The following is a 72,089-nucleotide window of genomic DNA, read 5'->3' on the forward strand; positions in this document are numbered from 1 at the left end:
GAATTTGCTACTAGCATAACTCTCTTTTATAGGATGTGTTGAATAAGTGTTGCGAGATTTTGTTATAACAACCATTTTATGGTGGGACTCTCTCCTTTGCTGACTTGTTCTTTGCTTTACTATCAGTGGCGCAGTAATTAGATGTCTATGGATGCTGATACAGTCACCTACAGGGAAGAAACTTAGTAAATGAGGAGACCCATGTGGAAACAGGGAAACTGCTGTGAACTAGAGAATTTATTTTCTGTCCCCGCAAATGTGGATGCAGTCATATAGATGCTATATTTCTTGAATGGATACATGGGGGATGAGTCCTAGAATGCTGTCAAAGTATTGTCAGTTTTTCGGTTTTCAATAGATGTGTGTTGGATAATTCTTCATGATCTCTCCCTTCATACCTCCTTCTGATGCCACAATTTATTCTCCACCCTTCTCCAGCCATGTTCTTGAAAGCTGTTATATGCAGACTTCAACACTAGAGCTGGAATGGAAGACAGTACAAAGAGAAGGAGGATTCACTGAGAGAGAAACCTAGGTATTAGAGTATTTATTTCCTACATTCATAGTCTTCCTTTCAAGGAAGGAGTTATCTAATCATGATCCCAGAGCTTCTTCCATGACTATAGGCCTTCTTCCACATGACCTGTCTTTTTCTAATTTCAAGCAGAATGACCATTATTTAAAATTTGTCTAGAAAAATCCTGGCTGTGCTCCTAGTAGATCAATTAAGCACTATTAATCATTTTTAGAATCAGCTTTCAATATTAAATGTGCCCCTATTTGATGACAAAATACATGGTCACCTTACTTACTTCTTTATAGTTGGACTTTCTGCATCTTCTGTTTATCTAATCTTTTCTTTTTTGTCAATTTCAAGGCTGGAGACACACTGGTAAATTTTCTTCCTTCTTCAAACAATGAAGATAGTTTTTCCTAGAATTAAGGAAATTCTCTAAAGTCATAGCAGATGTATCTTTGGAATTCTAGCCTTACAGAATTCTAACATTCTTATAAAACAATAACTATGTGGTCTTTTTTTTTAGTTATTTCCATTTCTGAATGGATATTGTATTGCTCCATAACCTGCCTTTATTAGGTGGGCATATATTCATTGGGGGAGGGAAGAATTAGATAACATGGACTTTATTTTGCCAGTCACTAAGGAACTTCATTTGTAACTGATGGAGAATATAGTCCTTTACACCCATAACCCAAATTTAAGTCAGAGGTGGTATCTGTATATATTATTGAGTTGTCTCTCCTGTAGAAGGAGGGTTTGTGTCTATATGTGGAAGGACAATGAACATGGATGCTTAAGTGACCAAAGATGGAAGTCATGCCATACCAGTAGTTGCACATTCCCAACCATTTTCCCTTGTTCCATGGCAATAGAGTATATCTGGCAGCCACAAACCCTCCCTTGCCACTAGGTATAGCCATATGGCTAAGTCTTACCCACAGAATGTGAGCAGATGTATTATCTACTGTTTTCTGGATCTAGGTTTAAACATTAGACACATGCTCAGTCATGTTCTTTTCCTTCCCTGCCCTTTGGAATACAGAACCTGGCAAAGAGTGATATGAATTTGACAATTCAAAAAAATAATGCTAACATATGTTGGAGCAAAACAGAAGGAGCTGATGTCCCTAAATGATCCATTAGAGTAGACTTACTGCACTAATGTATGCTGGAAGGACTAAATATAAAAGATAATCAACTTCTATTTTTCTTTAAATTACTGAATTATGGAGGAGTCTTGCTATATAACAAATAAAAGAGGCAAAAATCAAGATTTTCTACTATGGTCAGTATAAACCATAGGCTAGTGACAAGTGGACTATGCAGTAAGTGGTAGTTTCATTATGGACAGACCTCAGTCTTTGTGGTTATGAGTCATAACAATGTTATCTCAAGTAAAGGTCAATATGAATGTTTTTCGTACATACATACAAATGTTAATGAACGTTTTCCATATAAGCATTGAATTAGTAACATTATCTATAATTGCTACTATAGAAATTTCTTAATATTATTCAGTGTTTACACAAAATTAAATTGAATTACTATTGTATGAAAAATATGTAAGTCAAATATTTGTCTAGATAAAATCATAAAGTTTGATTATTATCTTTATACCTACAGAAATGCTGAAATTTCTTACTAAATTAGGCAATTTGACATTCAGTTATACAAATGTTTTATTCAAAACTGTATTATAATTAAATGTATAATTAATTTTTGTGGGTGAACATATTTTTTAAGTGAAAATAATGTACATCTGAATTTATTTATTAAGACTTTATTTATTTGTCAGAGAGAGAGCAGAAGCACAGAGGGTTGCAGGCAGAACAGGTAGAGCAGGCAGAGGGAGTAGCAGGGTCCCCACTGAGCAAGGATCCTGATGTGGGACTTGATCCCGGAATTTGGGGATCATGACCTGAACTGAAGGCAGACACTTTACCAACTGAGCCACCCAGGCATCCCTGTACATGTGAGTGTATTGTTAAGCTCTGCACATTATATTGGATCTAGAAAAGTACAACAGGAGAGTCAGCTGTGATGAGAGGGTATAGAATTGAAAGGCTGTTTGCTTCTGACTCTACTGTTTGGTCTTTGTGTACTATCGGTCAAATTAATTGACCTTCCCAAAATAGCTTTAAAATGAGAAAAATAACGAGCTATCCATGGAGCTAAAATGAGAATTCAATGATAAATGGGACAGGAAGAAGTATATTCTATGTAACATAGAATAATTATTACACAAATATAAGCTAATCAGATACATACCTACCTATGTACAGGTGACAATCACCATAAATCTAATCAATTCATGAATTTCAAATTGGATTATTGTCTTCCAGTTGTTTCTATGTCATTTCACTTTGTAAATGACTATCTGGAAGAAACATTGTGATTGATGTAAAGAGCTATGACAGTTTTGTTTTTAATCACTTTTAAGGGTCATTCTGTGATTAGCAGATCATAGATGAATTCTATGAATAAGTTATTTATTATTTATTTATTAATTATATTCAGTGGAAATTAGTAGTTTCCAGATGTTTTCTGGATTACTTTTTAAGAGTTCAGAATATAGAATTGTAAATTGTTTAAGAGCACAAGATTTAAAGCCAGAGAGACCCAACTTTATCGTTATTTTTGCCATATTTTGATTTTGAAAATTAGAAAAAGTTTCTTAATATCTTCAGGACTCAGTTTTTCAAAATGTTGATTTATATATTGAATTAAACCAATGAAATCTATGAACCAAGTTTAGCAAAGACTTAACAAGAATGCATGGATCTTTGCAAATTCTCAGTTAATAATAGCTGCTTCTACTTTAAGAAGCATGAGAATGAAAACAAATGTAATCTAAGTTCAGTACATACTAGTTACTATTTTTCCTTTTAAAAATTAAAAATATAACTTTTATAAAGATGTAACTTTTTTTTTTTTAGATTTTATTTATTTATTTGACAGAGAGAGATCACGAGTAGGCAGAGAGGCAGGCAGAGAGAGAGAGAGGAGGAAGCAGGCTCCTGCTGAGCAGACAGCCCAATGCGGGACTCGATCCCAGGACCCCGAGATCATGACCTGAGCCGAAGGCAGCGGCTTAACCCACTGAGCCACCCAGGTGCCCAAAGATGTAACTTTTTTATTTCATTTCTTTATAGCATATTTTCTGATGTAGTTTTTCTAAGATGTACTCTGGAAATAAATGAGTAACATCTTTGTCAAAAACAAAGTCGTTTTATTACTAGATGGAATATGCCAAATTGTAAAGATTAAGTCTTCCCATTCTAATTACATTAACTTTTTTTAGTTCATGATAATAATTTAAATTATTTTCACCAGTTTTCAATTTAAACCATGTCATATTATTAAATATCTGTACGTAGAGTGCTTTTACCTTAAACATGGAAAATATGATTAGAATTTTGCTCCTCATAGTTTTTTTTTGTTTTGTTTTGTTTTTGTTTTTAACTCTTTCCTTATGTGAAACGAACACAATTATTTTTGAGAAAAAAATCAAAACTATTTTTATTTGTTTGGACTGATTATTCCTTAAGTATTTTTACTAAATTGTCTTGAACACAACAGGATGAATAAATTAATAAGATGTTAATTTAAAAAAAAAAAGACAGATTTGACACTTTGGCCTTGGGCTTAAAAACTGTAAAATAATTACCAGATTGAAGACTTGATGTTGAGTATTTTAACCATTTAGTCTGAAGATAAAATATATGAATAACTGAATTAAATTTTACATTTACTTTGTTGTTCTTATTGAAACTCACCACTGTGGAGTTTGCCTGGTGTATCTTATACAATATGATTTTCTGTTACTGAGCTGACTCTCTCTCAGTGGTTTTCATTCTCTACTCCATCTGTAGTCCTGTTAAACTTCTCAGGAACTTTCTGAGGGATGACATTACATGAGAGAACCTTGCCTCTCCACATATGCTTCAACCACAGGAGTTTTTTGTTGTTTTGTTTTGTTTTTTAAGATTTATTTATTTATTTTAGGGCAAGAGTGAGACAGGGAGAGAGAGAGAGAGAACACAGCAGGAGGGGAGGGATAGAGAGAGAATTTCAAGTAGACTAAGCAGGGCTCAATCTCATGACCATGATATCTTAACCTGAACAGAAACCAAGTGTTGCTTGCTTAACCAACTGTACCCCCCAGTAGCCCCGGGAGCTATGTTTTATATGTTTGACAACTTTAGTTTCTACATAAGACTTTACTTGAAGAAAGAGTTGGAGGCAAAAGATAAATAAATACCTTCAAATTTATGGTTATCACAGAATTGACTTTTTTGTGTAATAATTATTCAATAGGTTTATTTTTGGCTTCCAAACAAATTATAAATTCTGTTAATGACAAGGTCCTATTTTCTACTTTTTCACCATATTTGCATGTGTGTATACAAATGTGTACCATATATATGATGTGAGTGTTTGCATGTGAATGTGTGTGTATGTGTGTGTGTTAAGAGGCGGCTATTTCAAACTTAATTTTTACCCAAAGATTCTACTTGCTACAGAGTAGAGTTGTAGAAATCTCCATTGAATTGAATTTTCTAAAGTACTTAGGAGACAGATTAAAAAAAAAAAAAAAATCCAGGGAGGCTGCCTAAGAACCTATTTTAAGAGATTATTATGTTTCCATGGTTGAGAAAACTATAACAAAGTCAGGTATTGAAGAATGTATTTAAGTTATCTTGAGCTCAGAAATATCTTAAAATTTCCATTTTTTAGTTGTGAGTTATTTGAAGTGATTGTGAAGACCGTCCCTCCTTTCTGTACTGTATCTCCCATATTGAGGTGCTACAATAATGCAGAAACCCATTTTTATTTTCTGCTCCTTGCGTAATCACACTTTTCATAAATTTCTAAAATAAACCCTAGAGTTAGTCAGTGCATTGAAGAATTTGGTGGTAACTCATGTCAGAAATTCCCTGGACTTTCTCAGTGTCTCTCTAAAAATAGAATATATTTCAACCTCAGTCTTGAGATTTTAACCTCAGTCTTCAGTCTAACAACGAATAAAGAATAGAGCAGCTTTGCAACTTTTTAGCTCACTAAACTGCGTCAAGTTACCTAACTATTCTTACTTCAGTTTCTTCATTATAAAGTAGAAATAATAGAGATTCCTACCTCAGAATTGTTAAGAAATCCAAGGATGTTAATTTTTTTTAAAGATTTTATTTATCTATTTGACAGACAGAGATCACAAGTAGGCAGAGAGGCAGGCAGAGAGAGAGGAGGAAGCAGGCTCCCTGCAAAAGCAGAACTGGATCCCAGGACCCCAGGATCATGACCTAAGCTGAAAGCAGTTTTTAACCCACTGAGCCACCCAAACACTCCAAGGATGTTAATATTTTCAAAGCAAGGAGAATCGTACTTGACCCATAATAAATGGTATGTATGTGTCAATTCAATAGCTAATCTTTGGGAATTTCCCTCCAAATATTTTTGTTATAATTTTTATTCAATAAAATTCCTTATATAAATCTTAGGCTCCCTCCCTACCAGCTTATCCCGCCACAAATGTAAAACATCAGATTGAAAATACTTTCCCACTCTTTTCCACACTTTGATATATACTATTCCAATATAGGCAGCAGGTGGACATACTTAAATTTAAATCTCCCCACCCAGGAAAGAAGTCTTCAATTTTTGTACATTTACCTCAAATAAATTAGTACTTTATATAAGAGAGAAAAAAAATATTACCCCATAGCAAAGTAACATAATGAAATAACCCTCCATAGGTAAGATTTTGTGGCAGCCCTCAGATAAAAATTTTAAAAAGTGAAGCAACTTTAAGTAGACTGACTTTATCTAATATCCATAAAATCAAACTTTAGATTTCCTTTTCTCTTTTGGAAAGTGAAAAGCTACAATTGGGTTTCATATGCTTTTGGGTAAAATCTTTCCACTATTTCTACATTCTGAAGCAATTTTGTAAAACCTAGTTTACCTACACACATACAAATTCATAACCAAATTTGCATATAATTCCCTATGGTTTATAATCTAGGGTAAAATAATTATAAAATAATTTCACTAATTTTTATATGGCAATTATTATGCTCTTAATTTTATTTTATATAAATTGCTAAGAAGTTGGGATGTTGAGATCACTAAATTAAGACAAGTAAAAATCCTAAGGTCATTAGGGTAAGGCCAAGTTTAATTTTTCTCCCATGCGATACTGTATTAACAGGCTATTACTGTGGATGCTGATTTTTCAATTATTGAATTGGTGTCATTTATTTTTGTCTGTCAAGAATCTTGGATAAAAATCAACTGTGACTTTGATTTCAGATCAACAAATCAAAAAATTGCTCATCAGATAGTATATAATCCAGGTATTCAAATTAATTCTATGATTCTTTTTTCAAAGAACCTCAAAAAATAATGATTCCTGTCTTTCTTTAGCCTGAGCTATCCATTTTATGCATTCCAATTATTAAAATTAATAAGAAGTGCTTTTTACATATCTGCACATCTAGACCCCACCATTCTGGAATGTCCTCTGGACCTCATTAAAACCAGATGTTTCTAAATGTCATCATGCATATACTGAAATGATTATAAAATGAGAATTTTTTTTTTTCCAAGCTGTTTCTGTTCAGACAAGAATGCCAGTTTCCATTGGTTTAGAGGACACATATTTCTAATAACATGAAGTTGGTTCATAATTCAAAATATAGATTTTTTTCATGTCAGGAATAGTACAACATTGTCTTAAAAGATGTATTTTTAATAGCACAGATTTTATTAGAATTCATTTTTGCATATATTTTAGTGTTTGATTTTTATTTATAGAAATTACAATTTTAACTTGATTTCTAAGTTCAAGGATTTAACTAAGAAAAATTGCAAATTGTAACTACTATGACCTGTTCTTTTCCCTGTCTGTTATGTTATGGAGAGTAATATAGCTTGACCATGGCAATATGTCTAAAAGAAATTTGGTGTGATTACTTTCTACTTATGTGATCAATCTTATCATACTCAATGGAATATCCTACTTAGGTGTTTATAAATTCTAACCGTCGGCCAAGCTAAGGAAGTAACCAGTTTGATTTCTTTTCTGTCTGTTATGCAAGTACTGTTGGCTAATGATTGGTTTCCCTACATCCCACATGTAGTTATGGATCATTAAAATATAATTAGGTACAAAATAGAGAAATATAATCTTATAAAATATTTTGAAATGATTAATAGGCATACCTGTGAGTCATCCTTTTTATACCAGATTGAAGGTAAGTTATTCTAAAGATTATCCTTTTTTCCATTTTGGGAAAAATAAAACAGATTTTCCTCCTTGGGAAAGAAAATAAGATCCAAGACTAGACTAGCAATATGAAAAATTAAAGTATAACTTTTGAATAATTGTTCTGAATGTATTATTTTAATGTATTTAATGATCAACATACTAATTATCTAACTTTTCCATTTTATTTTAGTCTATGGGTAAGTCCATTGTGAATAAACTTCTAAGCTACCATTAATGAGTTTCCAAAATTTTTCATCAATGACATCAGTAAAGAGGAAAAATAGGACAACTTGAAAATTTAGATCAAAATTCTTATTTGAGGATGCCTGGGTGGCTCAGTTGGTTAAGTGTCTGCCAATGGCTCAGGTCATGATCACAGGGTCCTGTCATTGATTCCCTGCTCTCTGGAGAGTCTTCTTCTTCTCCTTTTTACTTCTTCTTTTTATTTTTTTAAGATTTTATTTGTTTATTTGACGGACAGAGAGATCACAAGTAGGCAGAGAGGCAGGCAGAGAGAGAGGAGGAGGCAAGGCTCCCTGCTGAGCAGAGAGTCAGACGCGGGGCTCGGTCCCAGGACCCTGAGATTATGACCTGATCTGAAGTCAGAGGCTAAACCCACGGAGCCACGCAGGGACCCCGGTAGTCTGCTTCTTCCTCTGCCTGCCACTCCCCCTGTTTATGCTCTCTCTTTCTGACAAATAAATAAATACAGTCTTTAAAAATTTTTATTTGAAATATTTTGGGAAATAAAGGCATTGTAGAAAAAAATAAAAGTAGGGGCACCTGGGTGGCTCAGTGGGTTAAGCCTCTGCCTTCGGTTCAGGTCATGATCTCAGGGTCGTGGGATCGAGCCCTGCATCAGGCTCTCTGCTCAGCGGGGAGCCTGCTTCCCCCTCTCTCTCTGCCTGCCTCTCTGCCTACTTGTGATCTCTGTCAAATAAATAAATAAAATCTTAAAAAAAAGGAAAAAAAGAAAAGTATATATGTACAAAGGAAATGAAAAACATTACTATTTTACAACATAGAAATTATCATTATTGTCATTTTACAACTGGTTAGTTGTACACATACCTATTATTTGTCTAAGAATGTTTATATAAAAATCCACATAGGGGCACCTGGGTGGCTCAGTGGGTTAAAGCCTCTGCCTTCAGCTCTGGTCATGATCTCAGAGTCCTGGGATGGAGCCCCGCATCAGGCTCTCTGCTCAGCGGGGAGCCTGCTTCCCCCTCTCTCTCTGCCTGCCTTTCTGCCTACTTGTGATCTGTCTGTCAAATAAGTAAATAAAATCTTTAAAAATAAAATCCATATAAAAATATATCTTTAAGTTTATTTAATTCCTTTTTGGTTGCTATATTTTGAAAAGAAATGCAAAAAAAAAAAAAAAAGCCCAATTATTCCTATATTAGATTATGCATATTTCCAGTAAGATTTTGCAATGTTAGACAAAAATGATTTTTTAAAAGATTTATTTATTTATATGAGAGACAGAGATAGTGGGGGGAAGGGTAAAGGGAGGGGAATGAATCTTAAGCAGACTTCCAGCTTGGCACAGTGTCTGATGCAGGGCTCAATCTCACAACCCTAAGATCATAACTAAGCCAAAATCAAAAGTCCAATGCTTTATGCACCTAGTCACCTGAACACCCCTAGACAAAAATGATTCTGAGTACTGCCAACATGATATTTGGGGGAGGGGGCTCTAATACTTTTTATTTTCATTTTTTTAAGTTTTTATTTAAATTCCAGTCATTTAACACACAGTGTAATATTAGTTTCAGGTGATTCAGCACTTCTACACAGTACCCAGTGTTTATCACAACATGTGCCTTTCTTAATCCCATCACCTATTTAATCCATCCCTCCACCTACCTTCCCTCTGGCAACCATCAGTTTTAGAGCCTGTTTCTTGGTTGCCTCTCTCTCTTTCTTTTTTCCCTTTGCTTCCTTGTTTTGTTTCTTATATTCCACATCTCAGTGAAATCATGTTATTTGTCTTTCTCTGGCTGACTTATTGCATCAGTTTGCATTCTCACCAACAATGCAAGAGGGTTCCCCTTTCTCTACATCCTCATCAACTCCTGCTGTTTTTTGTTTTGTTGATTTTAGCTATACTGAGAAGTGTGAGGTGATATCTCATGGTAGTTTTGATTTGTATTTCCTTGGTGATGTGCCATGGTGAGCATCTTTTCTTAACATCTATTGGCCATGTGTATGTCTTCTTTGGAAAAAATGTCTATTATGTCTTCTGCCTATTTTTGTTTATTTATTTTTATTATGTTCAGTCAAGTCAGCCAGCATATAGCACATCATTAGTTTTTGATGTAGGGTTTAACAATTCATTAGTTGCATTTAACACCCAAGGCTCATCACAACACATGTTCTCCGTAATAACCATCACCTGGTTACCCCATCCCCCCACCCACCTCTCTGTAACCCTCTTTTTTTTTTCCCCAGTGTCCAGAGCCTCTCATGATTTGGCTTCCTCTCTGATTTCTTCCCATTCAGTTTTTCCTCCCTTCCCCTGTGGTCCTCCAAGCTATTCCTTATGTTTCTCACATGAGTGATACCATATCATAATTGTCTTCCTCTGTTTGATTTATTTCACTTAAAATAATCCCCTCCAGTTCCATCCAGTCAATACAAATCGTGTGTATTCATCCTTTCTGATGGCTGAGTAATATTCCATTGTATATGTGTACCACCTTTTCTTATCCACTCATCCATTGAAAGGCATCTCTGCTCCTTCTACAGTTTGGATAATTTGGACATTGCTGCTATGAATACCACTTCTATTCTCTACATCTGTATCTTTGGGGTAAATACCTAGTAGTGCATTGCTGATTCATAGGGTAGCTCTATTTTTAACATCTTGAAGAACCGTCATACTGTTTTCTAGAATGGCTGTATTGGAATATTCATTTTCTTAGGTGTTGAGTTTTATAAGTTCTTTATATATTTTGGATACTAACCCTTTACCAGAAATGTCATTTGCAAATATGTTATCCCATTCTGTAACCAACATGATCCTTTTTTATCAAAATTCCCAGATTTTTATTTGGATTTCCTTCTGTAATTATCTTCATATTCTGGGGGGGAAAAGGTCTTCTATAAGTGTTTAGTATGTATTTAAAAAATAGCATGGGTAAAACTATTCTTGCTTAACTTTTATTAAATATTTAATGAATTTTATACACTTCTGCCAAAGTATTTCATAAATTTTATACACAGTATAGATCTCATTTCTTCTTACTACCTTTTCTGCCAGTTTCTGTTTACATGTCTTTCCATGAAAATAGTCAATATGTGGAAATATTATAAACAGCTAATGTTTAGGAAAGCCTACATTTAAGATAATAATTTGTCTATGTTCTTCAACAGCTGGAATATAGACAAAAAATCATACTTATTATATACAGGGTGATAAAAAAAAAGGTGAGATCATCAAAAATAACTACTACTACAAAGTCACATTAAAAAAATTACAAGATATACTGCAAATTCAGAGATATTAATAGGGATATTACACATTTTTATCCTTAAGTTCAAATAGAGTACAATAGAACTAGAGTAATATAAATCTATTTCTAAAAAATACATTTTCATTTGGCTAGATGGCAAGAGAAAAACACCAATAGTATAATGCATTCTCAAGAAAAAAAGTTATTGTCATACTTTAGGGGGTTTCCTAAAGACAGGTTTTTAATATTGTTTTCCCATAAATCCCTTTTTTTTTACACAAGTAGAAATATGAATATACTTCAAACTGTCTCCTGTCAACTCTGCCAATAGAAAATATTTTGATATTTTTTTAATTCTCACACTAACAAAAGAATGATTTTTGACCATCACACTAACAAACTGCAGTAAGTATGAGAGAGTATACAAATTTACAAAGGAGCTGCAAAACTTTACACATGAAAAACAGTGGAAGACAACACTTAAAATCCAACAATAAGAAAACAACTAGGCCTTTTAAAAGTGCCAAAGATCATAAAACCAAAATTAGCATATGAAAAGATGCTTCCCGGTTCTGTCATTAGAGAAATACAAGAAGGAGATATCATTATACATCTATTAGAACAGCCAAAATCGTGGGGGGTGGGAGGTTGGGGGAGCCAGGTGACTGGTATTATGGAGGGCATGCTTTGCATGGAGCACTGGGTATGGTGCAAAAACAATGAATTCTGTTACGCTGAAAAGAAATTAAAAAAAAAAAATGCTGAAACTGAAAAAAAAAAAAAAAAGAATGGCCAACATCAAGAACACTGACAACTCCTGAAAGGATGTGGAGCAGTAAGAACTCTCATCTATTGGTGGTGGGAATGCAAAATGGTATAGTCACTTTGAAAAACAGTTTGACAGTTTCTTACAAAACTGAACATATCCTTCTCATACAATCCGGCAACTCTGCTTTTTGGTATTTACCCAAAAACATTGAAAATATATGTGCATGCAAAACTTTGTACATGGATGTTTGTAGAAGTTTTGTTTATTATGGCCAAAACTGGGAAGCAGCCAGGATGCATTTCAATTAGTGAATGGATATCTAAATGGCAGTACAACCAGGCAATGAAATATTACTCAACACTGAAAGGAAATGAGCTATCAAAGTCATGAAAAGATGAAGGAAACAAATACATATTACTAAGTGAAAGAAGGCAATCTGAAAAGGATACATATGATATGTTTCCAAGTATATGACATTTTAGAAAAAGCAAAACTGTGGAGACAATAGAAAGATCAGTGGTTGGCAGAAATAGGGGGCAGTTAGAGATAAATAGGTGGAGCACAGAAAATTTGGGGAGCAGTGATACCGATCTGCATAATTCTATAATGGTGGATACATGTTATTATAAAATTGTGGTAATGACATTAGCTGAAGGCAGATGCCTAACCACCTGAGTCTCTCAGGTGCCCCTCAGATACTTTTTAAAGACTGTAACATTGGAGATTTCTGATCAGACTTTCCGATGTTCATTAGGTTATGTTAGAACAGAAGGTGGGATATTTCAGAAAAACAAATCTCCTAAGCATAATAATTATTTAAAAATGGAATGAATAACTTTGAAAAAATTGATGAACACCCTTGAAGAATGGAGATGTTTATATTATAGATGATTTAGAGGCATGAGATACTCTATGGCCAATTCTTGGAAATGTTTGAGAGGGGATTACTGATTTATGTAAGAGCAAGGAATAAAAAAAATGTCCCTCTTAATTAACATTTTAGGGCACATCTGTAATTCACAAACTACTTGAGGAGAAGGCACATTATTGTTCTTCATACCATTTCCTCTACTTTCAACAGTTCAATGGAAGGTGGAGAGGAGAAGTGAGTTGGGGGAAACTAGAGGGAGAGACAATCCATGAGAGACTGTGGAGTCTGGGAAACAAACTGAGGGTTTTAGAGGGGTTGGATGAGCCTGGTGGTGGGTATTATGGAGGGCACGTATTGCATGGAGCACTGTGTGGCACATAAACAATGCTTCTGGAACACCGAAAAGAAATAAAATAAAATAAAATAACAAAACAAAACAAAAAAGGTTTAGTATGAAATCACTAGAGTTAATAATGATGTCTGTAATGCCGGCCAAGAGGAAAAATAAAATGCATCTGGAGAAGAAAATTCACACAAAAAGTTGAACAAGCTCTTTATGATGAAGTCAAATATTTCCTCAAGAGGAAAATTACTTGCTTTTTCCTTTCTATTTCCTGGCAGTGCCTGACTGCTTACAGCAGAAGCCTGTATTTGCTTAACAGCATTTTTTTTTTTTCTTTTTGGGGGAGTTTTGAGTGTACTTATTCTGATACTTACTAAAGCATTGATTCATTTTACATGTTTGAATGATATAATTCCTGGTGGTCAACATAGCACATTCGGCTTTCTTGTTCATTTTATTTAAGACATAATATCAGAAGTTGGTTAGTATCTCCTGGATAACTAAAGATAATTTTTTTTAATCCTCTGGGAAAATTTGTCAAACAAATGTTAAACATGTAATTTTCTTTGGGTCTGGCAACATTAATCTACCTGTTTATACTTTAAAATCTAGAGATTGTATTATTTGTAAAGTTTTTTTTTAAATAAATTTTACTTTATTTTATTTTATTTCAGTGTTTCAGAATTCGTTGTTTATGCACCATGTATTGCATGGAGCACTTTTTATGTGTATGCAGGTACCACTCTATAAAGATATATCCAAAATTTTGGAAGAAATAATTTGTTAAATTTTGTTGAAGTGTATTAGAATATCCAAGTTATATACAATGCACTAGATTCAATGCCACCTTTTAATCTTCTTTTTTTGGCTAATGGTTTTGTTTAAACATATAGTATTTCTCATTTGATGTCACTGTGCTTTTTTTTTTTTTTTGGTAGGCTGCATAATATAAAAAGTACAGTTCAGTTTTTTGTTTTCATTATGGTTTGCAAGAACACTTCACACACCAGAGGGTATTTTAGTAGTACATTTAAAGAAAAATGTCTGAATCTTTTCCAAGTACTGCAAACACAAAATGTCTACATTTGGGGTGCTTGGGTGGCTCAGTATGTTAAGCACCTGCCTTTGGCTCAGAGCATGGTCTCAGTGTCCTGGGTTTGAGTCCTGAATAGGGATTCTTGCTCAGCAGACAACCTGCTTCTCCCTCATACACTCCACCTGCTTGTGCACTCTCTCTTTCTCTCTGTGTCTAATAAATAAGTAAAATCCTTTTTTAAAAGTCTACATTTTACAATAAGTTAAAAAAAAGAAAACAGTAATAGATTTTGAGTAAATTACTAAGTAGCAGCTAGTAATAAATGATTAACTCACTGTAGCTTTTAAATGAATTTTAACCAAAATTTTTAAGCAAATTATATATTATAAAACATTTTACTAATACAGAACTGAGGATCTAAACCCACTCCAATGGATATTTTATTTGATATTTATTTTAAGATGTAAGGTTGAATGAAGATATTTCAATAAATCCATTTTGAGTGGTTGGGATTAAACCTGCAGTAGCCTCACTCAAGCAAGCATTGACATTTACGGGATCTTATCTTAAGCATTTTTTGGCATTGTGTAGAGTGAATATGCCACTCATTATAGTGAGTTATGCTACCTTTTGTGGTTACAGAATTCTGAATGGTTCCCATTTTTTGGAATTCTTCATGCCTCCTTTTCAGTGATGCTTGTAAGTTAATTTAGGTGACACATAGTTTTTGTAACTGTGTAGAACATATTTTTATAACTATGTAGAATCATTTGTAGCTCTAGATCTTTATAGATCTTTTCTACTCATCACATGTCTTATTTATCCAATGCATGATGCCAAAGACTGTACTTAATCCAGTGTCTGGAGGCAATTTCTAAACATACAGAAAGAATTCTTCAGTGATCATCTGAATTTATGTTAGATTATTATACATAAATGTGTAGAAGAAAAAACTACCAATACTCCACAGAAGTGAAATGGTTCAAATTCTTTAGGGACACTCTGGTGAGTTAAAAGCATATTAGATGATTAAGTCTTTGATACAATGGTATTTATTCTGGCTGTCACAGCCAATATGGGAATAACTCATCAAATAGATATTTGTATTTTTATTTAATAAATGGAGTTTGAAAGAGGTGTCAAAATGATTTGAAATTTATTTAGTAATTACTATGACCTTAAGGTTAGAAAAGAAATTGAATATAGAAAAATAAACAGGCTTCACCACCCAGGAGTACCAATAAGTTAATTTCCATAGTGTTGTTAAGTTGTATTTTAGCAAACCATCCTATGTACTGCTGAGGCTGAAATGTGGTTTGTCTCTATTCTAACATGTTGGACATGTGGACATGTTTTGTCTACTCAAGAAGTATTAGGGGACAACAGAGATAGTAATTGCAAGTTTTACATTAAAATAATAGATTCAATCTTAGGAATAATTTTGAATCAGGCAAGATTTTCTCTTGTTGGCTTTTCTACCTTCCACATCCCAGCTCATGTATTATACTGGTTTGTATAAAAACCCAAGACATTGAAATTCTTTCCATAAATAAAAGGTTAGGTCTCTGTTTCCAGTTATGTGTTCAAGGGAAGTAAATGGATTACTAGATGAATTAACTTTTCAAACTGTCAGGAAGAAAGAACTTGCTATCCCAGATAAAGCAATATTTATACAACAAGAACACATGAAGCTTTTATTAATGTTTTTGTTCAGTGAGACAATTTGAGAGAGTCTTGATGACGTGCGTGTGAGCAATGGCACAAGGAAGACCATTTTCTCTTCTGACAGTACTCTGACCATATGAACTAACTTTTTATAAATTGATAAATTACATTTTTAACAAGTTATTTAAAAAATGAGTAAATCTGATCTCTATAAATGACTGTCTTAAGAATCACATTAAAATTAACTGCATTCATTGATAATACTGTTCAACATGTCAAAGTCATTTCTCTTGGCAGATTGAACAATAATATATGTTAGATCACATTCTGATCAGTTGATTTTATACATCTGCATTTGAGTTCACAACAACATAGCCTGTAAACAGATGTTGGTTATGATTAATCTGATCCTCTGAGATCTTTTTAACTTCATGAGCTGGAACAAATATGAAGACAGTTATGCAGGTGCTGATTAATTAGTTTTGAAAGCATACAAACAAGAATCCATACAAAGAGACAATAGACTATTTGCACAATTAGCTCAAATGATGACAAATTTGAAAAAAACAAGCACAAACAGTTTCGGAACTTAAAATGATGGAATAATAGGAAACAAATTCATGAATATGCAGCTATGCTTTAGGAAAACTGACAAAAAGAAACATATGGTATCATTCTTTATATCATTCCCTGGGAGTCCAGTGGAATCAAAATCCGCACCCATTTGTTTTTCTTATGACGGTTCAAGTGAACAGCATCCATATCAGCTAACATGTTAGCACCTATTGGTCTTGGTAGCTCTTGCTTCTTGATCTCTCTATCGTTTAACTCTTTTCTCTCTGCCTTCATTAGACTTTTTAATTTTTGAGTCTGGGATAGGATGTAAATATTCCATAGGTGTGCATTAAGTGTTTATTTTTTCCTTTTCATTTAGAGTACTAAATGTAACAATGAATAATCAAATGTTTTCACTGCCAATTTTCAGTTCTTTATGGGCATATTTTTTTCCTAAAAATATGGAAGAATGAGGATTATCAAGAAATGAGTGAAGAAATTTAGTGAGTCCAGATGAAGGAAAAACACAGCAAATGATACTCTAAAGAACAGTACCACAACATACATTAACCATTCTAATAACTGCACCCTCTTGAGAATGCTTCAGAAGATCCCCTTAGGCTTAGATTAAGCCTTACAAAATTCTTGAATTGATTATCTTGATCTCACTGGCATTCAGGCTGGGGACTCTTCATAAATGGAGAGATTAATAACCTCTTTATTCCTCACTTCTAACTAGTGGAGGCTACTGAATGACATTGATTCTTATTCTGACACATATGTATTAAGTACAAATAATGTGCCACACATTAAGTTAGGCACTAGAGTACAATGGTGAATTAAACCAACTTCTTGCTCTCATATGGCTTTCAATCTAGTTGCAGAGACATAAAATAAATGAAAAAAATGTAATACAATGTTCAATATCTTCTACAAATAAGATTTATACAAATAAATCCAAGAAGGTAAAAGATGCATTTTATTTTATATAGAATAATCGAGGAAAACTGAAGAGATTTTTTTTTTTTAAGATTTATTTATTTGAGAGCGAGAATGAGAGGGAGGGAGGGCACAAATGGGGATAGGGCAGAGAGAGAGGGAGAGAGAATCTCAAGCAGACTCCATGCTGAGTGTAGAGTCCAAAGCAGGACTCCATCTATTGAACCTGAGGTCATGACCTGAGCCAAAACCAAGAGTTTGGTGCTTAACCACTGAGCAGTCATGCACCCTTATTTTAACATAGATACTATGAAATAAGATTAATCAAAAAGTTAAAAAATATATGTTGGCAAAAGTTGTAACTAATCCTTAACTATCTAGAAGTCTCAATTCTAGAGTAATTGAAGATTTCTTAAAAAAAAAAAAAAAGATGAAGACTTCTGGAAAAAAAAATTCCCCATTCTTAATGAAACTCAGGGGAGTTCTAAAACCATCAACAGACTCTTGAGACTACCTTTTCATCTGACTCTAGGTTCAGGAAAATAAAACTTTAGAATTAGTCAAAATATAGTTAAATACCATAGGGCATAAATCTTCTTGCATCAATCAAATAGACATATGTTGGACTAGAAATTGGTAAGCATAGGCTCTGTAATAGCATGCTCCAAGTTCACGCACTTAATGAAAGTATTCTTCACTGACTATTGGCATATTGCTCAGTATTCACTTGAAAAACTAGGTCAGTGTTCTCAAACAGTAGTGTACAAACATCAACAGGGATCTCGTTCAAATGTGGATTCTGATTTAGTTGGTCAAGGGTGTAGGTGATGTGGAATAAAGCTGATTCAGAGTCTCAGAAATGTGGAGTGAGAAAGAGGCCATATGGTTCATGGATCAGGCTTGCAGACAGTTTTGGACAGTGACTTCTTGATCATTTAGGACTCCTACAACTAGGTACCTTAGTGCAGATAAGGCAGCTGCTAATTAACAATTTATTTCTCCCACTTTTGGGAGATGGAAGCCTAAGTTATGGTGTCAACATAGTTGGATTCTGATGAGAGTTCTGATTGCAGGCTGTGGACATTTTGTTTTAACTTCTCATGGGTATTATTCATATATCACAGTAAAAAGTTCAAAGTTGTATCTACAACTGAATATGTCCATCTAAATTATCAGCCATGTGCCTTCTTTTATTGAGCTTTGCTTTACAGTACTTTGCAATATTATGTTTTTTTGCAAACCAAAGGCTGTGGCAACACTGTGTCAAGCAAGTTTATGGGTGCCATTTTTTTCAATAACAATTATTTAGCTCAAGTCTCTGTGTCACTTTTGGTACTCATCACCATATTTTAAGTTTTATTATCATTATATTTTTATGGTGATCAGTGGTCTTTGATGTTAGTATTGCAATTATTTGTGGGGTATCATGACCCACACCCATACGCAATAACAAACTTAATGGATAGATATTGTATGTGTTCTCAGTACTCCAACCCAACCAACCCATTATTTGCTCATTTCTCTCTGCTGTGTTAGAGGCACAGCAGTTTTGAAAAATGAAGCCAATTAATAAGCCTATAATGGCATCTGCATTCAAGTAAAAAGAAGAGTCCTATGTATCTTCTAATCAAAAGCTAGAAATGATTATGCTTAGTGAGGAAAGCAAGTCAAAAACTGAGACTGCCCCAAAGCTGCCCTCATGTGTCAAATAGCTGGCCGACACGTGAGTGCAAAGGGAAAGCTCCTGAAGAAAATTTAAAGTGCCATTTAGTGAACATATCAAAGATAAGAAAGCAAACAGCCTTATGATGACATGGAGAGAGTTTCAGTGGTCTGCATGGAAGATCAAACCAGCCACAACATTCCCTTAAACCAAAGCCTAATCCAGAGCAAGGTGGTAACTCTCCTCATTTCTATAAAGGTGAGAAAGTTGAGGAAGCTGCAGAAGAAAAGTATGAAGCTAGCAGAGGTTGGTTTATGAGGCTTAAGGAGAAAAGATGTCTCCATAACACAAGAGTGCATGGTGAAGCAGGCAGGGCTGATGTAGAAGCTGCAGGAAGTTCTCCAGGACATCAAGCTCAGATCATCAAGGTAGGTAGCTATACTCAATCACAGATTTTCAGTGTAGCTGAAATAGGCTTCTGCTAGAAGAGGATGCCATCTAAGACTTTCATAGTCCGAGAGGACAAGCCAATGCCTAGCTTCAAAGCTTCAAAGGGGGGCTGACTCTCTTGTTAGGGATGAATGCAGCTGGAGACAAGAAGTTGAAGCCAAGGCTCATCTACCATGCTGAAAATCCTACAGCCCTTAAGAATTGTGTTAAATTTATTCTGGCTGTGCTCCATAAATGGCACAAAAAGACCAGATGGCAGAACATCTGTTTACAACATGGTTTACAGAATTGGTTAAGCCCATTGTTGAGACCTACTGCTCAGGGGGGGAAAAAAAAATCCTTTCAAAATATGACTGCTCATTGATAATACATCTAGTCACCCAAGAGCTCAGATGGAGATATACCATGGGATCATTGTTGTTTTCATGCCTGCTAACACAACATTCATTGTTTAGCCCATGACCAAAAGGTAATTTAGATTTTCAATCTTAATATTGAAGAAATACATTTTGTAAGTCTATAGCTGCCATAGATGGTGATTCTTCTGATGGATCAGGGAAAGGAAATGGAAAACCTTCTCAAAAGAGTCACCATTCTAGATGCCATTGAGAAGATTTGTGATTCATGGGAAGAGCTCAAAATATCAACATTCACAGGAGTTTGTAAGAAGTTGATCCCACCTTGTGAATGACTTTGAGGGGTTCAAGACATCAGTGGAGGAAGGGATTACAGATGTGGTAGAAATAGCGAGAGAACTACTTATGAAATAGAGCCTAATGATGTGACCAATTTGCTGCTACCTCCTGATAAAAGTTGAAAGGAAAAGCAATTGTTTCTTCGGATAACCAAAGAAAATGGTTTCTTGAGATGCAATTTACTCCTGGTGCAGATGCTGTGAAGATTCTTGAAAGGACAGGAAAGGTTTAGATTATGCAGAAAATTAGTGGTAAAACAGTGGCAGGGTTTCAGAGGACTGACTAAGTTTGAGCAAAGTCCTGTGGGTAAAATGCTATAGAGCAATCATTCACGATAGGAGGGGTTCATCAGTTACTTTGTTGTTCATTGTTACCTTATTTGGGGAAATTGTCACAGCCACCCCACTGTTAGCAACCACCACCCTGATTAGTCAGTAGCCATCAACATCCAGGCAAGACCCTCACCAGAAAAAGATTAGCACTTGCTAAAAGCTCAGATGATGGTCAGCATTTCTGAGCAATAAAGTTTTTTAAATTAAAGTATGTACATTTTTTTAGACATAATGCTATTGCACACTTAATAGGCTATAGTATGCTATAAATAAAACTTTTATAGGCACTGAGAAACTAAAATATTATTTGATTCCATTTATTGAGATATGAACTTTACTGCAGGGGTATTGAACCAAACCTGCAATATCACTAATGTATGCCTATAAATAGTTGATGAAACAAATACAATAAACTAAGAAAGAAATGTAAATTTCCTATAAAGAAATATTGCAAATAAATTTTATAGATAGTACTCCCTAGAATTACTTTGTGTTCTCCAGAGAAACAAAGCCAATACAATGTATTTTATATATCTATCTATATATAAATATCTATATATATATAAATAAGTATATAGATATAGATATAGATATAGATATCTATTTATATATCTATCTATCTCTGGGGAGAAAGATTGATTTTAAGAAAGTGACTCATGATCTCGTGATTGTGGGGATTTGGTAATTACAAAGTTTGCCTCAGAGGCTGGCAGACTGAAGACTCAGAGAAGTTTCTGTTTGAGTCCAAAGATAGTTGGCTTGCAGAATTCCTTTTTGTTTGAGGATGTCAGTCTTTTTCATGAAGGCCTCATCCGATTGGATGAGCCCACCCACAGTATGGGGGGGGTGGTAATCTTCTTTACTCAAAGTCATTCAAAAAAGAGCCTTACAAAAGTATCCAGAATAATATTTGACCAAATATCTGGGCACTGTAGCCTCTCCAACTTACACATAAAATTAACCATCACACTCCTCAGGAGATCAAGGATAACTTCCCAACTTTAAATGTGGGCTAAACATAAGAATTTCCTTCCAATGAGTAGAGTTTGGAAAAGAAGGAAAAGAATAACCTTACAGTGGAAAAACGTGAAAAACACTGTCAGGTTTGCCATTGCTGTTAGCAACATAAATAGTGCTGATGCATGTCCTGTCAACATGACGTGATAATTATGGTACTTTCCTCTGTGGCCTTCCTCTCCAAAACCCAAAACCCAAAGCCGTGGGTTAGTTATGAGAGAAACATCAGACAAACTCTGATTAATGATTATTTTATGAAATATGTGATCAGTACTCTTTAAAACTGCCAAAATCATCAAAAACAAGAAATATCTTAGAAACTGTCACAATCTAGAGTAGGGTAAGAAGATATGGTGACTAAATGTATTGCGGAATTATAGGTGGAATTTGGTTGCGGAAAAGGTACATTAGATAAAAACTAAGAAATCTGAATAAAGTATGAACTTTTAGGAATAATTTAAGAATATTGATACATTTGTTGTGACAAATATACCATACTAATAATTTAATGTATTAATAAAAAAAAATGGGTGTGGATTATAAGGGAATTCTCTCTACTCTCTTTACAAAGTTTCTGTAATTCTTAAAGTCTCTTAAAATAAAATATTTATTATAAAAAAGAACTTAAAAAGTGCATGAATTTTTACAGCAGACAGACCTTTGAACAAGGAAGGTTAAATACTCATAATTTTATTTTTCTCACTTTATAAGATTGTAGAGAAAATAAATTAAAAAATAAATATGTAGAGTCACTAACAAATTGTCTGGCATATATGAGCTCCATAATGTTAATTTCCTCACTCTGCTCAGAACTCTTCAATGAAAGGTGTTAGGCTTATTATTATTGTTTTTTTAAGTCAGAATGCCAACAATTCATTGTAAAACAATAGGTGATTGATTCATTGAGAAAATTAATTTCATTCAATCCTACAACACTACTGTACATACTTCTATAAAGACCTCCATTAAACATATATAATCACGAGTGGGAGGGAAGCAATAAAAATCTCCATGGAGAGTACAATTTTCAATTCAGGTAATCAATATTTTTGGAACATCCTCAAAAGAAAGACTAAAAGGAAAAGAAATCAAATAACCTACTGCTGGCAGCATACGATGCTATACACTTAAACTGATGTATGTTGAATCTGGCAGTCTCTATGGCGTTTAGCAGATAAATCTCTTTACCAGAACTCTCAGGTCAGCTAAAATGTACAGCAGACACATTTAATCCAGACGGCTTCATTGGAGGAAACTTTGTTGGTGGTCACAGACACCAAAGATCCAGGTATAGGAAATTCTGAATTAGGCAGTCTCCAGTTTAAATCCCCTCCTAACACTGCCACCTTGCACCCACACCCGAATACACATGATCACATTTTTCTCTCAACCTCTCTCTCTCAGTGAGTTCATGTCTGACATTTTGGATTTGGGGTTGATTAGACTATACCTATACACTCATAAATTTAAAAACAAATACAGAGTAAGTGTATGCCTAAGCTGGAAGTGGTCTTGTCTTTCAGATCAATGGTCAGGAATTCAAATAATTTACTTTGGGGAAATCTAAACATAGCTTATTTGCTTACATGCTGGGCAACATGAAGTACTATATACAGCTGGAGTCAGTGCCTATGCTTCAAGCCATTAAATACCCCATGGTTTTTGTTAAAGGCAATTATTTTCAACTTTGTGCCATGCGGCTCATTCCCACAGTCCATCTGATGGTTGAAATCACATGTGAATAAAGAGGTTTGTGTATATACAACAATACATACATATAAATAAAATCTTTAAATATGTTTAAATAGTACAAAAATCCTAAAAAAAAAAAAAAACTTTAAGAAGGAATAAGTAAAAGTATTAGGTGAAACATATATGGAAGTCTTTACATTTTAGAATCTTCATTCCTGGTTTTGCATCAGAAAATTTTAATAACATGATTTATTTAAAAAATTTGTTTTCTGAACCCAGAAAAATAATTTTTCTATTCTTAAGAGCCCTAGGATTTTCAGCATGGTAGATGAGCTTTGGCTTCAACTTCTTGTCTCCAGCTGCATTCATCCCTAACAAGACAGTCAGCCCCCCTTTGAAGCTTTGAAGCTAGGCATTGGCTTCTCCTCTCTGACTATGAAAGTATTAGATGGCATCCTCTTCCAGCAGAAGCCTATTTCAGCTACACTGAAAATCTGTGACTGAGTGTAGCTACCTACCTTGATGATCTGAGCTTGATGTCCTAGAGAACTTGCTGCAGCTTTTACATCAGCCCTGCCTGCTTCACCATGCACTCTTGTGTTACGGAGACATCTTTTCTCCTTAAGCCTCATAAACCAACCTCTGCTAGCTTCATACTTTTCTTCTGCAGCTTCCTCACCTTTCTCAGCCTTTATAGAAATGAGGAGAGTTACCACCTTGCTCTGGATTAGGCTTTGGTTTAAGGGAATGTTGTGGCTGGTTTGATCTTCCATGCAGACCACTGAAACTCTCTCCATGTCATCATAAGGCTGTTTGCTTTCTTATCTTTGATATGTTCACTAAATGGCACTTTAAATTTTCTTCAGGAGCTTTCCCTTTGCACTCACGTGTCGGCCAGCTATTTGACACATGAGGGCAGCTTTTGGGCAGTCTCAGTTTTTGACTTGCTTTCCTCACTAAGCATAATCATTTCTAGCTTTTGATTAGAAGAGGCATAGAACTCTTCTTTTCACTTGAATGCAGAGGCCATTGTAGGCTTGTTAACTGACATAATTTCAGTACTCTGTTGAGGACAAATGATGGTTTGGTGGAGCTGTCAGAACACAATCAAAATCACTGTTTACAAATTACTATAAAAGGTATAATAATAATGAAAAGTTTGAAATACTGGGAGAAATAACAAAATGTGACACAGAGATAGGAAGTGAGCAGAAGCTGTTGGAAAATTGATACCAACAGAATTCCCTTGACACAGGGTTGCCATAAGCCTCAACTTGTAAAAATGCAATATCTTGAGGGTGCCTGGGTGGCTCAGTGGGTTAAAGCCTCTGCCTTTGGCTCAGGTCATGATCCCAGGGTCCTGGGATTGAACCCCACATCAGGCTCTCTGTTCAGCAGGGAGACTGCTTTCCCCTCCCCCCTCTGCCTGCCTTTTTGCCTACTTGTGACCTCTTTCTCTGTTAAATAAATTTTTTAAAAATGCAGTATCTTGATGCTCACTAAAGCAAAGCACAAGAAAGTGAGATATATCTGTCTAACAGTTTGGACTCATGCATATTATTCTATACTTTAGCTTATAATCCTATAACACTTAATTTTGTTGCTCAAATTGTTCTTGCTTTGGCCATTGAGAGGTCTTTTATTTGGCTACTGTATCCCTCTATCATTCAGTCATCATGGTGTGTTTGGTGTGTGTATGTGTCTATTTTGCTTGAATATTTCCTTATTTTCTGGCACCATAAGACATTCCAAACTTTTCAGTACTGATGCCCTGCCCCAGCCATAGCACTAACCAGTATTCTCATGCACTTTTTGGTGTAATACATGGACTAAATTAATATGAAAGGAAAGGAGCACATATGTTTATTAGCTTACCTGAAATATATGTAATTTGAAGTATTGTCAATAATGGTTATTAAGTGGATTTGAGATGAAGATGTATTTGGCACTATGAGATAATGTAAGTAAACTGGTATATATTATACTTCTCATTTAACTTATAATCATATCTGAAAATTTGAGAACATTGAAAAAATATTCACTAGTCAATGTTTATGGTAAGTTATGGTATGTGACACATACATAATTTAGGTGAAAGAGCTGGTGCTAGAGTCATTGTCAACTGTAACAGGCCATTAGATGCTCATGTCCTTAAAAACTGGGGTTCAAATGGACATCTAACCCTGTCCCTTTAATATCTTGAACACTCAGTAGACTCCAGTTGAATTAATGGATATGTACTCTGATTGGAAAAAATAAAGACTGTAGAGTAAGCAAATTAATTTGTCTTGGGAAGAGATTACATATGGAAGTTAAAAAGAAAGGAATAGCTAGAATAGTACAGAGGGAGCATGACATGACATGCACGGGCTGGAACACCGGCAAGAGCTGGATTAAGTTTGGATGTATAGAGGAATGGCTGTGTGGTGTTTGGAAGGTGGAGGGAGGGCAAAGTTTCAGCTTAAGTGTAATTTACACATACCTAGGGAATGACTGAGATGATGGACCTGCCAGAAGTCCTTTTCCATTTGACATTGACGGACCTTCTTAGAACAAATTTAAATGAAATAAAGTGTGAAAAACCCAGGAACAAAGGTGTAGTTATGTCCAAAGCGTAAGCTAGTGCTGTGAGTGCTAAAACTGGAATTTGTTTCTAAACCTCTCTCTCTTTGTTCTCAAATATTTGGATTCATGGCTGGGTGATGGACATTGGGGAGGCTATGTGCAATGGTGAGCGGTGTGAATTATGTAAGACTGATGAATCAGAGACCTGTGCCCCTGAAACAAATAATACATTCTATGTTAAAACAAACAAACAAAAAGAAATAAAACAAAAGCAAAACAAAACAAAAAACTACAGAGAGATTTAGCCAAAGGGGAGTGATGGTATGGAGAAGTAGGTAGGTAAGGATTAGTGAGACAGAAAACCCTGATTGACTCAGTGACCAAATAATCTGTATAACTACTTGCCCCAATTATACTATTTTTGAGAGTCAAAGAGATAAATGTTAATAATTATTCAGAGATACAAGGGTAATTGGGATTTATGAGATTTAAGTAATTTGACAACTACCCTCCATTAGGAGGTTGGCAATAACTCTGATATAAGAGGTCATAAGAAGAACAAAGTATTTGCGGAAGATAATTACAGCACCTAGATGATGAAATCTTTGAAACAGAAAACAAGGCTGGAGTTTCAAGACATCATCTATGTGTATCACACTTAACCAGCATTGTAAAGGTAGAAGGTAAAAATGTCATACAACAAAAACTAAAGCAAGAATCTGAGACAAAGGAAATTGGAAGAACTTTACAACAATTGCTTATGTAAGTAGAAATATAATCATTATAATAATAATTAATACTTCATTTTTCAAAACTTTAAAGAATCAAAATTTAGTAAAAACAATGTGGGTATCCAACAAGTGTGACTAATGGTTTTGTGCCTTCTCTGGGCATTTTAGCTTCTCAGACTTCAGAGTGTCATTGTTATTGTTACCAATAGTCTTTTTGAAAATAGTGTGACTGCAAGAGTCTCTTTTCATTTCACCAACCCTTTTTCATGTTCCAAACCTTTCTATATCCAGATGATAAAATGATCTCCCTCAAATACTTCATTTCAACATTCTCCAACTCAAAAGTCAAAACAACCATTCAATGATAACATACATATAGTATATACTGTATATATAATTATGTGTATATATACATGTATAATTATAACTATTATCATGGTTGTGGGTTATTTGAAAGGTATATTGATTTTTTTAAAGAGTAATTTATTTATTTTAGAAAGAGAGAGACAGCATGATCTGGGGAAGGGACAGAGGGAGGGGGAGAGAGAGAATCCTTAAGCAGACTCCCCATTACACGTGGAGCCTAATTCAGAGCTCACCACAGGGCTCCACACGGCTCTTGACCACAGGACCTTGAGATCCTGATCTGAGCCAAAGTTAAGAGTCTGCCACTTAACCGACTGAGCCACCCAGGTGGTCCAGAAGTATACATTAATTTTAAATGTTCTTTCCCACCTTCTTTTACTGAAGGATTTAAGAGTTGATGGTACAAAAATGTCAATCAAAGTCCCCTTTAACTCCTATATTACAGGTGATAGTAAGCTGTCTTTTCCATAAATCATAATATAAATAAGGCTTTGTGAATATTTAAATAAAATCAATACATTTTATATCTAAATTCCCAACAAAATTTTTAAACATATGCTAATTGCCAAAGTTACATTTATGATGCTATTTATTGTATTTGAAATAATTTGAAATCTTTATTATTTGATAGAATATTATGAAGAAGTAAAATGTGAAAGATGGAAAATCACTGGTATAGTTGATATTTATGTTTTTACCCTCTAATCCCAGAAGAACAAAAATACAAGAATGTATTATTTCTAGTAAGCATGTCACTATGTGTATGGTTGTAGAAATTGTATGCGTGTAGCATTCAGTGGATGTTGGCTTAACAAAGGCACTTATTTTCTCCAAACCATTTCAATCTCAAAGCATTTAAAATAAAATTCCATTTTGAGTTAGCTTGAAAAAAAAGTTAAGAAACTTTTGAACAATTCACCATTAAAATTGAAGGAACAAAAACAATTGCACTGGTGCCATTTTCCCAAATAGTAGAATTATCTAACTGGCTCACACCCAAGCATTATTTCCTAAAGGTTGACATAAAATCTAGTTGTAAATCTCTACACAAATCCAGCTTTACAAGAAATTGAAGGAAAAAAAAGAAAAAAAAAACATAGCTATGTAATTTTGTTGACAAATTAATTTCTTACAATCAATATAAATAAGCATTTGAATCTAAAAATATATTACCAATGCGAAAATAAATCAAAAGTGCAAAAATGATAAAAAATTTTCTATTTTTATGTGATAGACAGTGGTTCACAATCCTCAGTGCAAATTATACTCCTCAGGAGACGTTTGAAAGAATTTGCAACACCTGGACCCATCCTAGCCAAAACAACTGGATTCTCTAGGGTTAGGGTTCATGCACAAATTGCTTCTGGTTTTGCTTTTTGTTTTGTTTCGTTTTGCTTTGCTTTATAAGCTCCCCAGGTGATTCTTTAGGCACCTAAGGTTGAGACTACAAAAGCAGTGTCAAAACTTTGACACTAAGGGTCTAATGAAATTCCCTGAGTAACTGCTTCTTTTTAAAACCTCCATGCAGTGGGAACCTCTGGGTGGTTTCCCTAATCCTGCCCTTTGCATCACGGTTCATCTAAATTTATTGAGTTTGATTTTTTTCTTTTTTTTTTTTTAAGAGAGCAAGAGCATGCAAATGTTGTTGGGAAGGGCAGAAGGAAAGGGAGAGAAAGAATCCCAAGCAGGCTCCACCTTCAGCTTGATCAGTGAACTGACCCAAAATCAAGAGCCAGATGTTTAACCGACTGAGCCACCCAGCCACCCCTGAGTTTGATGTTAACATTATGTGTTTAATTGCTCATATCTAATCTAAGTGACAGTGTATTTCTTGAAGGAAAGGGGAATTTTTTTTTCCCTGAATCTACTACCTATGGTACAAACTACAACACAAACAAAAATTCAATTTTGAAGAAATGCATGCATGAGAAAATGGTTTTTCCTTTAACACTGCTGATCATCACTTGCTATAATCAGAGTATTTTCATAATTACTTCCTTGCAAATGTAATACAACTAGAAAACTGAATACAATAGAAATGAATAAAGAATAATAGATATGGGATTTACTTAAGAGGACGCCATTTAGCAAACTAAATGAAAAACAATATTTAGATTACTTGTTCTCAGCAGTTATAAAAACTGCTTTCCTTAGTTTTAACAATTGGATTCCTTTCTCCTTACAAGATTAAACTAAACAGAATAGATCCCATTTGTGCACAAATATAATTTTTATTTGTATATACATAAAAGTAAAGTGGACAAGATACCCTGCCTAAAATATGCAGTATATATAGGTGATCAGAAGTGGACCTAGGGAACATGTTAAGTATTACTATGTTAGGGAAATTATGTATATGCAACTTTTTTCATAACTATAGATTAACAAAATGCTGAATTTAATATCTAAAAACACAGGGGCACCTGGGTGGCTCAGTGGGTTAAGCCTCTGCCCTTCAGCTCAGGTCATGATCTCAGTGTTCTGGGATCGAGCCCCACATCAGGCTCTCTGCTCAGCAGGGAGCCTGCTTTCCCCCTTCTCTCTGACTGCCTCTCTGCCTAGTTGTGATCTCTCTCTCTGTCAAATAAAAAAATAAATAAATAAAAACACGGTAGGAAAATCATTGAAGATAATTTCCATCATGCTTCTCCTGCTTTATTCCGGCTACTTTTCCCAGATGAGGACATGACCACAGGAATACTTGTGAGAACTGGGTCAGAAAAAGAGGTAGTCTGATATTTGTTTAACAAATATCTTGTACTTAAGGCAGCAGAAAAGAGGGATACTATGAATGAATATATGCCATACAAAATTCCATAGGGTTTCTCAATCTAATATTAGCTGAAAATTACAGCTGGAATTAGTTAAAAAAATACATTCCACTAATACTGTGGAACATTTAGAAGGTTCACCTGCTTCTGTCTAGCCTGTTAACAACTGTGAGCTGGACACATTCAAATGTTCTGTTTATTGTTTTCTTTATTGCATCTTTTCTTAGATGAATGTAAAATATAAGTGGGGAAAACTGGCAACATGCATTTTATTTAAGTAAAAGGGATCATTTAGACAAGAAGAAATATAGATTATATTTCATTAAAAATCTATATTATTTACATTGGCTTTGTTAAGATTAACTTGTTATTACTGAACATGTAATATATCTTTAAATTGAAGAAAGAATTTAGTGCTTAATTATCAAATGTATTAGCAAGTGTGGGAATATTATTCAGTAAGCATGTGGAATAGTTATAAAATAAGCATGTCTTATGTTTATAACATAGTTCATTCATTTAAACCAGGGTCACAAGTTCAGATGTTTATCTGCAATCTGAATGGACTTACCTGATTTCCAGATTTGGAATATAAATCAGATAAGATCAGATTTCACCACCTCCCATCCATTCTTCCCTCATTGGCCTTTCTTTGGAACTTGCAAACATAGAATATAGACTAGAATATAGCAACAATAATGAGAATAGAGATAGCATGAAAATAACATAGCATGAATTGTTACAGACAAAACCTAATTCTCTTCTCAATTTGCTCACCCACCTTGAATGAAATTTCCCTTTAAGAGCATCACATTAATATAGAATCATGCATATCCTTCTATTATTAAAGCAAGTCATCATCAAATAACTCCTCTGTATTACACTTTATATTCTGTGGATTCTAATGCACTTGTCCTTTCAGAACAGTATTGTTTAAAGGCATAGCATGGGGTGTTTTTTTATATATTTCATATTTTTATATAGTACATTGAAAAATGAAACTATATTCTCAGGTTCCTAAAGTCATGTTTTTACTAACAGTTTAATGCAAGGACTGAATTGGTATCTATTGGATTGGATATTATTAAAAAACTGTGATCTCAGGAACATTGTTCCTTTAAATGGCCATTTGCCATACCAACAACCTACAAATTCCTTGCATAATGTTCAATTTTGTTTTAAACTAAGTTTCCAGGGGCACCTGGGTGGCTCAGTGGGTTAAAGCCTCTGCCTACTGCTCAGGTCATGATCCCAGAGTCCTGGGATCAAGCCCCACGTCAGGCTCTCTGCTCGGCGGTGAGCCTGCTTCCTTCTCTCTCTGCCTGCCTCTGCCTGCTTGTGATTTCTGTCTGTCAAATAAATAAATAAAGCCTAAAAATAAATAAATAAATAAATAAACAGACAAACTGAGTTTCCAGCCTATTATCTACTTTTGCTCCAGGCACCTGCTACTTCACCCAAATAAATACATTTGCAACTTCTCCACTTCCTCCCTTTTAAGAATTACTCTCTTTTGTCCTGTTTTAAAACGTATGAAAAGGTCTTCTGTACCACATGGCACCCTCCATCTTGCACTAGAAAAATTTTTATGTCGGTCTTACAGGGGGAAGTGAGTTCACAGTGGCAGCGAGTTCATTTTATTTCTCTCTGAATATTTATTAAATGTACTGAGAACGTTTGTGCCAAATGTTGTGATAAGCACCTTATATCATAATAGCTAATCATCACAACATTAGAATTATACTAAGAATTAGCACTTTTTTACTGATGAGGAGGAAATGTGGCTTTTAGAAGTTGAGATCATGACCAGGGTCACATTTCAAATAAATGGGAGCATTAGGATTTGAATTCAGGACTCTCTTAAAGCACATACTGTTAACCACAGAACTTACTGGTTCCCAAATTAAAGGGTGTGAACATGAATAATAGAAACCCATAAAAGAAAATAAAACATACAAATAAATATGTATCTGTTTATGTGGCCCAGATGTCCCCAAGCCTGTTGCTACAAAACAAGGTCACATTTTCATTTTAGAAGGGAGGAGACCGCCACTCCCATCTTATACCACCCGGCTTGCTCTGGTCTAAGAGGAGGGACAGTACATGTATTAGTGGGTGGGATCTCTATGTGGTAAAATGTTCAATGTGGTTCCTGAATTCATAGGCAATGCCAGACATCTGGTCTTCTCTTTGTCTCAACTCACACCCAGCTGCAGCGGGCTCCTTGCTTCTCTATGGAGGGTGACTCATGGTGAGATTTTAATTTGGGCTTATTAAAGGGTGGAAAGTCCCACTAAGACTTTGAGTTTAGGTCACACTCACAAAAGATACTTGGTCATCAGAATCTTGTTTTCCATTGACTATAGCTACCTTAGGAACCACAGAGGAAGTAGTGAGATAGGGCAGATAGGATTTTGGCTTTTTTTTTTTTGTCATATCTTTCTTTATTATTCCATACCACAGACAAACTTCATAGAGTGAGTTTTCCTTGTATACAACAAGGACAACAATGGGGTGCTTGGGTGGCTCAGTTGGTTAAGCGACTACCTTTGGCTCATGTCATGATCCCAGAGTCCTGGGATCAAGTCCCACATCAGGCTCCCCTCTCCATGGGGGTCTGCTTCTCCCTCTGACCTCCGCTCTCATGCTCTCTCACTCTATCTCTCTCTCACTCTCTCTCAAATAAATAAATAAAATCTTTAAAAAAAAACAAACTGGGACAACAATATCCCTCTTACAGATCCCTTACAGCAATCACAAAGCATTATATTCAGTTCTAGCCACTTCATAACAATAGCTAACACAGACAGAGCACTTGCTATGTGCCAGATTTAATTCTGTGTGCTTTAATAAACTAATAAATAAATTTAATAAATTAACACCTTAATCCTCAAAGAAATCCTGAGATATGTGTATTAATTGTCCCACTTTATGAAGGACAAATTTGAGACTTAAAAAGAATAAATAACTGGCATACTGTCAAAGTTTGCCACACACAAAGTCAGATAATCAAGCTTCAGTGTCCACTCTGTTGGCCTCTGGGTAACATTTCCTTTTTTATTTTTTTTAATTTAAATTAAATTAATTAACTTATAATAGGTTATTCATTTCAGGGTTAGAGGTCAGAGATCCACCAGTCTTACACAATACCCAATGCTCATTACATCACATGCCTCCTTAAGGTCCATCACCCATTTATCCCATCCCCCATCCCTCTCCCCTCCAGCCACCCTCAATTTATTTCCTATGATCAAGAGTCTCTTATGGTTGTCTTCCTCTCTGGTTTCATCTTGTTTTATCTTTTTCCTCTCTTCCCCTATGATCCTCTGTTTTGTTTCTTAAATTCCACATGAGTGAGATCCTGTGATAGTCACCTTTCTCTGACTGACTTATTTATTTTGCTTAGCATGATACCCTCTAGTTCATCCATGTTGTTGCAAATGGCAAGATTTCAACTTATTTAAAAAGAATTTCTTTATTTATTTGAGAAAGAGAGCATGAGAGGGGGGAGGGTCAGAGGGAAAAGCAGATTCTCCACTGAGCAGGGAGCCCAATGTGGGACTTGATCCCAAGACCCCAGGATCATGACCTGAGGCAAAGACAGTCACTTAAACAACTGAGCCATTCAGGCACCCAAGATTTCAATTTTTTTTTTTTTTTATTTAATTTGACAGAGAGAAATCACAAGTAGACGGAGAGGCAGCCAGAGAGAGAGAGAGATAGGGAAGCAGGCTCCCCGCTGAGCAGAGAGCCCGATGCGGGACTCAATCCCAGGACCCTGAGATCATGACCTGAGCCGAAGGCAGTGGTTTAACCCACTGAGCCACCCAGGCGCCCCAAGATTTCAATTTTTTAATGGCTGAGTAGTATTCCTCTGTGTGTGTGTGTGTGTGTGTGTGTCTATGTGTGTGTGTATCCATTCAAATTGCCATACATCTTCTTTATCCATTCATCTATGGATGGACATCTGGGCTCTTTATAAGTTTGGCTATTGTGGACATTGTTACTATAAACTTTGATGCCTCTTTGGATCACTACATTTGTATCTTTGGGGTAAATCCCTAGTTGTGCAATTGCTGGTCATAGGGTAGCTCTATTTTCAACTTTTTGAGGGACTTCCATATAGTTTCCCAGAGTGGCTGCACCAGCTTGCATTCCCACATCATTGCTAACATTTGTTGTTTCCTGACGTGTTAATTTTAGTCATTCTGACTGGTGTGAGGTGATCTTCTTGGGGAGGGGTCTGTTGTACTGATTCTCAGGTGTCTTTGCCCTGGGTAGAATTGCACTGCCCTTGTCAGTGGTCAGGCTAAATAAGCACCTCTGGATTGTTCTATGTGGTTTTTGTTCACAGAAAGCTTTCCATGCTGCTTTAAAGGATGAGAATGAAAATGGTGGCCTCCCAGTCTCCAGCTGCAGAGCCAAGAGCTTGGGGCCCACTGCTCAGTGTGCCCTCAGGGAAAAGCAGTCAATCACTCCTATCTCCCTGGTCTCCAACCGCACTCTGTGCTCACCCAGCCTGTGACCAAGCATTTTTACCTCAGTCATGCAACCCTGTTTTGAATCTCCAAACCCTGCAAACTCCTGGTTTGCACCTGATCTGGTCCTCTGGAGGAATGGAGGTATTCTCCTGGCAGTTCTGTCAATTGCTGGGCCCCTGCTTGGATAGCAGTTGCTGGACTGTGCCCTCATTCATGGTTTATGACAACACCTATCAGAGAGCACATTCCTGGGCTTGCTGATTACAGGCCGCTTTCCCACTCAATACCTTGGAGCTCTGCTACACTCAGGCACCTCCAGTCTTCCCAAAACTATGCTGTCCCAGTGAGGGTTCTGCCCTACTTTGCCATCTGAGTGCCTTTTAGACAGAGATATCACTTACCCAAACTGACTTCTAAAAGTTTTAGTTTTGCATTCCAAGGCTATATAATTTTCTCAAGGAGTTACCAATTATGTGTGGTGTTTGTATGTGTGTATGGAGTGAAGACACTTAAGATTTATTCCCTTAGCAAATTTCAAATATATAGTGGAGTATTATTAATATAATTACCATGTTATACATTATATATCTGAATTTTTTTCATCTTATAACTGAAGTTTTTTACCTTTAAACCAACATCCCCCTCCACACCTAGCCCTGTACAACCACCATTCTACTCTGATATTATGAGTTTGACATTTTTAGATTTGACATATGGGTGAAAGCATGAAATATTTGTCTTTTGGTGTCTGGCTTATTTTACTTGCATACTGCCCACCAAGTTCATCCACATTTTCCAAAAGACAGGATTCATTTTTTTTTCCAAAAGGCTGAATAATTTTCCATTATATAAATGTACATATATTTATTATTATATTAACATAATTTTATATATAGGTAATATACATTTATGTGTACCCATATATATATCTATATTGAATCTCTAAATTTCTTTATTCATCCATTTGCTGACATTTTGTTTAGTTCTGTATTTTAGCTGTTGTGAATAATGTTCAATGAACATGGAAGGCGGGCATCTCTTTAAGATAGTACTTTCATATGTACATACATATATATATACACACACATATATACACATATATGAACATATACATATGCATATAAGATTAATTTCATATATATGCATATATATACTTGTTTGTGTATGTTCATACATATGAATATATTTATACATACACACAAGGATACTCAGAAATAGGATTTCTGGATCATACAGCAGTTTTATTTTTATTTTTGTGAGGAACTGCTACACTATTTTCCATAATGGTTGTACTAATTTACATTTCCATCAAAAGTGTACAAAGGTTCCTTTTTCTTTACATACTTGCTAGCACTTGTTATTTCCTATATTTTTTGTACCAGCTATTCTTGCTGAGTGAGGTGATACGTTTCTTTTTGAATTTTTCATTTAAGTATAATTGATGCAGAGTGTTACATTTATTCAAGATGTGTAACAGTAATTCAACTTCTCTGTATATTATGCTGTGCCACCACAAGTGCAGCTACTATCTCTCACCACAATGATATATTACATTACCATTGGCTATATTTCCTATGATGTGCCTTTTATTCCCATGACTTATCTATTCCATAACTGGAATCTTGTATCTTCCACTCTCCTTCACTCATTTTGCCCAGGCCCCCATACCTTTCCCTCTGGCAACTATCAATTTATTCTCTGTATTTATAGATATGGTTCTTCTTTTTGTCTGTTTATTCATTTTGTTTTCTAGACTCTACATATGAGTGAAATCAAATGGTGTTTCTTTTTCTGAGTCTGACTTCTTTCATTTATCACTGTGCCCTCTAGGTCTATCCATGTTTTCACAAATGGCAGGATCTCATCCATTTTTAAGACCACATAATATTCCATTATGTATATATACCACATCTTCCTTATCCATTTGTCTATTGATAGACATTTACTACTCATTGTGGTTTAGATTTGTATTTTCCTGATTATTACTGATGTTGAGCACTTTTTCATGTACGTTTTAACCATATACATGTCTTCTTTGGAAAAAATTGTCAATTCCTTTGCCCATTTTTTAATTGGTTATTTGTGTGTCAGCTATTGAGTTGTATATGTTGGAGATAATAACTCCACCAAGACAGCATGGTACTGGCAAAACAAATAAACAAACAAACAAACAGACACATAGACCAGTGGAACAGAGTAGAGAGCCCAGATATGCACCCTCAATGCTATGGTCAAATAATCAGCAACAAAACAGGAAAAAATATACAGTGGAAAAAAGATAGTCTCTTCAATAAATGTGCTGGGAAAATTGGACAGGTACGTATAGAGGAATGAAACTGGACCATTCTCTTACACCATACACAAAGATAAACTCAAAATGGATAAAAGACCTCTATGTGAGGTGGGAATCTATCAAAATCCTAGAGAACATAGGCAGTAACCTCTTCGAGGTCAGCTGCAGCAACTTCTTTCAAGACATGTCTCCAAAGGCAAAAGAAACAAAAGCAAAGATGAACTTTTGGGACTTCATCAAGATCAAAAGCTTCTGCACAACAAAGGAAACAGTCAACAAAACAAAGAGGTAACACACGGAATGGGAGAAGATATTCACAAATGACAGTACAGTACAGGCTGATATCCAACACCTATAAAGAACTCCTCAAACTCAACAAACACAAAAAAGATAATCATATCAAAAAAGGGGCAGAAGACATGAACAGACACTTCTCTAAAGAAGACATACAAATGGCTAAGAGACACATGAAAAAATGTTCATCGTCATTAGCCATCAGGGAGATTCAAATCAAAACCACATTTGAGATATCACTTTACACCAGTTAGAATGGCCAAAATCACCAAGGCAATAAACAACAAGTGTTGGAAAGGATGTAGAGAAAGGGGAACCCTCTTACACTATTGGTGGGAATGCAAGTTGGTGCAGTCACTTTGGAAAACAGTGTGGAGATTCCTTAAGAAATTAAAAATAGAGCTACCCTATGACCCTGCAATTGCACTACTGGGTATTTACCCCAAAGATACAGATGTAGTGAAAAGAAGGGCCATCTGTACCCCAATGTTCATAGCAACAATAGCTACAGTTGCCAAACTGTGAAAAGAGCCAATATGCCCTTCAATAGACAAATGGATAAAGAAGATGTGGTCCATATATACAATGGAGAAATATGCCTCCATCAGAAAGAATGAACACCAAACATTTATAAGCAGCAGCTTTTTAGATTGATATAGATCCACTTATTTATTTTTGTTTGTGTTACCTATACTTTGGTATCATATCCAAAAAAAGTATTACCAAGACCAGTGCCAAGGAGCTTATTATCTACATTTTTTTTCTAGGAATTTTACAATTTTAGATTTTATGTTTAGGGTTTACTCTATTTTGAGTTGATTTTTATGTGCAATATAAGAAAAGTGCCCAATCTCATTCTTTGTATATGGATAGCCAATTTTCACAACACCATTTACTGAAGAGACTATGCTTTCTCCACCATTAATTCTTGGCACCTTTGTCAAAGATTAGTTGACTCTATTCTACGATCTCTGGTCTATGTTATTGGTTTATGATTCTATTTTTATGCTTGAATTATACTGTTTTGATTACAGTAGCTTTGTAATGTGTTTTGAAATCAGGCATTATGATGCCTCTAGCTTTGTTCTTGCTCAAGATTCTATTGTCCATTTGGAATATTGTGTGGTTCCATATAAAATTTAATTGTATTTTTTTCATTTTTGAAAAATTTGTAGATCTTTAGAAAGTATGGATATTTTAACAATATGGATTATCTAATCCATTAACACAGAATACTTTCCATTTATGAGTGTGTTCTTTAATCTATTTCAACAGTCTTTTTTTTTTTTTAGCATACAGATCCTTTACCTTTTAAGTAATTTATAATTATTATTTTTGGTGCTTACTGTTTTCTTCTTTTTCTAGTTCTTGAGGTGAAAAGTAAGATTGTTTGTGATCTTTCTTTTTTCTTAATGTAAGCATTTATTATTATAAACTTCTCTTTTAGAACCTCTTTTGCTAATCTCATGAGTTTTGGTATGCTGTGTTTGCATATTTATTTGTCTCAAGATTCTTTCTTATTTTTCTTTTGATTTCATCTTTGACTTACATGTTACTCAGGAGTGAGTTATTTTCACATATTTGTGAATTTTTCAATTTCCCTATTGTTATTGATTTCTAGCTTTATACCACTGTGACTAAAAAAAGCACTCGATATGATTTCAACTTGAAATTTGTTAAGACTTGTTTTGTGGTCCAAATTATGATCTATCCTTGTGCACTTGAGAAGAATATGTGTTATGTAACTATGATAGATTATTTTTAGACTCTCAATTATATTTCACTGATTTGTAGGACTTACCTTATGCCAGCACCACACTGTTTTGATTACTGTACCATTGTAGTAAGTTTTGAAATCAGGAAGAATAAGTCTTCAAATTTTGTTTTTCCTTTTCAAGATTATTTTGACTATTCTGGGTCACTTAAATTTCCATAGGAATTTTAGAATCAGGTTGTCAATTTCACAACTAAGTTAGTTGAGTTAATTTATTGGTGTTGGACCTTAAAACGTGAAGCCTTGAGCATATGCACATTTACCTTGGGATGACAGTGATTTTTAGCAGGGTTGTTTCTTGCTGCCTCTTCCTGAGTGTCCCTTGACCAGATATAGGATATTAAAAAACTGCCATTGAATAAGCAATAGATTTGGAGTTGTTCATTACTTGCAGCCAAAGCATTTTGATGAAAGGAGAAGAAAAAAAGTATTTTCAGTTTATTTATGGCTGATGAAAATATCATAACCATGAGGAATGAAATAAGGTCATGAAACAAGAAGAGAAAAGAATTAGAGGAACTGTAGAAGGGGAGAGGACAAAAAGGTAGGTAGGGAAGAACAGGTGAGGCCTTTTAGGACATGTTAAAATTGTTTTTGTTTTGCTTTGTTTTTTAAGATTTTATTTATTTGAGAGAGAGAGAGAGATAGCATGAGCAGGAGGAAGGGGAGAGAGACAAGTAGATTCCCCAGTGGGCATGTAGCCCAATGCAGGGTTTCATCCCAGGACTCCAGAATCATGACCATAGCTGAAGGCAGACACTCAACTGACTGAACCACCGAGGCACCTTAAAGGAGTCTATTCTTATCAAAATGCAGAAAGAAATGATTGGGAGGTTTTAAGTAAAAAAGGAGATTCAAATTTATATTTTGACAATGTTGTTCTGGCAGAAATGCGGAGGATGTATTTGCAATATAGAAACAGAGTACATATGCAGATAGAACAACTGAAGGTTATGGGATGTTAGAGAGAAATTATTATAACTGGGATTTTCAAATATATAGTAGAATAGGGTGAAGATGTCTAAGCAGTAACCACAAAAGGATTTTGATGGATTGGATTAATGGAGTGGACTTTAAATAGTGTCAAGAATGATATCTACATTCTGTTCTTGCAGAAGACTGAATAGCGATACTATTTATTAAGATAGTAAACAGTGGAAGACCTCGCAGCAGTTTAGGGGACAGATTGTGAGTTAAGTGAAGAATTCAATGAAGAGGCACATGAGAAGGTCTTCACAGAGAAAGACCATCTATCTTTAGATGGCAGTTAAAGCTGTGCATGAGAATGAGATGACTCAGGCCAGGGTTGAGTCTTGAAGAATGCCAACATAGAATTCTATAGAAAAAGAAAAGGCGAGAGGAGAAACAGTTAAGAAAGGTAGGAGAAAACCAAAAGATTACTATTAGATAATGAATAATTAATAATAATAATAATAAATACTTTAAAAGAAGGGTAGAGGAAAACTGTGATCACACTGGTTCATGTTATTGAGAGGTTAATTATAAAAATGAGAGTGTACTTGCAGAGTGGATAGAGAATTAAAAAAGAAAAATTAATTGTTTATTCTGGCTGAATTATAGAATTTCTAAATTCCAAATTCATCTTCAGAACAATATATTCTTTTATATTATAGTCAGAAAGAAAGGTAAATGTGGGGCAGAAGCAACTCGTATATATTACATTCATCAAAAATGTGTGTAATATCTAGTTATTTCTAAATATTTTAATAAACAATACACAAAAATTATATATTTATTCCCTTAAAATGACCAAAATATATGCTTCTCCAAGTTAAGAGCATCTGGAGGATTATATAACTTTAATTCTGGCCATTTGTGAAGCATTTTATATTATTACTTATTACATGATAAAATGAAAATGTGACTTTGTCATAGAAACTCATGTCTGGAATTGAGCGTGCACTACTTCTAAAGAGTTACAGAATTTTCTTAAATAATCCCATACAATAGTGCTGCATGCAGTCTGAGCTCCTTAAAAGAACTTAATTGGAAAATGTGGTTCTAATAAACAATACAGTTTTTATCATTTTAGAGTATAGCTAAAACCCACTTCAAATTCAGTGGGCCATAGTGATTTTCTTTTTGTTGATTTTTAATGTTCTACCAAATTAAAATGACCATCTTTTGTAGACAAGAAATTAAGATGGGGATATATCATGAAAAGTGATGGACTCCAGGAAAAACTTAGAGACAGTTCTTAGATTGATTAAACTTGTGGGTGGTCAGTGTAACTTTGCTAGCTTGAAGTTCAGGGAGAAAAGTAATTGTTCTGCTGGCTCACAAAAATGCATACACAACTCCAGTTATCTTTTAATCAATTCTTGTGTGTCCAAAGCTTTTATTTTTTGTTATTATTTTATTCTTTTAAAGATTTTATTTTAGAGAGAGAGAGAGTGCACATGCACACCCACAAGCAGGGGGAGCGACAGAGAGAGGAGGAGAAGCGGGCCTCTGCTGATCATGGAACTGGATGTGGGGGCTCCATCTCAGGACTGTGGTATCATGACCCAAGCCAAAGGCAAATGCCCAACCAACTGGGCCACCCAGGCACCCCATGTCCAAAGTTTTTAAATGTCTTTCTTATAATTCCATTTTCACATACTTGAACAGCTACCCAAAACTTATGGAAATTTTGCATTGCTGAAATTTTTGAATAAGTATAATCTTGACTGGATTTCTTATACGCTGCTTTAAAATGCCAATTACAGTCTCAGTCTCTATTGGCTAAATATCAATAACAACAAAAAATTTTTTTGAAACACTTGGTTTCAAATAATACATTCCTTAAAAATACATTATAAGATAAATTGTGCATGGATATAACATCAAAAGATACTAAAGGTTCATATGAAAGTAGCAGAATGTGGCTGAGAACTTGGCTTTCTGGATTAAAATCTCATTTTGCATTTATAACTATGTAACCTTCGACAGTTACTTGCTTTCCTTTTTCCTCAGTTTTCTTATTTACAAAATTTGGTTAATAAGCATAACTGTTTCATTTGACTTTTGCAAGGAATACATATTTTGATATTATATTGATATTATATTTATGTATATTTATATATTATATTTATAAACATTACATACATATTTAGATAATATGTGTAAGTGTATATCTATTAACACATATATTGATAAGTGTGGAATAGGATTGTTTCTCTTGCATTCAAATTGGCAAAGGGCTCAAAATTGAAGACATTGTATGAGAAATGAAGAGATACTCTAAATTTAATGTTTCCAAAGGTGCTCAGTACATCTGCTTTAGAGTTTGTAGGACCCTAGGAAAATATATTTTGTAAAGCTTTCCTTTCTATAAAGAGTTTGATTAAAAATGTATCACAGAATATATGAGCCCATGTGAAATACATTGATTTATAAATAATTTAGACCTATACGTAAATAAGAGGTACTTATGTATTATATGTCTAATGAGTGTATTGGAAGAATCTTGTAGTGTCCAGGTACCATCTCTCCTTATTTTGATATAAGAAACATCTTTTTGTGTTTTTCATTGTCAAATACACAGTTAGTGGCTTATTTCATCCCTTTACCATGAGTGGCAAGGCTACTAATATTTACACTATCATGGTTTTTCAGAACCCATTGGTATAAAAACAATTTCAGATCTTCTTTTTTCTACTATTCCTTAGTACCTTTTTTGTTATCTTTTTTAATGCTTTTTTTAAAGATTTTTTAAAATTTATTTATTTGACAGAGAGTGATCACAGATAGATGGAAAGGCAGGCAGACAGAGAGAGGAAAGCAGGATCCCTGCTGAGCAGATAGCCCAATGTGGGACTTGATCCCAGGACCCTAAGATCATGACCTGAGCCAAAGGCAGTGGCTTAACCCACTGAGCCACCCAGGTGCCTTTTTTTTTTTTTTTTTTTAGTTTTTAATTTCTTATAAACATATAATATATTTTTATCCCCAGGGGTGCAGGTCTGTGAATCGCCAGGTTTACACACTTCATAGCACTCACAATAGCACTCACATAGCACTCCCCAATGTCCAGAACCCCAGCCCCCTCTCCCAACCCCCCTCCCCCCAGCAACCCTCAGTTTGTTTTGTGAGATTAAGAGTCACTCATGGGGGGGGCACCTGGTTGGCTCAGTGGGTTAAAGCCTCTGTCTTCAGCTCAGGTCATGATCCCAGGGTCCTGGGATCAAGCCCCGCATCAGGCTCTCTGCTTAGCAGGGAGCCTGCTTCTTCCTCTCTCTCTCTGCCTGACTCTCTGCCTACTTGTGATCTCTGTCTGTCAAATAAATAAACAAAATTAAAAAAAAAAAGTCACTTATGGTTTGTCTCCCTCCCAATCCTATCTTGTTTCATTTATTCTTCTCCTACGCCCTTAACCCCCCATGTTGCATCTCCACTTCCTCAAGTCAGGGAGATCATATGATAGTTGTCTTTCTCTGCTTGACTTATTTCGCTAAGCATGATAATGGATAAGGAGGATGTGGTATATATACACAATGGAATACTATGCAGCCATCAAAAGAAATGAAATCTTGCCATTTGTGACAACGTGGATGAACTAGAGGGTATCATACCAGGCGCCCTTTTTTAATGCTTTTAACTTAATTACTCATGATGCTGACTCATCCTTCAAACAGCGAATGAATATTTACTTCTGCTGACTCTCTTAATGACTGTTACTATGTTTTGTTGATGAGGTCCACAAATATGAATTTTACCAGAATGTGCAGGAGAACTTGAATCATGACTTCCTTTCTTTTCATGTTCAATTTACTAGTTGGAGTATTATAGGCTAAGAACAAAATAATATATCTTTCAATTATGATTTCTCTTGAACTCTTTATGTCATAGTTCTTATATTCCTTAAAATGAGATTTCTTTCAATGTTAATGCAAATCTGTCTACTACATGGTATCATTGGTGGAATGAAGAGTCAAGAATTCTATGGCAGAAGTTTTCATTTATGCACAGAATGTCCACTTCTAGTTTTCATAAAGAGTTTTTTTCAGTTAAAGGTTGAAGAAATATCAATCATAAGTGCCTACTGATGTTTCAGAGCAACACTCTTAAAAAATTTCAGAGCATATTGGCAGGGTTAACCAGGAGGACCATCGGAGTTGGCAGAATGACTACAGTTAGTGCCAATACCTAGGAGTGCACAAGATGAAGGACACCTGCTGCCACCCCCTCTGCCTTTGGGTGCTATGGACCGGAGGCGGCACCACTGTAAGATTAGTGACAGCAAGGCACTTAGGCCTAGGCTTTATATGGCTCTAGTCCAAAGGTCATCAGTAGTAGACACTGGTAGCCTGGAGTCTAAATGATTTCCATGTCTGTTGTGAATGAGATTCATCCAAGATCAGCATGTCAGTATCATTTTGGCAGCCCAATCTCATGCAATCTTATGAAAGAAATACTACCTCGGTAACTAGATGTGACCCACTTACCATGCTGCCCTCCTGGACCAAGAATCATCCACAGAGCTTTAGGATGACCCCATCAGCTTGAGTATAAGAGCACCTTGGGGCATTTTGTACATCCCATGCATGTTAAAAAGGGCTGGAGAGTTCCTTTAAGGAGAGAAAAACATGGGTTTACAGCATCCTACCTGGACAAGACTGCCAGCCCAAGACAGTCTCAACCACCAGGGAAAAAGAAAATTTTGCAATGTGCCCTTCCAGAGACCAGAGTTCACACCAGATCAGGTTCAGGCTTGGAGTGCTCTTCCCATATGGCATTGGAAGGCACCACAAAAAGCAAGTTCCTTTCACTCCCACCCTCAATCAAGCCTGAGGTAAGATGACTTGTACCTCTTACCGACAGGCTCTAAAGATTTATTGAGAGATAATTCATTGACAAAATTCAAGAAGAAAACACAGAGGAAAGTAAAGCTCTGCTTCTCTCCCACAACCCAAGTGAGAGTAGCTCTAAAAGAGAGACTTAGAGGAAAATGGGAGGTGCTTTCAGGATGAGGAACCTGGAATTTCATGCCTCAGTGAACTCATTGGTAGTTCTAATCCATGCTAAAGCCTGAGAACCACTAAGGGAAGGATTGTTATGACTCCTAGTTTCAAATACTTGGATTTCTAAAGGCATAAAGGAGGAAGTGATGTTTTAGACTACTTTTTCTTGATGCCAGTAAATATTTAAATCATCCATGCTTTACTAAGGAACTTCTTTTGGCTGTTATATCAGTTAAGAAGCTATAAACTTCATTTAATGGAAATTTTCAATCCAAACAGAATTAAAAAGGAAAAGGCATTATCAAATAAATGAATGAATGGATGATAGCTCGTTATTTTGGTGGCTCAATAATACTATCAAGGGCCAAAGTTCTTCTCGTATTTATTTTATATTCTCATATTTCTTATCTTCTTTGCAAAACAGTTGCAGCATCCCAAGCATGACTTATAACTACAAAAATATTCTTGTGCATATTTTAAAGAAGCTTCACAGCCATCTTCCAGCTTTCATTGATCAAGATTTTATCAGACCCAAGCCTAACACAATTATTTGCATTGGCACTTGAATCACCACAATTACTTTTTTTTTCAAATTTTTATTAAATTTTAGTTCCTTAATTAACATATACTCAGTACTCATCATAACAAGTGCTCTCCTTAATATAGTTAGGAATCAACCTAGATTGTGTAAGGAAGCAGGTGGCAGGTGTGAAGTAATTTGGTTAAGTCAATTTCTTGCAATAAACTTCTCAGTACTCAACTCCTACTGGTTCTACGTCTCTATTTAAAACCCAGGTAATATGTTCTGCATCCTGGATATTTATTAGTATGAAATTTATTTATTGTAGAAAACATAAATTTCTTTCCTGGTAACCTCACCTTACTTTATGTTCCTATTCAAATATGCATAGAAAACCTATTTCATATGAGGATATATAATACTGTTATTGTTAATTTAGATATACCATGAATTAAAAGTTGATTATGAAGGTATAATATGAAATGAAAATGTTTCATATTATAGTATGTGTAACATCATCCAAAACAAATTTTAAAATGGTACACTTGCAAGATTTATTCCTCCAACAGTATGTAATCAGTTAATAATCCCATCTATAGATTCTAGTGACACAATTAACCACAAAATGAAAATATAAAAAGTACTAAGGTCAGACCAACAAAATACCAGAAGGAAAACTTGTGTAAAACATGGAATATTTTGGGATTATATTTTAAAATAATCTCTTTAAAATTAAGTTTTATTTTTATTTCCTGATAGAATATTTGATAATATTTCCTTTTATTTTTAAAAATTTGTATTTGCTATCCATTATTTTGTTAGAATTTTGGCTGTTAATACTCTTTCCTCAGAATGCCTTATTGCCATTCCTATAAGGAAATGAGATCTAACATTATATATCGACAAGTAATAAAATGATGAATCCAAGCATGGTTGTTTGAATGAATAGATGAGTGGATGAATGAATGAGTGAATGAAAAGTGAAAAAATGTGTGACATTGAAAATTTTTAAAAGCACATTGGCTTGGGGAGCCTGTGTGGCTCAGTGGGTTAAGCCGCTGCCTTCGGCTCGGGTCATGATCTCGGGGTCCTGGGATCGAGCCCCGCGTCGAGCTCTCTGCTCTGCAGGGAGCCTGCTTCCTCCTTTCTCTCTCTCTGCCTGCCTCTCTGCCTACTTGTGATTTCTCTGTCAAATAAATAAATAAAATCTTTAAAAAAAATAAAAACTAAAATCACATTGGCTCAAATTTGAATGATCTAATCCAAAAACAGTTAAAGTATGATCGATCATGAAGACTAGATTGGGTAACACCAGTGAAAAAATAAGTAATAGAAATTAAATAGTTAGGAAGCACCTGGGTGGCTCAGTTGGTTAAAAGACTTCCCTTGCAGAAAAAGCATTTGACAAAATCCAGCATCCATTCCTGATTAAAACACTTCAAAGTATAGGGATAGAGGGAACATTCCTGAATTTCATAAAATCTATCTATGAAAATCCCACAGCAAGTATCATCCTCAATGGGAAAAAGCTTGCATCCTTCCCATTGATATCAGGAACACGACAAGGATGCCCACTCTCATCACTCTTGTTCAACATAGTATTAGAAGTCTTAGCAACAGAAATCAGACAACAAAGAGAAATAAAAGGTATCCAAATTGGTAATGAAGAAGTCAAACTCTCTCTTTTTGCAGATGACATGATTCTTTATATGGAAAACCCAAAAGATTCCACCCCCAAATGGCTAGAACTCATACAACAATTCAGCAACATAGCAGGATACAAAGTCAATGTACAGAAATCAGTGGCTTTCTTATACACTAATAATGAAAATACAGAAAGGGAAATTAGAAAATTGATTCTATTTACTATAGCACCAAGAACCATAAGATACCTGAGAATAAACCTAACCAAAGAGGTAAAGGATCTGTACTCGAGGAACTACAGAACACTCATGAAAGAAATTGAAGAAGACACAAAAAGATGGAAGACCATTCCATGTTCTTGGATCAGAAGAATAAACATTGTTAAAATGTTTATACTGCCTAGAGCAATCTATACTTTTAATGCTATTCTGATCAAAATTCCACCAGTATTCTTCAAAGAGCCAGAGCAAATAATCCTAAAATTTGTATGGAATCAGAAGAGACCCCAAATCGCTAAGTAAATTTTGAAAAACAAAAATAAAACGGGGGGCATCATGTTACCTAATTTCAAGCTTTATTACAAAGCTGTGATCCCCAAGAGAGCATGGTACTGGCATAAAAACAGACACATAGACCAGTGGAACAGAGTAGAGAGCCCAGATTGGACCCTCAACTCTATGATCAAATAATCTTCGACAAAACAGGAAAAAATATACAGTGGAAAAAAAGACAGTCTCTTCAATAAATGGTGCTGAAAAAACCGGACAGCAATATGTAGAAGAATGAAACTCGACCATTCTCTTACACCGTACACAAAGATAAACTCAAAATGGATAAAAGACCTCAATGTGAGACAGGAATCCATCAGAATCTTAGAGAAGAACATAGGCAGTAATCTCTTCGATATCAGCCACAGCAACTTCTTTCAAGATATGTCTCCAAAGGCAAAGGAAACAAAGCAAAGATGAACTTTTGGGACATCAGCAAAATCAAAAGCTTCTGCACAGCAAAGGAAACAGTCAAGAAAACAAAGAGGCAACCCACAGAATGGGAGAAGATATTTGCAAATGACAGTACAGACAAAAGGTTGGTATCCAGGATCTATAAAGAACTCCTCAAATTCAACACACACAAAACAGACAATCATATCAAAAAATGGGCAGAAGATATGGACAGACAATTCTCCAATGAAGACATACAAATGGCTATCAGACACATGAAAAAATGTTCATCATCACTAGCCATCAGGGAGATTTAAATTAAAACTACATTGAGATATCACCTTACACCAGTTAGAATGGCCAAAATTAGCAAGATAGGAAACAACATGTGTTGGAGAGGATGTGGAGAAAGGGGAACCCTCTTCCTCTGTTGGTGGGAATGCAAGTTGGTCCAGGCTTTTTGGAGAACACTGTGGAGATTCCTCAAGAAATTGAAAATAGAACTTCCCTATCACCCTGCCATTGCACTACTGGGTATTTACCCCAAAAATACAGATGTAGTGAAAAGAAGGGCCATCTGTACCCCAATGTTTATAGCAGCAATGGCCACGGTCGCCAAACTGTGGAAAGAACCAAGATGCCCTTCAATGGACGAATGGATAAGGAAGATGTGGTCCATATACACTATGGAGTATTATGCCTCCATCAGAAAGGACGAATACCCAACTTTTGTAGCAACATGGACGGGACTGGAAGAGATTATGCTGAGTGAAATAAGTCAAGCAGAGAGAGTCAATTATCATATGGTTTCACTTATTTATTGAACATAACAAATAGCATGGAGGACATGGGGAGATAGAGAGAAGGGAGTTGGGAGAAATTGGAAGGGGAGGTGAACCATGAGAGACTATGGACTCTGAAAAACGATCTGAGGGTTTTGAAGGGGCAGGGAGTGGGAGGTCGGGGTACCAGGTGGTGGGTATTATAGAGGGCACGGATTGCATGGAGCACTGGGTGTGGTGCAAAAATAATAAATACTGTTATGCTGAAAATAAAAAAATAAATTAAAAAAAGAAAAAAAATCTTCTCTTGGTTCAGGTCATAATACCTGGGCCCAGGGATCCAACTCCAGGTTTGGCTCCCTGCTCAGCTGTGGCTTACTTCTACCTCTATTCCCCACTCGTCTTCTCTTTCTTTGCTCTATGTCTCAAATAAATGAGTAAAATCTTAAAAAAAAAAAAAAATATATATATATATATATATATATATATATATATATAATCAGTTAGCTGATAACTTTTACTAAGTAGCTTTTGTAAATCAGTTCATGTTATTATCTGATTTCTACTGTACATAAGCCTTATGCAGAAGAGGGCCACACAAGGTCATGGCTGATGCTGAAGTCAATATTAACAGGATCTTGAAAGTTCTCTTTTATCTCTGCACTATGAAGGCATCATCTGAATCCTGGGAGTATTATTATTAAATATAAAGTGTGTGAGTTTCCTTTTAAAATAGAAAATATTCCAGAATTAAAGTTTTGTAATCTAGCAGGAGGAAATATTTTAAATTTCCTAATTTGACCAGGTTTAAAATAGTGATTTAAACTAATATTTTGATAGAGAGTGGATTGTGGATGAAGAGAGGGTATATAAACCATTACTGAAGAAACATTCAGGAATTACAGAAAATGACCCAGGACTTCTTCACACACATCACTCTTCCTGGTTAGTTCTGAAAAAAAATGTTACATTTGTGTTCTTTCATATCTGTCTGGATTTGAATCACTTCTCTAAGGGTTCAGTGGCAATTTTTCTGATTTCATTTTTTTTTCCTTAGCCCAGAATGAGAGAAGGCAGAATTACTGGATGATGTAGTCTAATAATCGTCGACCTAAAGTTGATTAGGACCAGATTTAGTGATTTTTACTCTACTCATCAAGATATAAAGCTTTGGGTCTTTGGCTACAGATCATTTTTTCTGTAATAAATGGCTATAATTATATTTCAGTGACCTTTTCTAAAACCTAAATATCTACTTAGATGTAAAATTTCAAGAACTGAAGCTTGAGATTTTTCTAATCCACTTCTTGAGACTAGAACTATTCTCCTTATGACACAAATCAGTTTGGTTATGATCATTTAAACATCATGTTAAACAATTATTTTTATAATCCCACAATTCTAAATTCTTTCCATCCTTGACTTTTCAACACATGCCAGGAAAATTAAGAAGAAAAATGAACAGACAACATAACATTTTCTCTTTTTCATTTAAGAAAGAGAAGTATAAAGAAAACCATTGAATTAATGCAGTACATGTCTGCTATTTTAGATAGTCTTAGAAATTTCATTTATTATTTTATTCACTCTTTCAAATATTTAGAGTGCTCTATATGAACTTGCCAACAGTGTAGGCACTGGGTATAATATATAAGCAAGAAAAACCTTGCCTTTATAAAATGTATATAAGTGTATGGAGATAGAAAATAACTTGTAAGCAAAAACTATTTTAGATAAGGATAATTAACATGAACAAAATGAAATAATAATTATAGTATGAAAGTTCATGCCTCATGGAGGCATGAACATTTCCCTTAACTGAAGCTGTTAGCAAAAGTCAACCTAGAGGACAGCATTTGAGCTCATATAAATCCAATCTCCAAATCAAATATGGTAATATGTCATTGGAAATATTCATTTAAAGCCAAGTTAAATGTTTCAATAATTATGAAGTACATTCAAAGACAACTATCATTTGTAAAATTAAGAAAATATTTTGTATTTATCTTTATGTGTTTATGGTACTAAAAATATTGCTAAATATATTGATTAACTAATATAACTTGATAATATAATGATACAAAATATTATATATTTCACTTTTCTGAATTAATTCTTTATCTCAACTGATATCAGAACTATAAAATAATGACAAAGTCCCAAGGCAAGTTATGAGGTTGTGCATTAAAGATGTATGTAGGGGCACCTGGGTGTCTCAGTGGGTTAAATCCTCTGCCTTCAGCTCAGGTCATGATCCCAGGGTCCTGGGATAGAGTCCAGCATCAAGCTCTCTGCTCAGCGGGGAGCCTGCTTCCCCCTCCCTCTCTGTCTGCCTCTCTGCCTACTTGTGATTTCTCTCTCTGTCAAGTAAATAAATAATCTAAAAAAAGAAATTTAAAATCTTAAGAAAAAGATGAGGGCTATAATTTGTAGACTTACGAATCTCTTAACTACATAATAATGCTAAATACTGCCTTAGGTCATGGATATTTGACTTTTCACAAGAATACACTGAATACCAAGTTATTTAATTCTCATTACATCTCAGAGGTTGGCTTACACATCTGGTTAGCTAATATCTGTAGGTATGTAATTCTGGCCAAAAAAATCACCCATTTTGTTTATTTTTTTAAATGAAAGGTAATTTTCTTAATTTTAATTGACACTCCTATGTTAAATATTGTTCATTTCTACTTCATCCTCTTCACAGTTTCCTTATTAATCTATCAAAATACAAATATATTATTAAGAAGTGTGAACATTCAAATTCCATGCTTAAAAGCCTTAAAATTCCTACTAACTGGTTAGTATTTTTCAGAATACTTTAGTGATAAATCCCAAATTGCACTGGACACTAAACATATATCTCAGGGTAATTTTTAATTTAGTTGTATCTTACATACAGTGAAATCAACAATATTTAAGTTAATAATTCAACACACTTTGAAAAATTCCTTCACCAGGTAAATTCAGATTTCTAACAAACTATGGAATATTTCCATCATTTTAGAAAGATCCCTGATGTTTCTTCTCAGACTCCACACCTCTCTTTGTTCCACTTGTCAAGAAGCAACCACCGTTCTGATTTGTTTCTACATAAATTGCTTTGACTGTAACAGAATTTCAAATATAAATACAGTTTCTAGCTTCTTTTGATCATCTGAGTGGCTTAATGTTTCTGAGACTTCTCAATTCCTGTGAATATTAATAGCTTAATCCTTCTTCTATTAATTTGAGAATTATTTGACTATGTGGATTACAACAATTTGTCTAGTCATTCTCCAGCTGATGGAAATTCTGATGGTTCCTGGTTAGAGAAATTATGCATATCCTTGTACACTTTTTTTTATTCTAGAGTAGCTCTAGTCCAAAGTCATAATTTCTGCAAAGTCTATATTCAGTGTTCAGCTTTTAAATAAAGTCTTTTCACTTTTGCTTTTTAGAACCTGAACATTTTTTTTTCCATTCAAGTCTATTATCTCATACATTTTTTTTAAAGGGAAGTCCATTAGGATTTTCCTTTTCTGTGTAGGCCCTTTTCTTCTGCCTTGCAAATTTCTGTCACCTCAATAGCCTTGAGCTCCCTTTTCTCAATGAAGCTTCCATGAATTAGTCTTACTTTCACTGTGCCACAATGTAGAAAGAGTTGTTTGAAAGTCAGAGTAAGATTGGACTCATATCTTTTGATTCCTTTCTATTGTGGATCATATTCTTCACTACTTATTGCATAAAGTCTAAAAATAATTTGGTATATTTTTTCAGAATTATATTTGATTATCATGAGGAGTCTATTCCTCCACCAGTTACTTTACCATTGATGGCAAAAAATTTTTCTGTAGGAGGTCCTTTAATTTCCCAACAGTACTGTTTTATAAATGTTACATTTTTGACATCTACTATTTTATTAATTATGGAAAATGTGCATTATGATAATACTACTGTTTTACCTAAAACAATATTTTATGTGTATTTTGAGAACAATGTAACCTCCCAATTTTTTATGAACTAAAAGTTCGTAAAAAGATCGCTTAAACCTAGCTTACAGTTTTTTCGTAAGCACCAGAATTCTATCTCGTGCCTTTAGCCTCAGTGTTAAGTCCTTAATGTCAAAACTTCTGTTCTAGTCACACCAAATAGCATGCAACAAAGCATATGCAAAATGTTATTTTTTTAATGTGTCTTTGTTCATTCTGTTCTGGTTATTTGGATAAAGGTCCATTTTCTTCATTCCCAGAGAACTCTAGATATTTCAATAATTGTAGTTGTCATTTTGTATTATAAATCCTTGGCATAGGTTAGTTTTCCTCTTTTTTTTTTTTCTTTTTTAAATGTTGGAATGCCTGGATAATGTTGATCTTAAAAAAAAAAGTTGTCAACTTTATTTTTATTTATGGAAAAGAATATTGTCTGCCAGATATGTGTGCATCAGTTTCCAATGTGACACCTTTATGAGAAGCTAAATTGTAAACAGAAGTTAACTAAAAAAAGCAAAGCAAAGGGGAAAAAATAGAAATCGTTTAGATAATCTGGCAACTGTCATTGATCTATAATTTCCAGAATGATCTAATTTCAATGAAAAAACATCCATTCTAATTCAATCAGACTAATAGAATAAAATGATTGGGGTATTTACTCTTAGATATAGTGCTAGATACCCAAAATCTATAATCTGGATTTATTTTTGCTCACTGAATATAAAAGTTATAAGATATTTTAGAGATTACTCAATCTATAACCTCATTTATATTATGAAGAAATTGTTATCCAAGGTTTACCCATCTAATTATGTAGATTGCTCAGTGCTTTTTGCCATCAATGGTAAACAACTTTTATAACTCCAATAGAAAAATGTATAAATGAAGAAAGTAGTTCATACATGGCATATGTTTATGACTCCATTATTCTTCTATCAAGTGTACCCAATAGACCCTGGTGGAAATTTTCTACAAAGTTACCTTCTAGATTGCACTAAAGAGTGATATAATAGAGTTGTTCATTCCAAACACATCTTAGGGAGAAATATTGCATGCAAAGAAGGGTGAAATCCTTAGAGAACAAGCTAGGGAGGCAGAGGTAATAAGAGTGAATTTAGGGATGCCTGGGTGGCTCAGTTGGTTAAGCAGCTGCCTTCGGCTCAGGTCATGATCCCAGCGTCCTGGGATCGAGTCCCACATCGGGCTCCTTGCTCGGCAGGGAGCCTGCTTCTCCCTCTGCCTCTGCCTGCCATTCTGTCTGCCTGTGCTCGCTCTCTTTCCCTCTCTCTGACAAATAAATAAAATCTTTAAAAAAAAAAAAAAGAGTGAATTTATACTTTACAATGGAGAAAAAATAGGTATATCAAAAATTTATACATCAATACTTAAAGATACATGTGTACCACACCAGTTTTAAAAGTAAACCAAGTAACACTGGAAAGTGATGAAGGTATTTTCTAATAAGAGAGACCAAGATAGAGAAAGAGACTTTTCATTTTGAGCCTTTATTCCTGTCTGAACTATGTTTTTGCCATCTATATATGTTATTTCTTTATTTTTAAAAAGAAAAAAATACTGAGGTCTTTCATAAAATTATAGATTTATATTTTGAATTCTCAATCAGCTGGTCTGTACCTGAAGTGAATATCATAGTACAGTGGGATTTCTGTTTCTAATTCTTTGTAGAATGGACTAATTTGTTTCCTACTGTTGCTCCTTCTGTTTGATATATCTGGTGTGACTGCTTCAAATACCATATGTAATAGAACAAAAAGAAGTCCGATTGATTATGACATATAGTTATATAACCATTTCTATTTCATTAAAGCCAGATGTTACTGCCCTAATTTCTCCTGTGTCCATTTTAAATGTAGATCAGAATAAACAATAAATTAAGAAGGTCATAATTTACATGAATAATGAGGTAGAAATCAAAGAAAGGGGCATAGCAGAATTAACTATAACCAATTCCCTTTGAATAAATTCACCTTTTTTCATTTAGAAATTTAGATATCAGGCACCTTATAGACATTTTACTATTATAGGCTACCTTGGGAAAAACACCAAAGTTCAAAATGAATTATTATAATTTAAGTATTCATTTGCAAATAAAGGACTAGTCCAATCTGACTCATGTAATAACTCAAGACAGATTATTGTCACAATCATATTTTATTATGTATATATAAATAATTTATGCATACAACCTGTATAGCAAATATCAAATAACCCTGTGGTGTTCAGTGGATATAAAGGTAAAAGTGATCAAAGATGAAGAAAATTTGAACCTATCAGAGACAGTAAATTATAGCTGTTCACTAAATGCCTTTATACAAATTTACAAATGTCACAAATTGTTGAAATGTAACAATGAAAACAACACTGGTAATTTTTGTTGCTGATAGAAAAATCCATCCTGAAAAATCAGAGCAGCAAGAATATGTTTGTTTGTTTTTTTTCAATCTTAATTGCTATCTGAGAGAGTTGTTTTGTTCTGTTAATTCCTTAAGAAAGGAAAAAACATCTTTTAAAAAAAGAATGTTTAAATATTTGAACATAAATTATTAAAGAATAAATATGAAGATACTGAGAAATAAAATAATTGTGTAAGTGTATAATACAATTGTTACCATATCACTCACAAAAGATAATACAGGTTAAAATTCTATTAAACATAGCTCTAAACCAGACTATTTTCCAGGATATACTGTTTCATAAGAATAGTCTGGTGTGTAAATAATAGCTTCTTCTGATGAATCAATCTTTGTCAATACCACCAAATGGTAAACAAAAAATAGCTGCACAGTCCAAAACAAATAAATAGAAGGTCATTTTCCTATTTGCTATTTAATTATTTAATTAATTTATGATTTAATTATTTATCATTTAATTAAATTTTCCTATTTATTATTTAATTAATGTATAAGCAGTTGTATATTTATTTTATTTTTAAATTTTTAGTAATCGTAGCAAAATGTCTTGACTAAATGTATATAGCTATGTGATAGTTTAATTACATCAACTTTTGTTTCATGAATAGTTTATATTTAAAATATTTGTTCATGGGTTGCCTGGGTGGCTCAGTTAGTTAAGCATCTGCTCTTGGTCTTTGCTCAGGTTATGATCTCAGGGTCTAAGGTAGAGCCTCATGTCAGGTTCCATATATGGAGCCTATCTAAGAGTCTTTCTCTCTCTCTTTCAATCTTAATAATAATAATAATAATTTAAAAAATATTGTTCAGCAATTCATCTCCCAAATATTTCTCATATTCTTACCATATGCAAGACACATTTTTATGTTCTGAGAAATACATTATTAAAAAACCAAACAAGGTATTTCTTATATTCACAGAATACAAGAATACTCTTTAGCTGGGTTATCAAATCACCCCACATAGATCCATCTGAGAACAGCAGAATCCTAAATACCAAGAATGATTTAAAATTTTGGCTCAGAAGTATTAGGCTACTTCAAATTCACTTGCTCTATGTATAATGAAAGTCATTTGCCCATTTGAAGGCAATGTAATATTCAAATTCCTTTCCCTTCCAAAAGCTCAGAATAGCCAACTAAAGAAAAAATATTCCTAGGAATCTCATGCAGAATTTTTCTTTTCAGTTTTTAGGTTTTAATTAGTCAACTTTACCATATGAAATAAAGATAAATGCATAGCTTCAATGATTGTGCATTTGTCTTAAAGAATAAGACTGTATTTCAAATATATTTTAGTTACCTAATAATTAATGATTAGTTCTAGTTACCTATGCATTGATTTTAGTGTGTTTAATAATTTGTTATGATTATATAATTTTCAAACAAAAATAGTATAATCCACATTGAAGGATCAAGTAATTGATTTCATTTTGAGTATTTCCACTTTTCTAAATCATACAGATAAAATTTGAATTGGATTTATATAAATTGCCACCGGATATCATTTGCACTAGTACATAATAATTCATGTAGTTTCTTTATATATTATAATATTTGTAATCTTTGAGCCATGTAGGCCAGATAACAAGGATTGACATATATTCTTCTCTATTATCTCCTGACTTGGAGGACCAGAGACCTAAAAAGCAATTATTGCCACCTCCACTTTGTATGTTAGGTAACTGAAATTTAGTGAAGTTTAATCGAAGTTTAATAATTGCTCTTTTTTCATAAAGGTAGTTAGTTCTAGAGACAAAACTAAAATCTTACATGCCTCACTCCAAAGTACCTGTTTTTTCCCACTATCCCATAGAATCCTTCAGAAAGTGAGGTCTTTTTTGTGACATGAAATTATTTTTATTAATTATCTGATTCAAAATCTATACAGTTCAAATCAATTCACCAAAATCCTTTGAATGTGCAGTTCAATTGATGTGTGCTGCTCAGATAAGCCCAAGGAGTTAAGCCTCAGAGAGCCTACAAAGAGCCTACAAATCTACAAACCTACAATTTATAACAGGCATAAAGCATAAATAATTCAAAGAAGAATGTGGTAAGCCCATGAAATATTATAATGACTAAAAAGAGGAGAATTTCATTTGGTTAAGAGAGACAAGAGAAGTATCCTGTAGTAAGAAAGGTTTGAGATAGCTTTGAGTATAAGCAGCCTAGCTAGAGAAATTAATGGGAATGACAGGTTAAAGAAATGGTGTGACTAAATGCATATAGACAGTGAACTATGACATATATATGAAGAATAGCAAGAAGTTGTTCCTTTAGATTTTGGAGTGCAATCTGGCCAGAAGTCAAATGGCAAAGCCAGCACTAGCCTTTGGATATCTACTGAAAGACCAACTCCAAAAGCCAATGCTAAACACTTGTGCTAATCACTTCTAGTATTTCTCTACTAGTAATATAAAAGAAGAGATTGGACACAAAAATAACTCATTATAATATGAGGGTTACTTAATGTAAGAAGAGGCAATGAACATGAATTAATGAGTACTTTATGTTTCTCAGACCATACCTCTTTGAATAAAAAGAAGTGAGAGCCTGAGTTAAGGAGATCAGTTCAAAGATTTTTAAGATTAGTTTTGTTAATTTTTTTTCCAATTTATTTATTTTCAGAAAAACAGTATTCATTATTTTTTCACCACACCCAGTGCTCCATGCAATCTGTGCCCTCTATATTACCCACCACCTGGTACCCCAACCTCCCACCCCCCGCCACTTCAAACACCTCAGATTGTTTTTCAGAGTCCATAGTCTCTCATGGTTCACCTCCCCTTCCAATTTACCCCAGCTCCCTTACTGTTCTCATCTGTAGAACATTCATAGTAAAATAAAACTAGCATCAGAATGACTAAAAGTTGCATCACCACTTCCTCATATCAGGGAGATCATATGATAGTTGTCTTTCTCTGCTTGACTTATTTCGCTAAGCATGATACGCTCTAGTTCCATCCATGTTGTTGCAAATGGCAAGATTTCATTTCTTTTGATGGCTGCATAGTATTCCATTGTGTGGAAGTGGTGATGCAACATGGAGGCTTAAGTGGGTAGAAGAATAAATGAAACAAGATGGGATTGGGAGGGAGACAAACCATAAGTGACTCTTAATCTCACAAAACAAACTGAGGGTTGCCGGGGGGAGGGGGTTGGGGAGAAGGGGGTGGGATTATGGACATTGGGGAGGGTATGTGATTTGGTGAGTGCTGTGAAGTGTGTAAACCTGGTGATTCACAGACCTGGGGATAAAAATATATGTATATAAAAAATATATGTTTATAAAAAAAAAAAAAAAAAAAAAAAAAATCACTCAAAACAGAGGGGAAATAACACTTGAGCGGCAGGAACACAGGACAACTTTAAAAGGTTAGTGACAACATTGAGTAATCAAAAATGCCTGGTTTGTTTAAAAGATACCAAAATACAAATTCAGGAAAACCTATTATTCTCTCATTTCTTTAGGAACTAGATAAAGCCGCCAAATACAAAAGCTGCCTTAAAACAATGCTCAGCGCAGAATTCTCGCTCGCCTTATTCCTAGCAGCTTGCACTATGCTTAGTAAATTTATCACATACTGTGTTGACGTACTCCAGGAACAAACCAATTTGCCTACTAGTCAACTCCTACCTTCCCAATTAACTGGAAGCATGTACTCTCTCTTTTCTCCCAAGGCTTCCCTAACAAAAATAAAAGTAAAGCTAAGCTGTCAATCAGCTCTCTGTGAAGAAATTGTTTTTGTTACTACCATAGCATACCATAGGTTCTAAGAGACAATGTCCAGAATTACAACAATGAACTAGTATCTATTTAACTGGAATTTTGGCCATGAGCTTGTTAACCATATGAAGAGATGGGAAGCTCAGAGCCCAGAAGCTTCAAAGGACTTCCTTTTCATCCTTGAGACTGAATCACATGCTCCTCTCCTCTGACAGTGAGTTTTCCAATCTCTGGAGAGGTATACACACACACATACACACACACACACACACACACACTCTCTCTCTCTCTCTCTCTCTCTCTCTCTCTCTCTCCCTCCCCTGGTTTCAACCAGGAAGGATTCGGTCTTTGCAACCAAACGTGGTCATGGCCCAGTATGGGGAATAACTCACATTGCCCAAGTCTGTCACTTTGATTACTAGATTAACAATAAGACTCTGGGAGGCTTTTTATTTTTAATGATTTCTTAAATTAAGAAATATACATCTTGTAGTTGAGGCCTGGCAGCAAAAAGGGTTGCCAGACACCCAAAATGGAAGCCAAGTCTTTAAACTCTTCTCAAATCTTTTTCACACTCTTCTTCATTATCCAACCAAATGTTGTTAGCTACTCTTAAGAGAACATGACAGGCCCAGGGGTCTGTGAGCCAGGCCTGTGAATGAATGCACTTCTCCCCACCAAGAACATCCCTAAGTTTCCCAAAATATCTGCAAAAAAATAAAAGCAAACTCATGGAATATCTCAGTACAGAGACCTTACTTCAATCAGTAATGGAGATGGCATTTTAAAAAAGATTTTATTGATTCTGAGAGAGAGTAATCAAGCACACAGAAGGAGGGCAGAGGGAGAGAGAGAATCCCACCCAGACTCCATGCTGAGTGTAAAGCCCAAGCCAGGGCTCCATCGCATGACCCTAAGATGACGACAGAAGCTTTAATTGACTGAACCTCCCAGATGCCCTAGAGGTAGCATTTTTAAAAAAGACAATAAAAATCTGTAGTTATTAGCTGGTTATTTAACCTATGATAGTTTCTAACTTTAATTTCACTTAAATAGAGTGCAAATGCAGAGACGCCTGGGTGGCTCAGTCTTTAAGAGTCTGCCTTTGACTCAGGTCATGATCCCAGAGTCCTGGGATGGAGCCCTGCATCTGGCTCCCTGCTCTGTGGAAAACCTGCTTCTTCCTCTCCCACTCCCTCTGCTTGTATTCCTGCTCTCGTTCTCTCTCTCTCTGTTAAATAAATAAATAAAATCTTTAAAAAGAAAAAAAAAAAAAAAAAAGAATGACTAAAAGTTACAAAGGCATCTAATTTCTTTCCTTTTTTTATTTTTATTTTTGAAAAGATAATGGCACCCCACAGTGCGTTATTTGCCTGGTGGTTACAACTGTAGCTGCAGCTAAAACAATGGCTTTCAAGCAAAGGTGATTCTTTCTAATGGGTTGTTAAGGTGAATATAGATTGGAGGTCTCTAGGGAACCCTAATCTCGTACTTGTAGATAATAGTACTATGCACTTATAGGCTTTTAGTCAGTCTTAGTCTAGGAGTGACTCTATCAGTCAGTATTCCCCAGAGAAATAGAACCAATAGAAGATAGATAGATGGATAAATATTGATATTATTATATACTGATATTTCAATAACTAGATCTGGATCTAGGTAAAGAGTGGGGGAGAGTAAGATTTATTATAGGAATTGGTTCATGCAACTTTGGAAGCTGAGAAGTCTCGCAATCTGCCACCTATAATCTGGAGACCCAGGAAGACTGGTGATGTAAATTCCAGTCTGAGTCTAAATGTCTGAGAACCAGAAACACCAGTGGTATAAGTCTCAGCCCAAGGACAGAAGAAAAGCAATGTCCCAGTTGAAGCGGTCAGGCAAAGAGAAATAATTCAAACTTTCTCTGCCTTTTGGTTTTATTTGGGCCCTCAACTGGTTAGGTGATGACCATTCACATTGAGAAAGGCAATCTGCTTTGCTCAGTCCACCACTTCAAATGTTAATCTTTTGTAGAAACATCCTCACAGATATGTCCAGATCCAAGATCAAACAGCTATTTGAGTATCCCGTGGTCCAGTCAAGTTAGCACATAACATTAACAACCATCCCCTCAACAGAGTATCATGAAGATTTCTATTCAGGTCAGTTTTTATGCCTTTTACATAAGTCCCAGGTTAAGAAACGGGATAAGAGCAATATTTTTTTTTCCTTCTAGAATGTGATAATATGTCAGTGTTCTCTTGGAGAGAGAGAAGGAGCTTGTCACCAGTAAGGAGAAGAGGTGAAAGAACATTGACATCATAAAAAAGGCATCAGGATATAAGTACCTGTGATAGCCCTCAAAAGTTATTGGGGAAAAAATGTAGGATTTGGAGGCAAAGCATTATAGCTATGTGGCAGTTTCTTAAGAATAGCAGGAGCTCAGTTCTAACTGATCAAGTCACAAAGTTTACTCAGTGAAATGAAGGGATTATGAACATCTCTTCCCCAAGAACTACCACCCTAAAGTAAAAACTAAAAAGACAATTTTTGAATATGATCAGCTATTGGAGGCATACCTAGGCCTCACGGATAAGCCTGTTGGATCTACTACTTAGTCCTAGTGAAACTTTTCAGGGAGACAATATTATGCCATTTGAATAGTAAATCAGACTAGAAAAATCTTTAAATATACCAGAAGAAGGCAAAGAGAAACCATGTTGTCCCAGAAAAATGTCTCATGCCTGGCTGGTTGACAATGCCTAGCTCATCTATAATTCATCTAAAGAAAAAAGATATGCTTATTTTGAAATCTTTATACTCATTCTCACTCAAGAATGTTCTAAATTTTTGGAAAAGAATCTTAAAGATTGGAATGTATTTGTAAAGGGGACAAAGCAAGGAGAAGAAATTACAGGAGCCAGGTTGCAATTGAAAGCTTCTTAAAATAGGTTGCTCAGGAAATGTATTTAAATTAAAGATATACAGAAAGATATCAGAGTAATAAGAGAAACTTAGAGATGGAATTATCTAGAAGTCAATGGAAAAGTGAGAAAAATCCCAGAAGAAATTTCAGGATGCATTTAAGTGCACACTTATATCTGATTTTAAGTCAATTTCTCTGACTTAACTTAGTGAGGTATGAAAAAAAAAAAAACCAGACAAACTAAGATTAATTAAAGAAGTGAAAAATAATTGAATTCAAGGGGTTTCTTATTGGTTTGCAAATCTCTGTAATGATGTTGGATTTGGCTCGTTCTAAACAAACAAACAAAACACCTCTCACATTGGAGGGAAAATAAGGGAATTGTAATTGGACACCATAGAGCTCTCAGAAGAAATTATTAACCAATACAATAACTGAGTCCTCCTTGAAGATTCTTGTGAAATATAAATCATGATTTTACATAGCGTCCGCTTAGTCTAGACCTAGGTTAGGAACTGCTGACTATTCCCAAGCTTCCTTAAACATGGTCTTTTGGGACTGTGCCCCTGGCAGAAATCCATCATAATCCATCTGTGGTTTCTAAAAGCATGGCCTTTCTGAGTGTACATGCAATATAATCTGTTGTGGGCTCTAAATATCTCTGCCTTTTAACAAACTAGGAATTCATATATTAATCAAACTATGGCAGTCAACTTAATGGTCAGATAATTAAAGTTTATGTGTGTGCAAGGGTAAGGATTAAGTGAACCTAGCCCAATTCCCTCTGAAAGTTTTTCTTGGATTAACTTTATAGATTCAGGAGACATTAGTAGAGAACATGTTAGGACCACCAACTCTGTCATATTTAGTTGGAGTATTTTAGTTTTGTGAAGATAAAGCAGCCCTAACCAGGTCAAATAAGCAATTAAGATTTCTGTTGTTTCTGGTACCTTTGAGCTTGGCTTTAGAGAATTGTACAGTCACAGAACTTGTCATATGCATTTTCAAAATTAGGATTTCCCACTGTAGTTAACAACTGATATACCTGCTGGTCAAACAGTAGCAGGGCCTTCATAGCTGAGGAATTCCACACCTTATGTATGTTGGTGGAAAGTAGAAATTGCCCCCTGCTATGAAAAAGTTGAGAATTCCAGACATTCATCTTCAGTCTCCCTTGCAGCCAGAAAGTAGACATGTCGTCTATGTCCTGCCAAGTCAGATGCACTCACTTCATCCTTAACTCAGGAGTTACTGACACAAGAAGCAGGAAGCAGAACGTTTTTCCTCTTGAGTAGCTTGAAGAGGTTTTGGGTAAATAAGATTATGTCTTTGTACAGAAATGGCAGTTGGATAACAATATTAGTAACTAGAGTTCAATTAAATTTCTAGGGCAGGAGAAGGAGCAGAAATGATAGCACTTAAACTTGTGTCTAATGGAAATTTCAGTAGTTCTGTCACTAGATCCACTTGATAGCTCAGTTTGGTGGAATTATTCATGAGTGTTTAATTGAAATCTTCTCTCTAGTTCTTCTGTCAGCTACTCTGTATCTATTTAATGATTTTTTTTTTAATTTTTTTTTTTCTACAGTAAGAGTTGGGGTAGGCAGAGATAGAGGGAAAGAGAATCTTTTTTTTTTTTTTTTTTTTTAAGATTTTATTTATTTATTTGACAGAGAGAGAGAGAGAGAGTGAGAGAGGGAACACAAGCAGGGGGAGTGGGAGAGGGAGAAGCAGGTTTCCTACTGAGCAGGGAGCCTGTTGCAGGGCTTGATCCTGACCTGAGCCAAAGGCAGACACTTAAGGACTGAGCTACCCAGACGCCTTGGGAAGAGAATCTTAATCAGGCTCCATGCCCAGAGCAGAGCCCAACATGGGCTCAATCTCAACCCTGAGATCATGATCTGAGATGAAATCAAGAGCTGGAAACTTAACCAACTGAGCTATCCAGGAGCCCCAGTAAATTCCTTTTCTAACTCAGTCAGCCAGAATTGGTTTATCTTACTAGAAACTAACAACTATGACTGGCAAAGTATCTAGTTAACATTAGTATTTTTAAATTATGATATATTATGGTTTTTAGATTGCTTTTCCCAAAAGTAGACCTAAGGAAAAGGATTTGAATGTCAGTGTTATATTTGTAAAGTGATCCCAGGAAACACTAGTTTAAGAGTGAGAAAGTAAAGGGAAGGGAAAGAAGCCAATAAATATTGTATTATTGAGCAGACTATTGTTTTCAACAACTCTAGGAGAAAATGCAGAACATACTTCAGAGTTATGCCTCCCCAACTAAGGGAAGTGAGAAGTCTTACTGTAGTCAATTAGCCTCCTGTGAGCAGTGCAACTCTGAAATAGGGACCTTGTGTGCAGCAGAGACAGCCAAATACCCAAGAGCACAGTACACCCACATAGCAGTCCCTCGTCAGACAATCTAGTCCTTATTTAATCAGTATACCCAGATATTGACACCTAATCAACTATTCAAAGACTCACACCTTCCTTCTTCCTATGAACTTCATCCCCAAGAACCTGTCTGGACTCTGGTTGGAGGAGTCTACCTCTTCTCCTGCCCTCCAGCATTAGTGCCCCTGGTTTTCAGACCTTAGGATCCAGACTAGGACTTATACCAATTGATTCCCCTGGTTCTCAGACCTTCAGCCTGGACTGGAACTATATCACTAGCTTTTTGTGTTGCCAGCTTATGGATAGTGTATCATGGAAATTCTCAGACTCTAAGTGCATAAACCAACCCTTTATAGTAAATGTCTTTTTAAAAATATTTTATTTATTTATTTGAGAGAGAGAAAGAGTGTGAGAGAGAGCATGAGAGGGGAGAGGGTCAGAGGGAGAAACAGACTCCCTCCTGAACTGAGAACCCAATGCTGGAATTCCCAGACTCCAGGATCATGACTTGAGCCAAAGGCAGTCACTTAACCAACAGAGCCACTCAGGCACCACCTGTAAATGTCTTTTTATATATATTCATATATAATATGTATGTATATATATTTATATGCATACATATGCATGTGTGTGTGTGTGTGTGTGTACACCAATAGGGTATACAAATATACCCTATTTGTATATTTGTATATATCAGAACAAATATACCCTATTTGTTCTGCCTCTCTGAAGAACCCTGACTAGTATACCCTGACTTGTGGCTCTTTTCTCCACCTTCAAAGTGAACCACTCCAGACTGTTTTTATCATTATATCACCTTTTCCTCCAAGTCCCTCAGTCCTCTTTTTGAGACTCTTGTGATTACACTGGGCCTACTCAAATGATCCAGGATATCTCCTCATCTCAATATTAGTGGCCTTATCACATCTGCAAAGTCTTTTTTGTCATATAAGGCAGTATTCTCAGCTTCTGTGGATTAGGATGTGAACATCTTGGGATTCATCATTCATTATTCAGACTCCAACAAATGGGATTCCTTGCTTAGCAGTAAAATGCCTTCTCTCAGAAGTCTTTCTTTGCATTTTGAAATGCATGTATTTGTTTTGTAACAGTGGGAAGACTATACAGTTTATCTTTCAACTCATATTCTCCTTTGCTGGAAGCTGTTTTAGGGCCATTAACATCTTCATAGTTTCTGACTTCCCCTATTCATCACCCATTAGCCAACAGAAAGTCCTAGGGTGAAGACTTGTGGGTATTTTTAGTAAGACATTACTGGAATGCACTGGGATGGTGAGTTTTGAGGTGACATGAGCATGGCATCAACAATGCCCGATATTTATTGAAAGAAAGCAAAATACATGAGATTTTACCAAATTATACCCTTCATAATTAGTTAAATATTGGGTAAACAAATTTTCAGTAATTGGCATGTGATAACTTGTACTTACCCTTGAGGCCACGTTTAAAAGTTGACCCCATGAGTTGCTATGTTTCTATAGTTTGAATATTTTCTACTGAAAAGATAAGAAAAGGGGAATCCAAAATATACTTTATAGCAGACATTTGAGAGTTACCTGATAGGAAGGGGAAGGCAATTACTCATAGACTTTATGCCAACACATTAGTGTTCAGGGAGACATCATTGTCAGGAAATGGTGTGAAGAAAAAATCGGGAAATCTAGTCACAGAAGTGATTTCAAAGAGAGCATTTAAACAGCCTTCTGTTAAGTTTCTTGGATGGTTAGTTTTAGTCTCCTAGGACCTCCTGGAAATAGAGCATGAAAAGCAAGAATGTCAGGTGCCTAGGTGGGCCAGTCAGTTGAGTGTCCAATTCTTGGTTTCGGCTCAAGTCATGATCCCATGGGTCTCAAGATCAAGCCCAGAGTTGGGCTCCGTGCTCAGCAGGGAGTCAACTTGAAGATTCTTTCCTTTTGCCCCTCCCCTGCTCGCTCTCTCTCTCTCTCCCTCTCTAATAAATTAATAAATCTTCTATTAAAAAAAAAACACAAGAATGAAAACAAGATCTTATAGTGCAGGAGTCTCTCATCAAATCCCATAGGAGATCAGATAAAATTTGTGCATGGTCAAAATTCTATTTGAAAATCCTTTGTTTTAGCTAGAAGTATAGAATTAAGAAATTAAACATTCAAGAGTTTTCCAGTTTGGAAGATATAAACAGATTTCTGGACATCTTTTTCTTATAAGGGTAATCTTGCTAGTTTTTACATTTTTCTCTTGACCCTCACTTCAGTAGTACTTCAAGATGCACATGGAATCCTTCCTTATATCTGATCCCATGAATAATACATGTTGCTTCTTTGTCAGTAATCACAAAATTATCCCCTTGTTATTTCCATGGGCTGAGCCATAATACATTGAGACTCAGGTTGAACTGTTTCACATTGCTGTAGAGGGAGGGATGAGACTGAATAAAGGACAGATTTAGATCCTTTCTGCCATCCCAACTGTGTGGAACCTACAAATCTCTCTCTTGTGGTATAAGCTGTTGTTTTTCTCTCACACATTCTTCTAGCCAAGCCACCATAATATAATTTCAGTTAATCAAATAGCTCTAGGATTGTGTGACTTTGAATGTTAATCATGAAACCCAGTCTGGGGTAGATCCAGGGTTTATTTAACTCCTGAAACTTATTCAATTTGGCAACCCTTCTTTAAATAAATAAATAATATAATGCAAAATTACACATAAAGCTGGATAGAGAGCTTTGTAGGGATACCTTGGGAGTGAAAGATGTTGATGTGCAATTTTCAATAGCTTCAGGATTAACTTGCCTTTAGGATACAAAATTTAATCATTTGCCTTTGGAGAGGCTAACAGGTCATGATCCTGGTCATGATCCTGGAGTCCCGGGATCGAGTCCCGCATTGGGCTCCCAGCTCCACAGGGAGTGTGCTTCTCTCTCTGACCTTCTCTTCGCTCATACTCTCTCTCACTGTCTCTCTCTCAAATAAATAAATATTTTTTTAATCCCTTCCTCGTACATTACTGTGCATATTAATTCAGTTAATGCATTAATATACTTAGAATATTACCTAACATATATATTCTAGGTTCTTAATAAATGTTAGCCTTCATAATGGAAATGTGTAGTTGGAAAGGGTCATTTTATTTTTAACAATAATTTCCATTTGCACCATTCTCTTTACTTCAGTAGTTTCCAGACAATACAATGAGCAAAATTTTGGAGAATAAATATGCACTGGTACTTCTTATGTTGTATCTTTCCTTATGTTTTCTTAAAACAATTTGTCTTCTTTGAACTATTTTAATTTTGATTTCCAAAGTATTACTCAAGTCAGAATTATAAAAAAAATTATAGAATCTTCTTTAACTCTAGGACATGGTAGTCTTCTCAATTATGAATCTCAGGGAACTTGTTACCTTATACTTTTCATATATTCTCCAAAATTATTAATGATTTTTTTAAAGTTAATAAGATTGCAAACAGCATGAAGACAATGCCAAATAATATACTTCTCTCTTTCTCTTATAATGTCTGGGCCCATTTATTTTGGAGAACAGGTGAAAAAATTGAGTATATTAACTTATTAAAACCTGTCTTCTTGTAAAGCATTATTGTTACTCGGTAGTCTCTGTTAATATTTTGTCTGTTAACTTTAACTTTTCCAATAATTTAGGCATTATGTTTTAACAAAATATAACTGCTTTGATGCAGATACTAACCAGACATAAATATCAAATATCAAATATAAGGACATTTTTCATTACAGTGTAGATAGATTATTGAGGTAAATGAATTTCTAAAGAAAGGTGTCACCAAGGGGAAATAAACATCAAAATTAATATCTTTTACTTAAGGTAAAAGTTCTGTGAAGGACTCTTAATTACTGGTGCCATTCCAACTAGGGTAAAAAAATGGATGGGAAACAGTTGGCGTCAAACTTCCAAAAAAAGTAAGTGAACCAAAAAGTAAATAATGTCAGTCATTAAAATGGAACAAAAATGGAGAAAAATAAATACCACCAAGACTAAGAGGAGATTGGAAAATATCTTAGCAAATTAAAGTCTCCATAGAAACAGCAGGTCTCAGAAAAATTGTAGGTTTTGAGTGGGAAAAATTATGGTAGAGACCACAGGTGGCTGTCATTTTTTAAAAGTATGTATTACAAAATAAGACACTACTGATTTTGATAAATGAGTACTGTTTCCATCTAATATCATCTAAATAGCAAAACTAATATAGTAAATACAGTAACTCCAGTCTTTTGTAATCAGTCATACCGCATATTCTTTTTATAAACATACATATGGAAATATATATGAATATATTTAATTTAGGAATAATGTTCTCTATTATAATGTAATCTTTGTTTAGTCTTGTGATTAAGTAATAAATTGTTGAGCACTTGGATCTTATGTTGATCACCTACTATACATAAGTAAAATATGTCCTTTGTTATTCATTTAAAATCACAAGACTATTAGTCAATGGAGTTTTGAAAGAACAACATCTTGCCCATTATTTCCTAATGGACAGTATCATTCAAAGAGGGAGGTTTGAAAATAGGCTACTATAGAGACTGAGAATTGCCATCATTATCCATCCCTCTCACCATTTTAAGTAAAAGTGACAAAGAAAAACCTTAGCTTGCTATAATATTAGCAAAAATGTCAATTTGTGGATTATTAGTGTAAATGGCTACAGGCAGTTAATACTGTAACATCTGGATCTAATGAAGAAATGCAGAGCCAAAAACATTGGTGAGAGTTTAAATGAGGTCATTCATCTGTTTCTGAACAAAGATTTCTCACCCCCAGTCCCACATTCAAAAGTGAGCAGTGCTTGATTAATACGTTACTTTAAAACTGTATCAGTTAAACTACTATAATTTTCTATGACCAAAAAAAATTAGTGAGTAAGAGACAAGATTGAATATTCAATAATTAACATAATAATGCCTGAAACTAGACTGGCCTTATATTATAAAATATTCCTATGCATTAAAAATAGTATCATTTGCATTGTTATTAGATAACAATATTCAAAAATTGAAAATATTATAGTTTTACACAATTTCAGAACAGTGCTCTCTGGTCAATACATATTTGCGATAGCTATTAGAAATTCAATTAAAATTATAGGAAAAATGTAATTAATTTGTTTTTTAATAGCAAAAGTGATTTATTTGGTGTTTTGAGATGACTAATTTAGGGTTCTAATCAATATTATTAATATATTTTTTTAATTAGCTAGCAATTATAGAGAAGGAAACTTAAAAAAGTAATTTGTATTTTACAGAGAGTGTTCAAACATCGATTTTTGCTTCATGTTTTCTTAGAGATACATTTCTTTATGAAACTTGAATCCTCATGGCAGCAAATTCGGCTATTGTTTGATTTTCCATACAATGAGAGACTTTCTAGCAGCTGAAAGTAAAACACCTTTCTTGGGAAGTAGGAATAATCAAAAGTACTGAAATGAGGTAACATGCAACATTTTAGCTGGCACAGGCTTTGTGAAAGAAACACAACATCCACATTCAAGCATTTCTCTCAGAGTAGGGGGAAACAAAAACCTCTAAAACTCTAAGGGCTTTCAGTTAATATTGACTCACTGGATACTATAATTTGTTCAACAATTTCTTATAGTTCAAGAAAACAGAATGTTGCTATCATTCAGATGTTAGCAAAAGGAACGTCAGTCAAAACGAGACGGAACAAAACAAGAAACCAAAGGCAATAAAAAGAAATAAAGAAGCTACCAGTTCTTTATTGCCATTTGGGTTCCCAATCATATTATTAATGGGTTTTGATTTTTTTTAAAGTTCTATGAATGGAATGTCTAGTGTCTCAGTTTCTAGAGTTCAGACTGTTTCTGAAGTATTGTCAATTCAAGTTCACTAAAGAAAGTTAAAAAACAAACTGAAAAAACCTTAGTAGTGCTGAGTCCACCACTGCTTTTCATTAAAATTGTTTTTAACTCTTAACATTCTCTAACAGCCAAATTTTAATTTATTTATTTTGGAAACCAGCCATAGGTCATTTAAAGCTGCCTTTAAATGGGCTCTACCATAACTGCTAAATGGTTTACAATGTAAAACTAACCATTTGGGTAGAAGTTTTTCTATTAATTTAGGGCTCTCTTCTAATTAGAGCCTATATGAAGTGCCATAATTAAACCTATGAACAGTTCAGAATACTTAAGATTTTAAAACCTGTTCACTTTTAACAGTAAGATTACTTTTAATGACACAATGAACAATGTGACAATTCTTTACAGTGATGGCCATTTGCTATACAGAAGATGAACTCCTCATGTGAATTTCTGCTTAGTGCATGCCAACATAGACTGAAGGCTCTGATACCAAAGCAGAGAATTTTTAAAGCTTCTTAGTCCAGTTCTCATTTGGAAAACTTAATACCATCTATAATTTGTGTCATTTCAAATTATGTTTACCCTTAATTCTGCAACATGAGTTAACTGAAAAAATAAAAGTTTAAAAAGCCAAATTTTCTATACATTAACTTAAGAAGGGTAGCAAATTTGAAAACAAAACAAAACAAACAAACAAACAAAAACCTTAACAGTCAGGGGAATAGGAAATGTTAAATATACCCAGTTTTCGCAGGAATAGAGCAATGGGAAGTGGCATGAAGAGTACTGGGTTTATCATACAACAAATCTTCATGAGAATTTTGAGTCATCTCCACTACTCCAGTATTTCTGTATCTCATGTGATTAAATTTCTTTTGAGTAAATTAATTGTCATTTGTCATCTTGAGTCATTGTCATACTTTTACACATCTTTCCCCCCTCCTACAGGCTAAATTTAAGACAAACTTCAGTTTAACACATTGCGTCTTTAAATTTAGTTAGAAGATTCAGTATTACTTGAATAAAAGCAATCTTCTCTACTATTTTTTCAAACCACAGTATTTGCTTCATAGAAGTATTTTGCATCCATGAAACCCTATCATAATTCTAACATGAAATATGATCCTGTTTTACAGAGATTTAAAACTTCTTACCAGATCAATGGGCCTATGATATGAGGAGCTGTATGGAACATATGAGAAAAAATCTAAACTAGCGAAACTTTTGCTTTTTTTTTTTTATATATTTCTCATTTCTTTAACTTTTTCTTATCAATGGTAAGTTTCAATGACATGTTTTGTTATTTTGTGCTCAGGCTCAGATATATTGATACTTGTCACATGTATAATTAATATAATATAATATGATGTAATAAAATATAATATGATATAATAGAATATACATTGTTTAATGTATTCATTTAGGCAAACTGTGTTAAGGCTCTTGGAGGCTACAAAGAAAGTATAAAATACAGGATATACTCTCATGAAGTTCAGGATATTTCCTGAGGAAATCAAACATGCAAGTAAAAAAAAAAAAAAAAAAAAAAAAAAACATGCAAGTAAGAAGTACAGACCTCTGTATCTGTAGCTTGTCCATGAACTTTAAGGAGTGATGTGGCCTAAAGGTTGAAAGCTTCTGATAATTCATGAGTGTGTGCATGACAATGTGAAGGACGATCAGTGCAGGTATATGTAAGTTGCAAACATACAGACACACACTCACACACACACACACACACACACACACAATGAGCAGCACCATGAATTTTCTCTTAAAAATTAAAAATAGTTTTACATCAGAAGAGACCAAAGACAAAAATTTCCAAATACAGCAACCTCAGAATACTGCTTTTCCTAAGAAATGAAAAATTGAAGATTCATCTAGGAAGCCAATAGGAAGGGTCAATATTCTGCCACCACTGAAAACTCAAAGGTGGGGAGTGGGTTTGGGATGTGTGACCATCCCTACACTAAAAGCTAATATTGTGTTGGTTAGCATGTGAGCAGGCCTCTCTCCTAAATTACCAACTTCTCAGTGTTTAGCTAGACTGGCTACTTCAGTGTTACTGACTAGTCAGTTGAGAGCAACCACACATGCTGTTTAAATAAGTTCTTGAACTTTGCAGTCAGGCTATCATAACTTTGAGGTTCTACTTTACTAATGTGACTTACAGCTGTTTCATTTACTCACCTATGGATTTTGGTTTCCTAAGCTGTAAAATAAAATTATTTTTTACAAAAAACGTTTAGTTATATGAGCGAATGCATATGAAATAAGTTTATTTCTTGGAATATACTTGGGACCTTAATTGAAATCTATATTTAAGAATAAAATTACTAATTATAGGTTCTCCACGCAAACCTGCAATTACCAAGGAAAGGCTAA

This window comes from Mustela lutreola, chromosome 1, assembly GCF_030435805.1.
Source record: "Mustela lutreola isolate mMusLut2 chromosome 1, mMusLut2.pri, whole genome shotgun sequence".
NCBI lineage: Eukaryota > Metazoa > Chordata > Mammalia > Carnivora > Mustelidae > Mustela > Mustela lutreola.